Below are 60,948 nucleotides of genomic sequence, written 5' to 3'. Positions count from 1 at the left end.
CTTCCTGTGCATATTTACCCAGGTAACTGTTATAAGGGACATGCAAGCCCCACATGGTTGGAAGTGCTGCATGAGAACAGGAATAATGTGAACTGGAACCCATATTAGGACATGCTGCTGCTGCTGCCTCAAGCATTGATACGCTCTACCGGTGCAGGCTGGGTACATGGCACACAGGTAGTCATCCACACAAACGTTCTTCTGCTTCCCTGCTGTTTATTCAAGGTATTTCACTACAGATCGGGAGCTGGTTGTATGCAAGTGTATTAGACTAGTCTAAACACCTAGACCAGTTTTAATCTGGTCACTTAGACTAATCCAGTACAAGTCAGCCAGTTGCATTAAAAGTTACTGACTCTAAGCCTACAATGTTAAGACTCCTCTCACACAGACTGACTCATGGTCTCGGCCCGTGTTGCCAATAGATGCCATTAACTTCCTCCTATGATCTCGGAGTCTGATATTGCAGAAGCATTTCCTAAATTTCAATTATCATTAGTGTTTATTCCTGCCCTGATTTCAATTACTATAGGATACCATGCATCATCACAGTTTATTGGTTGGTCTTGCCTGTCTGAAATACAGATAATGCTGTCGGTGTGGCATCACCTGTTCTTTAGCTATTGCAAGATTTTGATTTCCATGCAAACTGTATGCGTTATAACCATGGAATCAACTAACTTATGTTGTAGTGGTTGTAGGAATTTGTGTGTGCATTTCTTTAGTGTGTTTTACTTTATTTGAAGATATTCAGACATATCAAGTAGCCCCGTTTAAAAAATCTATACAAGAGTACAGTCCAGTTATCCACTGCAGAGCACTGCATTAGTACATTCTAGGAAACGGTGTGTTTTTGACGGTTTTACAGTGTGCTGTTTTCACAGCTGAATTCAACTCTAGCACCACCCTATTAAAGACTGCAGTATTTTGGACATGGTATATTTTGATGCAGTTTAAACACAGCAGTGTAGCCTGCATAAGCAAAATGAAGGGCACCTTTTACACCACGGCTCGGGTCTGGTGCCACACTCAATAGCGGACCTTTTGTTTGAGAATCACCGCTTATGGGGTGGCTGGAGGGACCGCTTTCAGTGACGGAACCGCAGCTGACAGCTGGTAAACAGAAGAAGCAGGTGAGTCACCGGGACGCGGTGTAATATACACAATAACAAATAACACTGTTAATAAAGAATGTGAAAAGAGCGACTGGGCAAGGGTTATATAACATTACACTCGTGTTCAAAGTCCCAGACTCCGAGTCAAGCTGTGCGCTGTATTATTGAAGACCGTTCTATTCTACACTATAATAACAGTACCAGTTAGAACAGATAGTTATCAGACTCAGTATATTCATGAATATCCTGTTTGTATACAATCAGCTGGCAAGCTGCATGCACATAAAATGTTCCGGCTTAATATTTATACAGTAGGCTACGGTAAAATGTCAAGGATATTTACCTAATGTTTTTTTTTTTTTTTTTTTTTTTTGTCAAACCGTAAATACAAAAAAATTATATGCTAATGGCAACAAATTCATATTTTACATCAAGATCCCAGCCGAAAGACATTGTTGTGTGTGTGTGTGTGTGTGTTGTGTGTGTGTGTGTGTGTGTGTGTGTGTGTGTGTGTGTGTGTGTGTGTGTGTGTATATACAAACACACACACACACACACACTCACACACGTTTTATTTTATTATTTTATTTTGTCTGTTTTTTTTTGTTTGTTTGTTTTTTTACTAGCTCTTGTAAATTGTGCTAAGTCTAAGCTGGTGTATGTGATTTCATTTCCTGCCGTATTGGTGTGATGTTTGTTGTAACACTGCAGGCTGTTGGTGTGTGGCTTTGTGTTCCTGTGTTGTGCTGTCAGGGCCTGTCACGTGATAGCACGTCTTTGTTTTGTTTTAGTCACGGGATTACAGTGTGTGTGTGTGTGTGTGTGTGTGTGTGTGTGTGTGTGTGTGTGTGTGGCGTGATGGGGACGAGAATCAGCAGTGTGGGTCTGGTTTTCTGCACGCTTGGGGACCTCTTTAAAAACTGGATGAAAAAAAACAAAAACTTTTTTACCCATAATATTTAAGAAACAAAACTGTGAAGGGGCAGATTATAGGGCAAGTTAAGTCAGCCTACACCCTCAGCAGACAAATGACTAGGTTTTGGAAATGCTAATTGCATTTGGAAACACAAAGAGCTTAATTCATTTTCAAAATATTTCAAACAAAAATCATTTCTCAAGCCTGGTACTTAATCTGGAAGCAAAATTCTCTATGCAAGGAAATACAGGAAAATCAGCAATTTCAAGGTGCTCCGTGCCAAGTTCCTCTGTATGACGATTAGGTCAGAGAGTTAAACCCTTATTCTAGCACACAGACATCTTCTGGTCTGGGATTGGCCATCTCTTACGTAATGTACTGTAAATAATTTATTGATCTGTGAATGTGGTGGACCCTCTGCATACGCGCCCAGGCAGAATCAATCCAGTGTCGGTGATGTCATCTCTCTGTGGACCTGGGGTGGGATGGGGCTCTTGCACTGTGTGTCAGAGATCCACAGTGCAGGCAGCGCCTGCCATTTCTCTGGATCAGCAGGGCTCAGCAGCACTCACAAGTTTACTCACGTCAATTGCATTCTCAAGAGCTTTTAAAGGGGGAAACAGCATGTTTATTTAATTTCATTTAGGTAAATGCATATAATTTTAAAAGAGGAATGATGGTGAGAGTCAGAGGAAACCAGTAAAGGATACATAATCTCATCTGGTAATGGTATTTGTTATTCTGCTATGAACGTGTATAATAGTTTAGCTTTACAGTACCCTACGGTACCTGGTCAGATGTGATTTTATAACAAAAATATATGAAAAAAAAGAAATGTTACATTAAAATAAACATCTTCTTTATGGCACAGAGCAAGAGTTAACTGTTAACTGTTATCATGGATAATTTGTGTACAATAGTAACTATTCAGCTTGGTTGTTTTTTAAATATGAAATCTATTTCTTGGACCTGTGTATTAGGGAGTATTTCCGTGGGAATGGAGAATGCTTGCCATCTTTAATTCAATTGTTTGTGGCCAGGTCTGTGGCCAGTACTGCATACAGGGTGATTTGGACAGACTACAACGCTGCTGTCTATCAAGACGAATGGAGCCCATATAAAGAAGTTAATACAGTTTCAGATATCGGGAATTGTAAAATCTTGTTGCATATCGTTTGCCAAGCTGCATTTCTCTGCAGTGCTCTGACCCTATCGCAGCAGCAGCTGCCGACTGACTTCATGATAACCCTGTTTGACAAGGTCCTATCGTGGTGCCTCGACTGAAACCACTTTGATTACTACGCAAATACTAAGCAAATATAGTTACTAAGCAAATGCAGTTGTTTGTTAGTCTGGGGGGGGGGGCTTCTTTACCTGAAAGGTGTTGGCTGACTGCATTAATAATCTTTCTTCTTCTTTTTTGCAGGAAATAGAAGTCACCATGCTTTAAATCACAGTCACAACCCTGTATGTGAATCCACAGCCTTTTCTCTTTTCCACTTGTCTGTAACATGTATCTCTACAGAGAATGCCCAATCCAGTCATACTCCATTAATTAGACAGCCATGTGGACTTCACTGGAGCTCTGAATTACAGTCTTGGGCAGTGTGCTGTTGACAGTCACATCCTAAATTAAATCTATTTATTCTTTTTCCCATGCAAGTGGAATATAAATCTACAGTAGTTAACTGTATTCAGATGCATTACACAGTTAACCTGGGCAGCCAAGATTATGACGACAATAAAGTGGAACTGGTTTCTTGAAAGAGACCAAACACTTTAGGAATGGAGGGCCCTGGCAGAAGACTTCAACCTCTCAAATTAGCTTCCTTAACCAAAGAAATTATATTGCACTTATAAATAAAAAAAGACCATCCTATCTGCTACAAACAGCATGAAGCTCTCGTGTTGATATTTAGTAAGCAGGCTGAGTGCCCCTTTTTACAAAAAAGGGGAGGCTGATTTGAAACTTCAGCTATCTGTCAGCCACGTTTGTTTCCCTTGCGGCATATACATTTATTCAGACTGAGGCCCCAGCTGGTTTCAGTTGGCTGCTACGAAACCGTTTGAAATGGATGGGCTAGAAGTAGAGGATATCAGCCCGGCGTTGGAGGTCACTGAAGACTTCCTCCACTGTATTGACTGCCCTGTAGAGAACGGACGGCAACAGCAGCAGCAGCAGCAGCATGATAATTGCAGCATACAGGAGGTGCCTGAGCTTACTGGGCAGAAGGGCTTCATCAGCAAGCCTGGGACGACTCACGCAGTCGAGCTCCGAAACAGTTCCCTCAGGAGCCACGGCGGCACTTTCTGGGGCTTGCTGAGCAAGGAGCAGCTGAATCAGGGCCGCGATGCAGCCACCAACAACCTGGAGTGGGCAGAGAAGAAAGAGCTGCCCTCCTTCAACATCTTCAGCATGTGTCAGGGCAGAAGGAGCAGGAGCAGGGCCCGTTCCACCAACGACCTGGCGGGCCAGGCCAAAGAATCGGCAGCCTTCAGACGTGGGCACAACCGTTCGAGGTCCGACGCAAATTACAAGTCTGTCCCTGAAAACGGAGCCCCCTCCCTGGAGAGGAATCAGGCTGCCGTCAGTGACCTGCAAAGGAAAGAAGGTAGGGAGTGTTAAAGAAAATCTGTTATTTTAAACTTCTTGAAATGCAATACATCTTCTTCTCATCACAGTGCACAGTTCTGTCATTCTGAGGCTGTTTGACTGTTGAAGAAGACAGTATGTTGGTATTACATGAAGCTTGAGACTTGTTGGGATTTAGTTTTCCAGAAACACAGACAGGGTTGGGGGGTCAATTCCTGTTTTTCAATTTCAGTTCCATTTCCAATTGCTATTTAAAATCAGTTCCCGTTCCCTTTGAATCAATTCCAACACATCATTGATACAAATTGTAATGAGCAGTATTCTGTTAAAATGAGCTTCTCACAGGGGCAACAAGCTACTGCAATGAGAGCAGTTGAACAATCACGACAGTTACGTCTGTAAAATATCATTTCCAATTCCTTCTAAGGAATGGGAATTGGAATTGAAAAACAGGAATTGACCCCGACTCTGAACACAGGGTCCTATCACGTCAGTAAAGTCACGTGATTTTAGCTGCATTGATTATTATTCATATTTATTTTTTATTATTATGAAGTGCTTGTTTATTCTACTTCTGGGTTTTCATTTACTTTAATTGGAGACTCTGCTAGGCAGGTTCTTCAGGTGACAGAAATGACCAGGGATTTTACACAAGGGACTGTCTCAAAAGGGATGATACCCAGCTCTGACCTGCTGAGCCACGGGTGTCCAATCACGGTCCTGGGGGGCTAATCCACTCTAGGTTCAGCGGGTAAAATGAGATCATTAACTAGTTCAGGGTCAGGGTGCAGGATTATTTGGTTTAGAACGGGGTTGGAAGAAAGACCAGAACTGGAATGGCCAACTTCAACCACCCCTGTTGTAAGCTCTCAGCTATGCAAAATACAATTAAATAGAAAAACATTTTCCCCAAACCTGGTTCAAACCTAGACTGGAGTTTGGCCAGAAGCATTTAGTATTAAGCGTGATGATCTTGGGTTAAAATCTAAATTAAAATCACCAACAACATTAACTAAAGCTTGCATTTTGGTCCTTACATCCTGCTAGTAAACAATTCATTTTAGTCGCTACAGTATCGCTGCCAACTCCAGATTACCTGCTAATTTTAAAACCTCAATACCTGTGCAAGAATAGTGGAGAACGTTATTAAAAGCAAGCTCGATACAGTCCAGTACTGCACGCTGGCAGCTGCTGGGCCAGCCATCCTTTCCATTCTCTTTATTGTACAGATCAGGCCCAGATGTTGACTGTGCTCTTCTATGATTGTGTCTTCCTTTCTCTCTGCCTCAGTCTAATTTGCTTTCTTTTTTAAACGATTTTCCTTGTCAGAAACAGAGAGGCAGCAGTTGCATACAGAGCACACAGAGGCCGCTCTCAATAGATCAATATTATCCATCTCATTGTGCTGAGGCAATGGAAGAGAAGAAAGCTTCTCTATCAAACCTCTACCTCCATCGCCAACCCCCATATGGAACAAGGCATTTGAATTTTAATGGAACATTATTTTTTTTTGTCCCTCGTAGAGTGGAAACGGGAGCATCCACTTCACTGACATGCGAGGAAAAAAAAAAAGCCAAGCTGAATAGGGCTTTCTCTCATGCTACAAAAGCATGTGCTTTTGTGAGATGAGTGTGAATTTCTCATATGGGGAACATTTCAAAATGTCATCTATAGTCCAAGTAATATTAGCAATGGTGATTTTTTTGGTGTGTGTGGAATTAGAGGGCTGCTGCAATAAGGTTTACAATAATACTGGATTAGTGCATTAACAAAAAAGAAGAATAAAACAAGGAGCTAACAGAATGTGCAACAATTATGGCTAATATAAGCATGGATTAGCATGTCAGTCAAATACATTAAGAAACAGGAGGCAGGGGAGAAAGGCTACTCCATAGCTAAAAGCAGCACTGTTAATGAATTGCATTCTGCATAAAGGGCTAAAACACTTGAAGGAAAAAGAAGATGACAATTTTGGCAAAGAATGGCAGCCAATTAAGACAGGTCTTTAATTGGAACTTGCATTTTTTTTTTTTTTTTTAAACGGAACTAGAATATAGGGCACAGCATGCATCTATTACTTTTAAACTTCAGCCTAAGCCCCCCCCCCCCCCCCCCCCCCCCCCCCCTCGTTTTTTTCAATCAAATCTAACAGTCCAACTCGTTTGAGATGGTTTCATTTATTTCCTTACTTATACAGCTGTGGCTAAACATTTTTTTTTTATTTGTATGTTTTTGTTTTTTTTATTGCAAAACCATTTTAAATCCGAACACGAGTCAATATTGAATCCTACTGTAACATAAAAATCTGCTCAAATATTTGTATTAGCATTGAAAACGGGTACGCGCCTGTCTTCTTTGTGTTCAGCATTGAGTTCTCTACCAGATTCGCCAGAGTACGTGATTCTAAATCGTTTCCATTACAGGTAGATATGGCTGGGAAGAAAGTGCTTCAGTTAGTGTGGCCAGGCTCAGTTAGCCGTGGGACAGGGTTCCAAAGCACTGTTTCAGCCACCCTGGTCTTACACTGTTGAACAGAACCTTGTGGTTCAATGAATCAATGAAGAGCCTTGTTGCAGCTGACAGGAACAGCTATAAGTGAGTTCTGCTGGTCCACAGCAAGGGCGGGCAGCTCCATCCCTGCTAGTCTACAGGCCTGTTCAGAATTGTTTAATTGCACTGATTCAGCCTCAGTTCAGGTCTGAAAGCAGTACATCGTTCAGTTGTACCTCTTAAACCTGCAGTAGATTGGGCTCAGGGACTGGCATGCCTACACCAGGGCTGCCCCTTTAGGGCCTGTAAGGTTAGTATTAAGAGTTGCTCTTACTGCTAGAGGGATGGACAGTTTTTTTTTTTTTTTTTAAATAGGAGTCTGATTGCTGGATTAAAGTTTTTTACTGTAGCTGTAATATTTATGGTGCTGCAATATTTTTTATTGCATCCAAGCCAAGGTGCAAGACTAATGCAGGCCTGATAACGTGTGCCTAAATACATGTGGACATGGCGTGCTAACCCAAGTCTGTTTAGGGTTTTCCTCATGGCTCTTTTACAGGAGTTTACTGGAAAAGTTCAAACATAATTAAACTCACTCTGACCACTGAAGATTTGTCCACAACATGGTTTAGTATATGCTATGCCAACTCATTGTGGAAGCCATCCATATTGGGTTTTACCTGAGATAGCTTTCAACCACTTTTCAATGCAATTACCAAGCCCTTTGAAGATGGTGAGATGAACAAATTGAATTCAGGTTAAAGTAATTGTGCCTAATTCATTTTCTCTCTTGACACTTTGAAGCTTGCTATTTCCTGGCTCTGTTATTGTACACACACACACACACACACACACACACACACACACACACACACACACACACACACACACACACACACACACACACACAGCTATCATGGATCACGCATATTAAAGTATTGTTATTTGCCGACAGCACATCTGATCTTTTTTTCAGGTATATGGAAATTCCCTGAATAGTATACATTCTTGTAGTTTTGATCATAGGATTATTTTAAGAACAAGAGCCTTCCAAATATGTTTTTTTTTTAAACATGTGCACAGATGTATTTATTTATTTACTATTTTGGCAAGTTAGTAGAGTTAGCTGTTAATTTTGATATCCTATACCAGTTTAGCTTAAACCCTAATTAAATTTTACAGAACCGGCATTGGAAGATAATAAAAACATTTGAAATATTACACCAAAAAGGCACACCCTCCAACCTAAGAAAATGATGAATGGTTTAACCCTGAGAGTGAACTGTGATTATTTACATCACTGTTTTAAAGCACTTGCTTCTATACTTAACACAATGGCACATTCACAGAAAGCTGTTTGACAAGATATTTCAGGGCAATGCAGGGGATTGAGAACTCGCCAAGCTGTGTTGCATTAAATGTTTCCCCGTCAGTAAATTGCATTAATGGCAAATCGAAGCCTATTATTTGTAGTATAAAGATAATAATAATGGGGTTTGCCGCATCTAACTCAAGTGTGTATTTTTTTATAAATACAGTTGATTAACACACACATATTGCTGACCTTTACGACTTGCTGTGCTCCTAAAGGCAGTGCAAGAACACATTTCCATGTGATGAATATAAATCCTTATCTGTGTCCTGAAAATAATAAATTGTTCCAAAAAAAACCCCAACAAAAAACATGCTGTTTAATAAAATACTTGCTGTAAAAATAAGATAAGAAAAAAACGTTTCACCAAATACCCGCTCATCAGGAATTCTGTTAATCTGACAAATCAGACGTTCCTTAAAATATGGTCTGCAGTAAAGGCACTACCTCGTGGAGTGCAGGGTGAGTCATGCTATCAGGAGCTCACAGGTTCGAATCCTGGTCTTGGCTAGGGGACCTTTGCTAAGTGGGGTCTGTTTTAAATAGGACAAACACACGCTAGTAAAGTGTTCTCTCTCTCTCTTTCTAATATTTAAGAATGGCCTAATAGCAGAATTAAACAGGCTTTAACTTTACTTTTTAATTGCCTGGTCGTCAAACGAGTTAAGAAAGAAAAAGCATTCTCGGTATATTGCTGCTAGTCTCTGTATATTCTTTTCTAAATCAATGCAAGCTTGTTTTTACCATGACTCGCTGGAAAAAACCCTAATGAGCAGTAATTGTTACTGTGGCATTGAAGATCTCCATGTCCGGGATGAACGCGCTTTTGGGGAAGGCTGTGACAAATCATATTGCACTGAAGACTGAGACATGCAGTGCAAACAGTTTGAGGGCAATTTAAATAAAAATCGTGGTTCCTGATAAAACTAGGACAGGCCAGGAATTCACCTACAACACTGCCTGTCAATGCCTGCTGAGAGTCCAGTAGCAAGGACTATTTAAGAGATCAGAGCTTCTGCATTATCCTGTGCTGCCCACCCACCCAGGAGGATGACATCACAGCTGCACAATCATAAACGTTTTGTTGTTGTTGTTGTTTCTTTCTATAAAAAAATAAACACTTAAAGATAATTCAACCTTTTTGTTGTTGTTTCCTAAATATGTGCTAATTGCTGACGTTTGGCAAGCAGTACAGCTTTTAATCAGTAGGCTGTCTGTTATGTTGCACAGACTTGTTAGTGGTACGCACTGCAAGGCCATTCAGACAATGTACACACGCACTACGTGGAATTTTCTTTGAATGTTAGTGAAGTGCATTGCATGCTGGCCAGACAATCAGAAACTGATTTTTAACAGGTGTTTAAGCAAAAAGGTGAGTGGCAGTTAGTTTCTCAGGAATGCTTTTGTTTGGGATTTTATAATGAATGTGTTTTTTTTGTTGTGCTGTCAAGCACACATACTTTCACTGATGATTGTGCCAATCATGCAACAGGGGTTGATCAATGCAAACTGCTTTAACAACAATTACAAGGACAGTTCAAGTGTTTAAACAACGGGGCTGTCAAATCAGGACAGGCTGGCGCCTGACCAACGGAACTGGCAGTGGGTGGCCATGGATAAATCTACCAGTCTCCAACGATTTTCTTTTTTGCTTGTTTTTACTTAAAGTTAATGAGAACCAGTGTCTTCAAGGAAGCCGATTTTAACAGATGTTTTAATGAACAATACTTGGGGACCAAGATAAATAATCTGCCCTTTGTTCTGCTCATCTCATTTTTTTTTTCAGGTTGACACTTGGAATATATTAGATGCTAAACAGGAGGCTGGTCACCTCCATGTATCTTGTGTTAGCATTCAGCCCGCAGCAGAAGCAACAGAAGCTATTTCTGTCTGAGGACTGTCTGGTGAATTTGTATTCTCCTTGACTCCGCATGTTCCTATATGCCATTCATAAAGTCAGAGCCACTTTATGTTAGTGTGCTTCTGGGTAGGGGAGGAGAGCTTCACTTGGCACAGCTATGAAACAATGGTGTTACAGTAGGATTGAGATGAGATCCAAATACTGGCTTCAACATTGGCATTCCCCTTGGGTTTGCATCCTGCATTGAAAGTCATTCGCTTTAATAAGCACAGGCATATTTCATTACCCAAGTATCAGCTATGATTAATGTACAAACATTTTAGGATTTTATGGAATTAATGAGTTTCAGTTTGGCTCGTAGCAGAAGCACAATTAAGGTGATTGATTTTTGCCAGATATTTAGTTGCAATTATATTGCCAGAAATTACAGCTAGCACTGCAAAAAGCTATAACATATTAGGAATTTTCTTTAGTGCAATGCAGGTGGCTGCAAAAACACATTATGGCTTGTTCCTTTGGCTTGATTGCTTGTGTAATAGCAGTGGACTTATTCATCAAGCACTGAATCCTTGTGTTTCTTTCTTTCAGCTTTTCCAAACATTCTGAAGAAGGGATACCTGGAGCAAAGGGAAGGCGTGGGCAGCCGCTGGAGCAGCTGTTACATCGAGCTGTCCCCGTGCGAGCTGCGCATCTACAACCTGGACAGCAGCGGGAACCAGCAACTCTGCACTGCGTACTCCCTGTCCCACTGCCACAGCGTCGTGGCCACCGACAACCAGGACGCCAAAATAGTGGACGCCGTCTTCTTCAACAACATCCGGCTCCAGCTTAGAGCCCAGTCCCGGTGGGAAGCTCTCGAATGGGAGCAGAAGCTTTTGGAACGAATCTTGGCAGTGCGGCCAGCTCCACAGGAGGATAAACCGACCGCCCAGGCTCCCCAACAGCTGAGCAGGCCCACGGCCCTGCCCCTGTTCACACAGCACTGCCAGGATGTCTTGAAGACCGGGGTGCTGTATCAGCTGACGAACCAGAACAACTGGCAGGCCTTCACCTTTGTACTGAGTAAGAGCCACCTGGTGGCCTTCCCCACGGAGGGGAGAGGGCCTGTGTCAGACCCCCTCTTCCGGTATAGCATCGGGACATGCATGGCGGTGCAGCGAGATGAGAGCGGCGGCTGCGTGTCCCGGTTCCAGGTCATCTTCCCGGAAGAGGGTCTGTGTCTCCGAGCAGAAAGCGAAAACAAGACCCTGGACTGGGCAGAAGCCATCAGGGTGGCTGCAGCGTCGCAGAGGGCTTCTGGGCAGCCCTCTCATGTCACCCTCCGGGGGAAGCCTGCCAAGAACTCGCAGAGGAGCAAGAGGCAGTCCGTGACCAGCAGCTTCCTAGGCATCCTCACCACCCTCGCTGTGGAGAAGGGACTCACAGCCCAGAGCTTCAGGTGTGCAGGTGAAGTTTAAATTTCCTCTCTTAGTTTTTTTTTTTTTAATAATTTAGTTAACAAATATAAATTGGCCTTTTTAAAACTGGGCTTGAGTTACTTCTTAGGAGTACTGTAGGCACCTGTTCAGTCAGTATATTTGTATGTTTGCATGTTAAAGTGCCATATTGTATGGTAGTATCCTAATGCCTTTCCCAGAACACCGTAGAGATTATTTCTTTTATATATTTAGTTATAGCGGTTTCAGGATGGGTAAAAAAAATTGGCAGCTGCCCCCCTAGGTTGAATTTACAGATTACACCTAGCTGACTGTGGCACTGGTCCTGCCTTGGGTCATCTCGATACCTGCTTTGGTACCTCTTAACCTGATCAGCTGGGACGATTGAATCTTAAATACAAAGTTTTAAATACAATCGGGTTACAGTAAACAGTAACAAAATACCCTTTCTTCAAGACTTCAGAGAAATGACTTTAAATAATCAGTTTTACTATTCAGTTATTCTTTAAAGTGATGATGATGATGATGATGATGATGATGATGATGAAGATGATAATGATGATGGCTAGCAGGCTTTTGTACATTGTAACTAAGTTATAATGAAGTTAAAGACCACCTTGGTTTTTATGTCAACTACAGGTGTGACAGAGCCTTGTTTTGTACAAATGGACAAACCGTATTGTTTGACCTACAGTATTTAAAATGAGGGCTCAGAAGCACTAATCCTCTCTGCAGTTGTTCTACAAGAAAGAGAAGGGTTGATTTTCATGCCCCTCCTAGTTTAATTCAATCTATCAGTCTCAACAGAGCAGAGTGGCAATTAGTCTGGGTCCCTCCTGTGCACCTTCTTTTCTTTGTTTAGGTACTAAATAGACACATTTGTAGCTTTCAGAATACTAGAAGGCTATCCACCACAAAGGAGAGTTTCTTTATTTGAATCCGCTTGTAATAGTGCTCTGCAGAATGAGCCTCAAAATGCGAAGCGGTGTGATAATTGCTACCAGTGAATTATTGTGTGTACCTACAATTGTTATAGATTTTTTTTGCTAATTCAATTTAATTTGGTAAGGTGAAATTGGAAACTCTTTTTACTCTTCAGAAACTTGATATTTCACTGTGGCCCCCATAGATGCACCTAGTAAAAGCAGGGAGAGTCACGGGGCAGCTCTGCCACTTTGGGGTGCACAGAGCGTTACGGGGCAGCTCTATCGTGTAGGGGTACAGGGAGAGTCACAGGGAAGAGAGAGTCACAGGGCAGCTCTACCGTGTTGGGGTGCTGAGAGAGTCACGGGGCAGCTCTACAGCGTTGGGGTGCACAGAGCGTTATGGGCAGCTCTATCGTGTTGGGGTGCATAGAGAGTCACAGGGAAGCTCTACAGCGTTGGGGTGCACAGAGCGTTATGGGCAGCTCTATCGTGTTGGGGTGCAGAGAGAGTCACGGGGAAGCTCTACAGCGTTGGGGTGCACAGAGCGTTAAGGGCAGCTCTATCGTGTTGGGGTGCAGAGAGAGTCACAGAGGGAAGCTCTACAGCGTTGGGGTGCACAGAGCGTTACGGGGCAGCTCTATCGTGTTGGGGTACAGGGAGAGTCACAGGGCAGTTCCACCGCATTGGAGTGCAGGGAGAGTCACAAGGCAGAGAGAGTCACAGGGCAGCTGTACCATGTTGGGGAACAGAGAGAGTCACAGGGCAGAGAGAGTCACGGGGAAGCTTTACCGTGTTGGGGTGCAGGGAGAGTCATGGGGAAGCTCTGCAGTGTTGGATTGCAGGCAGAGTCACAGGGCAGAGAGAGTCACGGGGCAGCTCTACCATGCTGGGGTACAGAGATAGTCATGGGGCAGCTCATAAGAGGAGATTTGAAGCAGGTCTCCTGATCGGGAAGTGCAGGGATGAAAATAAGACGGCTATTGCATAGCAGTGTCACCCATTCCAGATTTTACAATGAGTATGCATGGTTTGTCTCGGATAAATATCTTAAGGGTAAAGAAAGTGGTATTTAAAAAAAGATGCTTAAAGAAGTGTTTGCTGATCTCTAGATCTGGGTAATAGAAGGAACATTGCCACTCAGTATTTCTCTGAAAAGCTGATCTTGGTACTCACAGGTAATTTGGAGACAAGTCTGATTTCGCTGTGGCTAAGAATTTACTTTAAAAACCCCAATGCAGTCTTATATTTTTAACAGTTTCACTGACTCTGCTGGCTTCTGGTAAGGACAGTAATTAGTGGGTATGTTACTTTTTAAATGTGTTGCAAGTAAATGGAACCTTTCCCTGTGAAGTTCTTTCCCAACTGATTTTAAGTAAACTCTTTGGACAGCAAAAGGAATGCTGTGAATATGCATAAGCTTTATATGTGTGGTGTTTGTTTTTATCTCGACACCTTTGTGTGCTGCTGGAAAAGACTTCCCTCACTCATTCTAACACACTCACCCACTGGAAGAGTGCAGGCTGTCACAGCTGCCCTTCTGTGAGCACCACATGAAAAACAACTGCACAAAATAGTAATTATTATTCATACTCAAAAGGAACACATTGTTTTGTCTCTGATTATTAGTGGGTTTGCAGTATTGTATTCTGTCAGAATGGATTCCTTAATAATTAGTCTTGTAAGTGGATAGCTACCAGAGCCCACTCTGAGCCCCCGAACAATGCACTTGGATTTAATGTGGCAATATATCATACAGTACATATATATGGATGGAAATAAGACTCCTATTTCATAGCAGTTTCACCCATTCCTGGTTTTACTACGAGCTTGATTAGCCACAGTGTGTATAGGTAACTAGCACAGATGTGTCTTATTAAACTTACAGTATTTATGAATATGGTTATGGATATAGTGAACTAAAATATTAAGGTATCAGACCCTCTCATAAAAACCCCCAGAAAAAACAGGCCTTCATATTTTAACTGAGTTGATTGTTTGACTTTTGTTTTTAGAATTAGTTGGGTCTGTTTGAAAGGGAAAGCTAACCTTCCCAATTCAGTACCCATACACAGACACAAGAACAACAACAACAAAAGCTCCCATTCCTCCCTGCTTGTTTTTCCCCAGTTTTCTGCCCCATTAAGAGTTCACAGCCTAGCCTCCCACCCCTCCGATTCCAGGGATCTGTTGGAAAGTCCCTTTGACTGCATTTAAATGTCACTCAATTATCCTGGGAGGGGTGGGGGGCAATGAGCAGCCCCGTTGTGTTAAAGTTTAATCACTTTCTACTAAATAAATAGAGGAGCCCTCCAAGGAGCTGTCAGGGGGATTAGGAGAGGAGAGGAAAAAAGGGAGAAGCAGAAAAAGAAAAGGTGCCGTTTGTTTGCCAGGCTGTGGCAGGACAATGGGCGGTTATTACTGTAGCTTTCCTGTCTGTTTCTTTGCAGTTCAGGCTTTGATTGACCCCCCCCCCCGCCTGACACTCTCCGGCCCCAATTTGCCAGTCTTCACAATGGAGGGATTTGTACCTTGTATGTGTGTTCTAGTGGGTACAGCCCCGGCTGCATTAGCTTCCCATTCAAAGGGGGACCTGGCGTGGCCTTAATTACTGGACTTAACACTAAATGGCTGAGGAATTTAGACACATAAAAAACACATCTTAAAAAAAGAAAAATGACCCCATCACCTCCACCCCCTCCATCTGCCCATCTAAAAAAACACAATTACAGTATACATTTCTTTCTTTCTTTCTTTCTTTCTTTCTTTCTTTCTTTCTTTCTTTCTTTCTTTCTTTCTTTCTTTCTTTCTACATAAATCCTTTTAGTTTGGAAGGAAGGATAATCCAGTTCTGGTGCTTAATGTCCTGTGGCAGCTGGTCTAGATGTGTGGCAAGGTCCTGATTATATTACCTGCAGCAGCTATAGGTTTCCCTATAGGTTTCCCTTTCAGTCCTCAAGGTCCTGATTATATTACCTGCAGCAGCCCCTATAGGTTTCCCTTTCAGTCCTCAAGGTCCTGATTATATTACCTGCAGCAGCCCCTATAGGTTTCCCTTTCAGTCCTCAAGGTCCTGATTATATTACCTGCAGCAGCCCCTATAGGTTTCCCTTTCAGTCCTCAAGGTCCTGATTATATTACCTGCAGCAGCCCCTATAGGTTTCCCTTTCAGTCCTCAAGGTCCTGATTATATTACCTGCAGCAGCTCCTATAGGTTTCCCTTTCAGTCCTCAAGGTCCTGATTATATTACCTGCAGCAGCTCCTATAGGTTTCCCTTTCAGTCCTCAAGGTCCTGATTATATTACCTGCAGCAGCCCCTATAGGTTTCCCTTTCAGTCCTCAAGGTCCTGATTATATTACCTGGAGCAGCCCCTATAGGTTTCCCTTTCAGTCCTCAAGGTCCTGATTATATTACCTGCCTGAATCCATTCACTAAAACACAGATACCAGTATTGCTGTATATAAACAGAACTAGCATGGTAAGGCAGCCCTAGAATCACATCCTACACCATTTAATTTGACTTTACACAATTTGACAGCTATCACTGTATTTTGCATAGTCACGGTTACAGCATCACATCCTGGCCAAAACGCTCTCACCCAGTTGTTCTGGTCTGTACTTTACCAGCCAGTAATACTGGAAGCTGTTGTTCTGCTGGACCAGTCACTGCCTATACTCTTGTTTTCTGCTCAGCCAGTCGCCTAAGCATTTGGTTTGTTGGTACAAGATCCTTTTCGCTTTCAAAGGAGGCTGATAAAGTCCACTGCCTTCTGTTTTTGTTTTTCCTGATAAGTGAGGTCCTATTCAGGCTACTCCGAGTATACAGCATGTAGTTAGTTTTTACAACATGGAGCCTCAATCCTCTCTGGTGTCTGTGTGGATCCTAGAGGGACGCACCCATCTCCATACCTGCGTCCCTGTCAGTGTTAAAATCCGCACGCATGGATTCACGCTGATGGAACTTGATGGCAGTTAATCTTACGAATGCCTGACACTTGCCAGAAACTGTAAATAAACAGTGAACGTCTGTCTGATAGTTTGCTGTTTTAACTCCAGGAATGGGCTCTGCTTTGAGAAAGAATGGGCTTATTTAACGTAACGCTGTTAAAAAAAAAAAAAGTGATTAGGCTTTGTTTCTGTTGTGTACGGTAGCTCCAATTTGTACTTTTTCAAATGATTTTAATGGTCTGTGCCTGCAGTTTGTAAGGAAGAAGGTGTTTGAAAATGTGTAATAATTGGTTATGTCAGCCTGACACTCCAACAGGGTTTTTATTTTTTTAATAGGCACCTTTTATATTTTGAGTTTGGGGGGGGGGGGGGTGTTACGTTTTGGAGTTTGAGATGCACACTCAAGAGCATAAACAACACACAGGACTTTGAAAAGATGCAGTGAATGTACCCACATCAATGGCATCCTGCTAGTTACAATGGGGTTTGGGCAGGGGCATGGTCCCTCCCTCCACTGTGGGGAGCCAGGGATAGAGGGAAGGTTCAGGATCAAACGTGCGGAAGGCCCCCTCGCTCTCAGTACAAACAGCTTCATTAGTGTACGCTTCTCACCGCACGTCACTTTCAGTGGAAACTTCAAAGGAGCCAGCTCGCTTTATAAGGTTTTTTTTGTTCTGTCTGTGTAAATAAATTGCCAGTTTAAAGCAATGCAGATAATACATCTTGAGAAAGCATAACTGTTCATTCGTTTATTCATTCCCAAGTGTTGATGATGTGTACCCCACCTGCTGCTTCACATGTACGGCCTTAGAAGTTATTGTTCTTCATTCTTATGCAGTAAGACTCTCTGGTCTTTTTTTCTTTTTTTCTTAATTGAGATGAATTAAGTGCTCATGAAAGGTGCTTGATTAAGGGCTAGTCCTTTTATTATCCATTGACCAGGTACAGCACACAAGCAGTGGGAGCTTTCCCACACTGCCCCTCCAATGCAGTTCAGCATTCATTCCCATCAAGCACTAGACCTGCCTGCGAGAATGGCGGCACTTAGTAACAGCAGTGTCAGTGTTGTGATGGACGCATGCACGTGCTGGACAGTGCCGCAGATTTGACACAAGATTAAAATGAATGGCAATCGTAATACTGTCTCCAATTGTCATGACGGGTTATATTCCAATTGGGTCATATCCTTTAAATCCCGTATCCCCTCCCTTAAAAAAAACCAACAGCGTAGAAACCAAGCTGTTTGTATTTGTAGATTTCTGTGGTTTTAATTGTCACGCGTGTTGCTGTGTAAATTACAGGGCGAAACCGACACTGAACATTAAGTGCAGGTTGTCTGCCCGTGGCAGTGAAGGGGCCTGTATAATTTGATAATGGCTCAGCAGTTCAGACATCGCCACAGGCCTTTTTATATCTCAGGCTGGGCTGAGGAGAATACCCAGTCTTGTTTCTTGGATACAATGATTACACACAGTTTAAATCTGCCAAAGTGTAGTTAACCCAGAAGCGTTCATTTTGTGAAGTTAGTTTGATGTGATGAGCAAGGCAATGATCCTTTTCAGTTGGGAGTTTCTTGCCACACCTAGCAATGCTGTTATTTAAACCAATTCTACATCCATTTGCAATCACAGCTTCTTGCGCAGCTGTATTTTTAAATTCCCTGTGAAAGTAAAAACCATACATGGTGAACTCCGTGCACAATCTGTGCACATGGTTTTATACAATGTAAAGCAATGCACACAGCATTCAGGCTTTATGTTTGGTTGGACGTGTATTTGTAAGAACAATTCTGTATTTATCAAGTGATTCATTTATTGATGTCCTACTGATGATTTGGCAGTCCAGTCCTACTGTAGTACAGTTGTACTGATATCTTTGTATACAGGGTTGTCAGAGTGTTCCAGCACTTTGTTCATTTGTAGTTGACAGAGCAGTTCTGCCTGCTCCACAGAGCTAGTCTGAAGCTCCCCAGATGTTGAGAGTCCAGTACAGCACCTCTCCTTCAATCAGTGTTCAATCACCTGGGCTTTGTAGTCTTAAAAACACGGTAACCAGGGAAACAGATGCAATGCTTCCTTTGGTCTTTCCTTTTGTGCTGTATTTGTACTTGCTGAGGTGCGTCAGCCAAAAGAAGGCAGGGTTATTATTATTATTATTATTATTATTATTATTATTATTATTATTATTATTATTATTATTATTATTATGTTTTCTTTTGCACAGTGAGTTTGTTTTTTGTGTTTATACAGTAGAGCCCCTTTCAGGTCTAGAAGCAGCGAAGGGAGGAGGCACTCTTTTGAAAGCCTGTGCATGGAATGGAGAGAAGGAGAGGAGCAAGGGAAAGTACTGAAATGTTCTTCAGCATCTAGCAGTTTGTATTTAATTGTATTTGAATGTGCACCCTTTAGCTAAAAGAAACAAACACCCCCAGTTAATTCCTTTCAAATCGTATCTAAGAGCAATCACATGAGACTTTCTCATTCAAAAGCTCTTTTGTTCTAACCTTGTCTCTGATACAATACTGGTATGCTCATAAGCCTCATAATAAACTGCACTCTATTGTAGCTATATCTCCTGTACAATGCTACTGCTCTCTACCCTGAGTATAGGCTCATTAGAAGACTCTGTATTATAACTCTATTTCTGGAGAGTGGCTGTCATGTTCTACCGCTAACATCCAGTCTGTGATCTAATGCTCCCCCTGAGACAGGACTCTGGAGTGCCATTCACCATCACCACCCAGGCTCTGTATTCCAGTCGTGTAGTAAAAGGACACCACTCTCATTATAAGGCTTTCAGTTTTTGTTTTTTTCAGTGGCACTTAGCTGCCATTGTACTGCTCCTTCTTCCTACTCTAAAATTATCATCATCAGTATTATTCCAGATTTATAAATAGTAAAAAAAAAAAATTAACCCGTCCTGAAAGAGCAGCTATAGCACATTGGAATTTTATGGCAAGTGCGATTTACAAACTGGCATGAACAGTAAGTAATACTGGGACTGGTTTTGTCTGATTCTGCTGGATCAAGACGTGTATTGCTTGCTGAAGTGTGAGGGTTTGCACCCATGGGATAATGTAGTTTATAGATGACCTTCAGTTGGTCCTTTCACAGATTCTATTTGTGCTTTCTTCCTGCACCATTGTACTGCATCTGGAATAGGAAGATTAGTACATGTTCCAGTCACTGTGATGGATGACAGCGTTGGAGTGTTTGAATGATGTATGGCAAAGCATATTAACAAACATTGCAAGCCAGAGTGCACTATGGTAAATGCACAGTATAACCATGGGAAAGTGTGGGGGAAAACTGCAAGATTACCGTGCAAAAATAGCACGGTAAACATTTATCAGGGACGGTCTATCATAAGGAACCCTGGTTTTGTTTTCTAGGTTGTCAGAGGCCCGTGGGACTCTCTCATGGAAGAGCCAAGGTGTGTTGCTACAGCGGCTTGTATTACTGTCAGAGCTGCCACGAAGACGACGTCTTTCTCATCCCTGCCAGGCTCGTCCACAACTGGGACACAAGAAAGCACAAGGTAACAGGAGAGTCCAAACTCCACAACTTCCCTCAGCAGTAGTTGATGCAGAAATACCACCTGTTCACACACACACACACATGCACACACATACAAACACACACAATAATTATGTGGGATTACATTTAACCATATCTTTCACCCAAGAATTGTGGAGCATTAGTTTGTTTTCTTTAAATATGCTCCTGATTATCTTTTTTTTTTTTTTAATGTTCAGGGTAAAGGGAGTCTGCATTAGTAACAAAAGCAGCAGTATGATACTGTAAACTGGATCACTGAAATATACACAGAATGATACTGTGGATATAGTGATAGTTTTGTCTGGAATGCAATACACTATACTGGCAACTCTTAGTTACACGCGATCTATGTAGTATACTGTAGAGTTTAAAGAGACCGCTCATTGGGCGATTTTGCTAATTCCCTTGTTTTTTTTTTTGTTTTCTCTTTTGTACCTCTCCCTTTGTGCCGCTGCTGGCTGTTTGTTGCTGTGCCCCACTCCACTGTTTCCAGTGGCTCCTCTTTGATGTCTCTGGGCTTTGTAACCCTCCCACTCAGCATCACAGACATGTCTGGGTGTGTCTGTGTGGGTGTTTTTCTGCGCAGTGCTCAGGTCCTCAGTTCATCTCAGTTCTCCCTCTCTTGTCTGTCTATCTGTTTCTTTCTTTCCTCATACATTTCATTTTTAAACCGCTCTTTCAGTGGTGAGATTTTGGAGAAAGCCTTGGGAAGCTGAGTCCCAGCAGCAGAGGCAGGGCTGCCAGCTCTGACACAAATGCGTTCTGAGTTGACACGTGTTTCCCCTCCCAGCGCCCCAGCCCTGCTGTGATTCAGTGACAGTCTCAGTGTAAACACCAGGCCTTTCATGTGTACTGCGGCTGTGCTGTACTGGGGCTCCACAGGCTGGGACTTGCTCAGCCAGTCAGATGGAGCAGAGTCTTTTTTAAACCTTGCTGACAGTTTTAAGGGATTTCAAGGGCTTACACATGCAGGCAAAATCAGCTTGTTTTATGACATTGTTTTATGCATGATCAGCTTGTCTGATATTATTATAAACCCTTGAAGTTGCTTGTAGTTATACCAGGGGGGGACTGTGTCTGCTTTAGAACAGCTGTTGCTTGTTCAGCGTCACATGTGCAGTTCAGAGGTTATAGAGGAGCAGCAGGAGCTGCATCACCCTCACTGATGTGCTTTACTACGTCATGCTTTGGATTCTACTGGAGAAACAGAGAAGGAGGAGAAACAGTAACAAGAGAGTTGCATCAACAAATAATCTGTCATTTGACGCGTCGGTAAATTTAATCCAACTATTACACTATTGTTGAATTGTAACCAATGTGTGTTTGCATTGCACAGCGAATCAGACAGACTTAAAGGGTACATATACTGTTTATGTAAGGTGTGTGTATTATTTTATTTTATTTATTTTTTTTACACTTTCACAACTTTTTAAAACTTTTAAATTGCATTCCCTGCCTCCAGATGGCTTCACATGTACCAGCATGGACCTCTCAGAACTACATTTCACATCATCCTCCTGCTCACTGGTAAATCCGTCTCGGTTACATATGTAAACAGTTGTAGCAACACATGGGAACATGTAACACAATTAAATAAAAAGGTCCTTATATACCCTTTAGGTATTTTATGTATTTGCCATGCCAAATACAATAAAAAACAACCCATCTTTACTATTGTCTTTGAATTGTCTTAGTGTTCTCCTCCAGCTATGTGACTGTGCCTTTTCTGTTATCTATCTGTCCATCTCCCTCTCTGAGTATGATTACAGCTGCAGGTAGTGTTCACACATCATACCAAACTGTCCGCCACAATCAGAACTCTTTCACTGTGCAAACAGGATGGAAAACGGCCTTGGATATAGCCAAGTACAGGCTGGCATTGAGTAGTTTGGTAGTATATTCACTTACGCTGTGGTTTAAGAAGCTGTTATAGAGTGCTGAAGTTTGGTACTGGCACACAACAAACCATGGGTAGCACAGAGAATCAATACAAAATGTCCATGCGCTGTTGAAGCCTATGGAAATAAGACTCCCATTGCCTAGTGTTTTGATGCATTCCTGGTTTTTCTAGGAGTTTAATAAGACACACCTAAATTTGTTACCTATAAACTATGGCTAATCAGACTTGCAGTAAAACCTGAACTCTTATTTCCATCCCTGCTGCATGCTGTAGTCTCTCCCAAATCCAAACTGGTTGTAATCTGCAGCATTCTAAAAATGCCTTGTCTGGATTTAGCTTTGTGTGTGTGATATGCTTATTTAGTCAAAAATCAGTAATAATCCTTTGGATATGAAATGCAGAGACTGCTGGAAGTGTTTGAAACACTAACCATAGAATATTGAGGTTTTCTACAGCTGCTATCAGCATGCATTAACTACAGCATGGTTCAGATTATTGCTCATGTCAGACCATCGGACCAACAGTACAAATGGGTGAGTAAACAGTGCTGGTACATGTTAATCTCATGGCTGTACATTGTGAGAATCCAGCTGGATGCATTGCCTGCTCTTCACTTGCAGGTGTCCAAGCAGGCCAAGGAGTTCCTGGAGTTTGTGTTGGAGGAGCCCCTGATCGATATTCAGCTGCAGAACCCCTGCCTGTACGCTCACGTAGACTCGCTAGCGGCTGCCCTGCGCCTCAGACAGCAGCTCAAGTCCCTCCGAGCATACCTGTTCAGCTGCAGGGCTGGCGTGGCTGAGGACCTTCGAAGGAGGTAAGGGGCTCTGATCACCAGCACTCAGCTCTCCGTTCACCCCGAGACCGCACTGGTGACCTAAGCTATTATATAACAAACAGCTAAATGTGTCCTACCATAACATCTGTCATTTAGGGGTTGTGAAGTTATAGCTGGAGTACTTTCAATGACTAACAGAAGTAGTATAATCTTTAAGTGTAATGTAGGAATTTGCTTATTTGAATATAGCCGTGGGTAATTGAAATCTGTGTAAAAGCTATTGTCTGCCAGTTTGTCGTTCGACTGTAGAGGTGTTTATGTCATTTCAGGTCGTTTGCTGATAAGCTTGTGCTCTATAAAAACAAAGTAATGTAAACCATGAATGTGCTATTGTGAGAACAAGTCTGCAATGCCTGGCAATAGCTTAATTATGTTTGGGAAATATTTGTGTAGCTCTGTGCAACTGTTGCTAAATATCTGTTGTGACAAATCAGGTAGCACAGTGAGTAAAGTCCCCTGTCCTGTACCACTCTCACAGTAAAGTCCCCTGTCCTGTACCACTCTCACCGTAAAGTCCCCTGTCCTGTACCACTCTCACAGTCTTCAGTGATGGAAGAGTTAATGAATGTTTGTACCCTAGCTACAGTACTTTATGGTGCTGCTGTTAATTGCACAGACTACTATGAGGAAATACAGCTCATCAACAGCTGTAAACAAATCATTTCTCACTGCAGGGTGGCAGGGAGATGTAAATACTCCCATGAAACTTATTTCCGGCTGGTCGTCCTGTCTGCTGGCACTGCATCCTTCTTACCAGAAACCTACTGGATAGGAAGGCAGCACGAGAAATGCACTTAAATAAAACCTGGTTTGAACTCTGTTCAGGATGTACTCCTGGGAAAGGAAAACACTGGAGTGCAAAACAGTCTTTGGCCTACAGTGATTAACTTATATACACCAAACAGTATCATCAGGGCTTGTCTTAAAGTGGTGATGAAAACCGAAAACCCTCTGATGAATGTTTGTTTTATGTAAAGTGTGGGATTGGAGCTTCTTCTTTAAACAGTCATTAGCTTTCAGAAAAGGTTTGGTTGCAGAAAGGAAACAGTGAACAGTGTGATAGAGCTGTCTTATCACACGCTAGCTAGATTGTAAACTGCACACTGTCACTGTTAAGACTGAGAGACTGGGAGACTGAAGTCAGCCTGATTGATCCCAGCTGCTCCCAGCTCCTGCAGGAGGCTGCTTTATTAGGGGAAACGCACCACTCTGTACTGTTGACAAGTACTTCAGCATTTAGTTATTGGGTTACAGTGTTACAGAACCCCCTGCAGTGCTCACAAGAAATGCATTGCTTTTCCTTTGCTGTGTTATCTGTATCCTATTGATCATTCTCTTATTAGTGTCACAGTGCACCAAGATCAGACTGCCTCCTGCAGCAATGCTGGTTTTCTGTTGTAGGAGGGAGCATAATCAGTACTCCTAAGAGAAATTCTCTTTCTCGTGGAGAAATATATACACACACACACACATACACACACACACTGGTTTGTACTCTGCTTGACTAAGAGATATATTTTGTTCCACTAGACCAAATGCTTAGTTTGAGCAGAAGGCTTATTTACCAGCCTTACACCTTTTGGATACCCACAGAAAAAGAAAGTTACCATTACCATTTGGAAATTACAGAATTTAACAAGGTAGTTGAACGGCATTTCATATCATGGATTATACTGGTTTCTTCACATTTTTCCACTGACTGCTTTGTTAAACCCTCAGTGCAGCTCCCGTTTAAAAAAAAAACAAGTGCAGTTCTTTTTCTGATATCACTGATGGTGTACAGCACACGCAGCTACATTCATGACCTGTTACGGTATGGGCTGTTGAACAAGTTAAAACTTAACCGCATACTGCTAGATAAACTCATCTGGCTGTGTGAACTTTGCTTTCTGGTGTGAAATGATTCTGCATTCGGGGCCCAGCTAACGAGTTTGATAACCGTGGACTTTGAATCAACCCAAGCCTCCCTCCCCTGGAAGTCAGCCATTATCTGGTGTAACCGCTCCTAATGGCCACAATAAACCCGCCAGGGCTGGGCTCAATCAGGTGTACTCAGGACTGTTAATTGACAAAGTAAACAAGAGTCTGATGTCGTCGCCCCCCTTGTTGTCTTGGTAACCTGAGGAGAATGCAAATGAGAGAAGAGTTGCAGCATTATAAGGGTAATGAGGCCAGTAACAAAAAAAACAGATTTAATTTGAGAGATACAGGGCTTTGTATAGATTATAGAGGCAGCAATGCACCCAAAAAAATTCATATAAATAAGTCATTAGAGTAACATGGTTAAAAACATGTACACACCAGTCATTAGAGTAACAGGGTTTAAAAACATGTACACACCAGTCATTAGAGTAACATGGTTTAAAAACATGTACACACCAGTCATTAGAGTAACAGGGTTTAAAAACATGTACACACCAGTCATTAGAGTAACATGGTTTAAAAACATGTACACACCAGTCATTAGAGTAACAGGGTTTAAAAACATGTACACACCAGTCATTAGAGTAACATGGTTTAAAAACATGTACACACCAGTCATTAGAGTAACAGGGTTTAAAAACATGTACACACCAGTCATTAGAGTAACAGGGTTTAAAAACATGTACACACCAGTCATTAGAGTAACAGTAACAGGTTTAAAAACATGTACACACCAGTCATTAGAGTAACAGGGTTTAAAAACATGTACACACCAGTCATTAGAGTAACAGGGTTTAAAAACATGTACACACCAGTCATTAGAGTAACAGGGTTTAAAAACATGTACACACCAGTCATTAGAGTAACAGGGTTTAAAAACATGTACACACCAGTCATTAGAGTAACAGGGTTTAAAAACATGTACACACCAGTCATTAGAGTAACAGGGTTTAAAAACATGTACACACCAGTCATTAGAGTAACAGGGTTTAAAAACATGTACACACCAGTCATTAGAGTAACAGGGTTTAAAAACATGTACACACCAGTCATTAGAGTAACAGGGTTTAAAAACATGTACACACCAGTCATTAGAGTAACATGTACACACCAGTCATTAGAGGTTTAAAAACATGTACACACCAGTCGTTAGAGTAACAGGGTTTAAAAACATGTGGTCATTGGATTACAGTTTGGTCAGCCTAAATTGCAGCCAGTTTTCACCACAGATTTAACAAAATTCTGTGGTGATTTTGAATCTATCTGTATTATAGCATGGAAGTGTGGTGGAAAGAAGCCTGCCACAGGGCAGGTTAGGAATTTCAGGGCAGCGCTATCCAGATGTACCAGTTTAGTTAATGAAAATAGACTGCAAATCCCTTCCCTCACACAACAACACAGCTTTATCAATCTAGTGCAATTGTTTGTCTGTGATCTAAGCCCACTGTGAAAAGCAAGCAAATCGCTAAGCACTGGGGTCATGAGTCTGCTAGCAGTGGAAACAAATCAAGAAAGCCTGCAGTGTAATAATAATAATAATAATAATAATAATAATAATAATAATAATAATAATAGTGACCGTTTGCAATCTCTGTCTGAGACACAAATCAAGCGCTATTCCAGGTTCTGGGGTGAAGCTACATGGCAGTTAAATCAATTCTATTATTGTTTTTAACAATGTTTCAGTCTGTGCAGTTTTTTTTTTCCCTTCCATCATCTGCTGGTTCTGGTTAAAGCATCTGAGAAAGAAACAAGAGTGGGGGCTTTCAAAGTGTGCAAATGAATTGTAGTGCAGGTGCGAGGTCTGTGCCATGCTGTTAGGAGTGATGCATCTTCTCTGCTTCACAGAGATCATCTTTGTGTTAGGTGTGTGTGTGTGTATGTGTATATGTATATATATTACACACACACATACATACAGGTGTGGAAAAAGTATTCAAGCGTGTTAGTTGAGTAAAACTACTGTTACTTGGAAAAAATGCAATGAAGTAAAAGTCAAAGTATCCTTCTAGAAAACTACTTGAGTAAAAGTACAAAAGCATCATATCTTAAAAGTACTCGAGTATCAGCAGTAAAAAGTAGCCACCCTTTAATTCTACCCATGGAAATCTGCTGTTACTCTGAGCTACACACCAAGGATATTTATCAGGGGGCACTACTATTTTACACACACCTATACTAATATACATTGAAATCTCAAATCAGGAATTAAAATTTTAGTCACAACCTTTGTCCGTAAATAAGACACAGTTCATGAAACAGTTCTAGGATCAAATTTTAAAAATGTGTAATCCTGTTTTGAAACTGCTTGTAGATTCCTGTTACTGTTCTAAACTACTAAATGCATCCTTCGCAGCTAAACAAGAGGGCGCACAGTAAACACAGATGAGTCAAATTACTCAATTCTTCTTCGTTGGGGGTTTTGTTGTGTTTGTTGATCATACTATGTCAGGGATGGCAAACTTTTTTTTAGCTGGAGTACCCCAAGTCAATTTTTATGTATATATATGTGTGTGTGTGTGTGTGTATGTGTGTATATATATAAATTTCACTGTCTAAGTGCCAAAGGTGCCAGTGATTAAGGGGATGTAAAACATTGCACAGGGTAAGCGGTAACTTTAAAACAATATTTACATTCCTTTTTTTTTTTTTTTTTTGTAATTAAGTTTTAATTGAGCACATACCAACAAAACAAAAAGTTTTAATATTGCAGTATTGCTGCACTACAGTGAAATGCATTAATCACAAATTTAACATGAAGAAATCTCAGCTCAGACAGTAAAATACACAGTTGGAGTACTTGTCAACTTTCCTGACTCAGTCTGCTGATCTTGCCAACAGAACATCGTTGAACAGTTATTTGAAATAAACCCTTAAGAACTCTTGAGAACAAGCAAGAAGAAAACAAGACTCTTACTTGTGTTTATTAGTGCATTAACTTTAAGATCAGTGGGGCATATCAAAGTGTTCAACTAGTCCAACAACAGTTCAGAATCCCTGATGCACAAAAAAACAACGGGAAGCTGGCAAAATGGAGCGAGTAGGAATTGGTCACCAGGCTCCTGTTTATTGAGACTCCATTGTCCACTGTCATAGCTTATACAGAGTAAAACCCAGGACACTGTCGTAGCTTATACAGAGTAAAACCCAGGACACTGTCATAGCTTATACAGAGTAAAACCCAGGACGCTGTCGTAGCTTATACAGAGTAAAACCCAGGACACTGTCGTAGCTTATACAGAGTAAAACCCAGGACACTGTCGTAGCTTATACAGAGTAAAACCCAGGACACTGTCGTAGCTTATACAGAGTAAAACCCAGGACACTGTCGTAGCTTATACAGAGTAAAACCCAGGACACTGTCGTAGCTTATACAGAGTAAAACCCAGGACACTGTCGTAGCTTATACAGAGTAAAACCCAGGACACTGTCGTAGCTTATACAGAGTAAAACCCAGGACACTGTCGTAGCTTATACAGAGTAAAACCCAGGACACTGTCGTAGCTTATACAGAGTAAAACCCAGGACATTGTCGTAGCTTATACAGAGTCTCAAGAAAGTTTTGTTCAAATTCTGCTTTAGTGAATAGAATGGGTAGGATACCAGCTTTGCAGGATCGCAGCGTCCAGGAAATGAAACCTGTGAAATCCACAACATCCTAAACTCGTATGTTATTGATTATTTATCATTTATAAACAATGAGAGTCTCCATCACGAATTTCCATTGTAACAATATGCACTGTTTGAATGGCATAGGAGGTATGAAGCTAAAACAGACCAGGCTGTCAAGAGCCCCTTGGCTATAAAGCAGGATTGAGCTGCAGCAGCCCTGCTTCACAGTGAACCTGAGAAGAACCCTGCTTTTAAACACCGAGTTCACAGATTTCTGATTCAATGAAATGAGCTCTCATTTTTAAGGCACTATCACTGAAGGGTTGCTATGGAGAGGCTCTTTGTTGTGAAGCAGTCCCTAACACCTGGGTTGTACATTCTCATTATTACAAAGGCCAGCTACTGAATCAGAATCAGAACAGCCCTGTGCTGTGGAACTGGAATTGATCGATGCATCTGTTTCAATCTTAATTAGATTATTATTATTATTATTATTATTATTATTATTATTATTATTATTATTATTATTATTATTATTATGTCACAGATTAGGGCTGTCCAGCCAGCCCTGGTCCTGGAGAGCCACAATCCTGCAGGTTTTCTGGGTGTCTTTAAATCATCAATGGTTAAAGACCTGGAAAAAATGTTAATGTTGACCAGTTAAGAAAATAATCGGTACAAATAAGTAATTGAGAACTCGGGCAGAATGAGAACCTGAAGACCCTGCGGCTCTTCAGGACCAGGGTTGTGCACCCCTATCATAGACCATGGAATGTCATTCACCCAATCTGTGAGGAGTATTTATAATAATAATAATAATCTTTATTTTTATGTAGCACCTTTCTTAGTGGACCACCATCACAAAGTGCTTTTCAAGATGCGAGATTAGGGTGTGTGAGCTATGCATCAGCTGCAGAGTCACTTACAACAACGTCTCACCCAAAAGACAGAGCGTAAGGAGGTTAAGTGTCTTGCTCATGGTCACACAATGAGTCAGTGAGTGAGCCAGGATTTGAACTAGGGACCTCCAGGTTACAAGCCTGTTTTTTTAACCACTGGACCACACAGCCTCCTTATAACAGTACTGGGCCTGGTTTTACACTACTGGCAAATTGTGCATGTCTTACATTTGTTATGAAGGGGGCAATTAGTCCACAGTGCAAAATATAGGCCTGTAAGTAACCTATTTGAACATTTGTTAAGTAAAACCAAAAGGGGTGAAACTGGGGGTCAGATTTGCTAGCATTTCGTTCCAGTGCTTTAAGATTTTGCCTTTATTTTAACTCCTCAGTTTCCATTTACACAATGTGGCATGTTTAACAGTGTTCATTGTACAGGGCTGGAAATAAGACTCCTACTGCACAGCAGTTTCAAACTCATGTGCAATGGGAGCCTTGCTTCCATCCCTCCAGTAATGCACCATATAGCAGTATAGCTGCTGCTGTAGGTTCATCAGCAGTGTGTAATGCGCTGATTCTAATTCTTACTGTCATTTGTTTTCAGCACAGATATTTGCTAAATGGTTGCTAACTTTAAATGTAAAAAAAAAAATTGACAATATATTTCAGCTACAGTATCTCAATTTTATAATTATTATTATTATTTTTAAACCTCACTTTTTTTTCTGATTGTAAATGTGCGTGTTGAATGTTATTTTACTGCTATTTTAATGGTTTTTTTCCAGGATTTTCCCTAGAGAATACCTTCTTCAGCACATCCACCTCTACTCTCTGTCTGATCTGCAGCAGGTAAGGATAACTGCCTGCAGAGGCTTTACTCGCAGTTCCTATCAGACAGCGGGTTAGGGTTAGGGTTACTGACTAGGACCCGGATCATGGGAATTGTTCTATTTTTCTATGCATTTGTTTCACGTTACTGTTTCTATTATTATTGTAAGTGTTTTTGTTCTGTTTGAATGATTGTCTTCTCTTGCCATTGATTTTATAATATTGTTTCCTGCTGGCTTCTCCTGCCAGGACCCCCTTAATAAATGAGATGCATATCTCAAGGGTTCTGCCCTGGTTAAATAAATGCATTTGACATTTGAAGGTAATATAAGAACTCCCCTGCCACCTTCGTTTAACAGCTGTCTTACTGTAGCGCCGTGCTTTCACACCAGTCCCCCGCTCTCATGTAGTCTGCAGCAGGGAGGTAACAGCTTGTATTCTTTTCTTTAGCTGCTATCGTCAGTACAGAAGATGACTTGCTCCTATTGCCAAGAGCAGTCAGCGTTCAGGAATCAACAATGAGCCCCATGAGGGGCTAACTGGCCTCCACTTGTTCATATCTTTTCTTTTGGATGGAGTGGGTTTATTATACGTTTTGAATTTTTTGTCCGAATTTGATGAAACTTGAAATTTTAACAAGAAAGAAAAGGGCCACAGTACTGCAGTATTTCGAAAGGCAGTGCAGACTAACAGATAATGAGCCAATATAACTTAAGCATTGTGATGGATCTAGACTGGTTGTGTTTTGAGACCGTTGTTAAAAGCTTTGGCTCCACCCTTGCCTGGGGACTGCCCCTGCTGATCCCTGCATGGAACCGAGAAATACCTGCAGAAAAACAGGGAGCTGGGAGTTGCACATGGTGAGCCCTGGTGCAGAGACTGAGTAAGCTGCCTAACCAGCTTCTAGTGTGCTGTAGGTAAGTAGCAGACTATCAGTGTCTGCAGTACCCCAGTGTGCCCATTGCTGTTCTCAGCGGATACACATCCAAGCGCCAGACACTTTCTCTCTTGCTTTGTTTCCAAAAACGGTTTAGCTATTTTTGAGGTTTATATTTGGACAATAATTGTTTTCAACTGTAGACATAACAATACAATATATATTTTTTTTTGGTAACTCTATACTTATATTTATATCTTTACACTTGCCCAGTCTCATAAGCTCAGTCAGAACCACTGTAGCTTACCCAAAAGTCGAGATCTTAGATGGCATTCACGACTCAAACCTAATATCTTCGTTTATAGGCAGACTTTTTGTTGAAATGTTCAACTGACTTTATTGTAGTTTCGAATGTTTTGATTGTGTGTTAATCGCTATTACCCACTTAAGGCACCTGTCCTATAAAGCAGTGGTGCACAACTCTGGTCATGGAGGGCCTGTGTCCCTCCTGGTCTTTGTTCTAACCATACCCTATATTAGTTAATTTGACCAATTAAGCTTCTAATAAGGTCCAATAAAGTACTTTATGGTGCAGCTGGAATAAGAACCTGCAGGGACACCTGCCCTCCTACTGCTAGAAAGGAACCAGTGTGGTTGCACCTTAAGTTGAATTTCCCCTTATGTTTCCCCTTAAGTGTTTCTTGCGTTTAAGAGTGTTGCAAAAAGCAACTGCACACCCTAATGTAAGTGCTTCAGATAAGGGGAAATGAAAAGAATCCCTTAGGTGTTCCACTTCATTGTGTTAAACGTTTTCTTCTTATGTTCTTGTGTTCTTCCCCTTCTTCTCTATTACTGGAGATGTTGCATGCAGTTGTCCAGAGGTGATCTATCTGCTTGCTCCCACTGCCACCTCCTGTATATCAGAAAGCTGTCATGCCACAGTCCCTCCGCCCCCTTCTTCCTATATGATTAGGTATGTGGAGGACAGGCCAGCGTGGGTGCAGGGTGCATTCATCCCACCGCCCTTCACAGGCCTGGGCAACTAATTAGAGACATTCAAACTCAACAGGCAGGAAAACAGAGCGTGACAGTTTCTCATTCTTTTCCCTTGAACCGTTATTTGTTATTCTCTTTTATTTTGTGTTCTGTCCGCTCCTGTCACTGGCTACACAACACACACTGGGCAAATTGGGAATCCTGCTTTGTAAAGTTGTCAGAGGGAGGCCACGACCAAAACACAACTAAATATCTGGTTAGCTGTGTAATCCAGGGCCTTTTGGAACAGTTTGATGGACTAGATAAGTACATTATGGGTGTCATTAGGGAAGATGCTTTGGAAAGATAAAGCAAATATGTGATGTTAGTCCAGACTATGCTGTTAGCTGTTATGTTTTGCTTAAACAGTAGTCTGTTTAAGTAAGGTTTGTCCTACAGCTACTATGTGTGTGGTTTTTATTACATTTTATTGTAATATAGTTAACGTAATCCATCATAGTAGCTAGCGTCTCCCATTTTAAGTGTGTTACTTAATGGGTAACACGACACCCTCCCTGGGTAGTGCAGTCAGTGACTAGCTGGCATTTGAGTTAGCAGTGCTCCAAGTCCTGAGTTCATGGAACAGTTGGGTTCTCAGGGAAGCTGAGTGCTTCACTTGCTGTTTTCCAGCAGACCCACACGTCGCTGATGGAAGTACATGAAGATGTGCTCGTCAGCTTATTATTAGCTTCCCAAACAAGACTGTGGTTGGCAAAAGAAAGTACCCCAGTCGTTTTGTCTTTGAGTCTGACCTTTCACCGCCTTTTTTCAGGCGGTTGAGAAGTCTTTGGCACACTGGCAGCTTATTGCGACACACCTTTAGCAGGTTCAAGCCTAGATCACCCCCCCCCCCCGAATAACATGAAAAGCCAGACCTCTATATGGGTGTAGCTCTCATTAGAAACCTAAACAGGTGTGTGCTGCCTGCACTGTCTTCTCCTTCCACAATGCCACCCTTTCTTTAACAAGAATAGCGGGATAGATTAAAGTCAGAAGGCAGAAACGGGAGCGTCTCTTTCCGTTCTGCTTGTCAAGGTGTTTCACCAGGTCAGTGTGTGTGTGTGTGTGTGTGTGTGTGTGTGTGTGTGTGTGTGTGTTTCCAGTGACGCCAATCTCCTATGAAGTAGCTTTTGAGCAGCTACAACAAAATAACAGCAAAAGAAGAATGCTTTCTCACACGTACATGATCAGCCCTTACAATGTTTCCTTTTCATTATGGAAAGTGTCTTTTTAACTGGTTTGTGGTCCAGCTATAGTAATACAAACTTTTTTCAGTTTTTTTTTTTTTTTAAATTAACTTTTTCTAAATAAAGAATAAAACAAAGACTAACTTCCGTTACTGTAGCACGATGACTATTTACAGACAGGTCAGTGACTCACTGTTGTCTTGAACTTTATAAACTCGATTCTTCTCCTTCCTGTGATTTTAACACTCACCATTGTATTTTGCAGCAGCTCTTAGACTAGCTTTCCTTTGGTCTAGACACGATGCAGGCTGGGTATTTAAGGACATCAGATGCTTCCCGGTACTTGTTAGACAAAATCATCTGTCACAAAATCTAATTTCTTAGAGATCACAAAAACATGTTCCTACAATGGTCACAGTCAAGAGTGCCTTACTGGTCTCGACAATGCCCTTATACAAGTTTACAACAGCTCAGCAAAGTGTAATAAAAGTGAAAGCATGGTAAAGCATAGGCAAGCATTGTAAAGAATAGTAAGGTATGGTAACGCATAGGTAATCATTGTAAAGAATAGCGAGGTATGGTAAAGCATATTAATAAACATTGCAAACCAGGGTAAATGTTTGTAAATGAGTGACATAGCCATGGGAAAAACATGGGAAAAGGACAAAAATTCCTTGGAAAAATATAGTTGTAAACGTATAAGAGGAGCTATCTCAAACCAGTCTTTCCTGCTCAACCCTGGAGAGTGCAAAGGTCAGACGAGCAAGCTTGTGTGTCTTCACTGTTGTTTGCTTCTGGCTCCAGCAGTACTGACTTCCGGTAATTCCTAAAGGCAGGTTCATTGACTTAGTCGGGAAGGATATTGGTTTATTATTGGGTGTAAAAGTGAAAGATCACGCATGCGCTCCATGCATGCGCTCTTGTACGATCTGTAAATATATATGCAGTCTTTCCTATCCTTTGGTTTAAAAGCGTGTTGTTTACTGGCTAGTAATAACACATGTCAGCAACCTCCCTCCCTCTCATCCCCCAAAGTATTACCAATGTGTAAGCAAGCTCACTGGAAAAGGTGTGTGTATCATTTTAAATCTGAACTTTTCCTCAGAGCTTCTATTTCATGTTTATAGCTGTACTGAATCTCTGTAGCCCCCTTCCATCTATCTTGCACAAGAACACAGAAGGAAGGGATCCTGTTTTCTGTAAACTCCAGCACTGAAACGTTACTGGGCCAGCCTGTACAGCCCAGCATTCGTCCACAACTGCACCAGGATGATTGATACAGTAGCACAGCAGTGGTGCTTATAGACAAGAGCAAGGCTTTGGTAAACATGCTGGTGGAAAACGCCCCAAACTAGCCACTGCATTAGCAGAACAGCCAAACTCTTGTGTAACATGTAACATGTAACATTGAACATGTGATAAGCCCTTCATTGAAAAGACATCCATACCAGCCCCTGTGTATGGAATCCGCCCAGTTACAAACATCACTGGGAATTTATATTGTGTGACAGGACCCATCGCTGGGAACCTGATAGGCTATCAATGTCCAGCCTGTTCTCATGTACTGGTTTGTACCTCAGTATGTATGTGAACTGTTAACTGCAGGAGGCTACACTACCGTTACACTGGTAATGCTACACTGGTAATGTTCTAATCATGGGACGCACGACTGATCCCTCTGCTTGTTTGTAATACAAATCTGTCCATGTGGCGATCTTATAGCCCCTGCCTCCTTGCGTTAATTATCAATATGCTTTGTTAAACATCTCACAGCTGCTTTTCCTTTTCAACTGCCAGGAATCATTTGGAATTCTATTTTTTCCCATTTATATGCTGCTGAAATGAACACTCGGAGAGAGAGAGAGAGAGACCTTTGATTACCAGACCGCAGCCGTCCGTACCTTTCAACCTTTGTGATGTGATGTTTTATTTTTTTACTTACATATTAATCTTTCAGATCCACTTTTTTTTCTGTGTCGTGTTTTCCATCATAATTTATACGCTGACTGGCCAAAGAAATGGAGAAAGAACGTAAGTAAATTGAGTGTAATGCTGTGACATGTTGGGATCAACTGGACTTGTGAAGCTGTGTGCCAGGGCAGCTATTCAGCAACAGTCATGGGAAAGAGGAAGGGGTCTTCACAAGGGAGCTTGATAGTGGGTGTCCATGCAGCTGGCTTTTCCCTCAACACAGTGGCTGCATTGACCAACATGTATATCGACACAGTCTACAAAACCATTCTCTAGTTTATTGGCCAGTCCAAGATATTTCTCAGCAAACAGTTGAAAATGGCTCAGAACCACTTTTAATTTTTTAATTTTCCCCCAACAAGATAATTTAGCACAGCAAGTTGTGCTTCTTATTTACTTACACAGCCAGTGAAATCAAAACTCGTATGCATATCCCTGAAAGGACCATGTGGTGTACTTTTGGAATTGTTGATTATTTATTAACGAATGTTTTAAGTGAAGTGTTCTGGAGTACATGTCTGCAAGTGGCAGGGTTGTGGATCCGCATCCCAGTAAGTACCAGGGCTGTTAAAAGATGACATCCTACAATTTTGGCACTGTGCCTCAGTAGAGAGATGTCTTGCATCCCTGTAATCATTTACCTGAAAGTGATGACCTATTAGAGGAAAGCTGGCCTGTAACCAAGTCTAAACTGCCTTGAGAAGCTGCGAAACTTCCTTTTAAACTGCACACAAAATTATAGCTTCAGACTGAACTGGGTAAAACTCAGTCATACCTACAGTACTTTCAAAGAGTAATGTTGCCCTTTTCTTTTGTAAAGGTTCTCCTTTAGGTTTCAGGCATTCTGGGTGGCAAGCATTGTTAAAAACATTAAGCCCTTTTGTTTTTTTAAAAAGACACTTTTTAAAAGTAAAAGAAAAGAAAATCAGTGCGCACACACACACTGAACGCAGAGGTGCAGGTGTGTGGAAGAGCCCCAGAGATCCCTGCTGAGCACTGCCTGAAAAGAAACGAACAATCCGCTCCACACGTGCTGCTGCTGCATTTGTCTCCCCTGTGCCTAATGAAACCTTCATTCCAATCAGAGACTCTTTTTACAACTCTGCTTCTCTGCTTGCCGCTGCCCAGGAAGGTGGGGGCTCTTTTCTTTTGCCTGCCTTTCTTTTTCTTTCCTTTTTTGTTTTCTGTTTTCTGTTTCTCTCGTGGTTTAAGAATGCTGGGAGCTTCTTTAATTGGTCTCCAGTGCTAATGCCAGGTGTATCCACTTTTCATTGCATCAGTGAACGACCGGGGGGAGGTCTGGATTGGAACAAAATCCCTTTCTGCAGGCTCTGGTCAGTGACACAAAAAGTTCTAACCAGAGCCTTCCAGAGTTGACTTGATTTAATTAACCAGCTATGTATGGCATTCACGCATTTATTTTTTTACGTGTTTGTTAGACATCCTTTTTATTTTATTTTTTAACTTTATTAAGTTTGCAGAGGTCTGCAATGGATCTTTTCAACTATATTACCATACTTTGGTTTGGTCCTATACTTATTTCTACTGATTTTCTCATTTTGCCACTTGCTACATGTTACTAATTATTTATTACAGCGAAGTCTCCTGTGTAGTTAGTTAGTAGGGAACATCATCATTCACTCACGCACGCACATAATTTGTTCATACCACATGGTAGTTTCCAGTGAAACGTGAGGGTCAAGCTTGACTCTCCTGAGATAAGAAGCAGTGGTCAAGCTGTCTCTAAAAGCAAAAATAAAAGCCCACGAGTGGCTTCCTAAAACCCCTTGTTAAGGAATCACTTTTTTTTTGTGTATTTACTGCATTTGTATTTCTTTTCATTCCAGGCTATTGAAGGCAAGCTGTCTCCTTTCCTCTCGAAGGTTATTAAGTTCGCCAGCTCCCACGTCTACAGCTGCAGCCTGTGCAGCCAGAAAGGCTTCATCTGTGAGATTTGCCAAAATGGACAAGTCATTTACCCCTTCCAGGACACGGCTACCAAGCGGTGAGTCCGAGACAACGCTGTCCTGTGTGTCTCTGTGTCTCACATAACCCTGCTGAGCCCAGTCCTGGCTTCAGAGCATCCCTTGTTTAGGTGTATTATTGAAAGGACCAGGGAGGTCCAAGGAGTTGCTACAGTCAGATCCCTGCTGAGTCAGCTCTGAACTGATCACGCTATTCGCGGCATGAATACATCACACAAGAGTCTGTAGGTTTTGTTTTATTGCAGCTTTAAGGAAGGAACTTATTATTTCAACATTGAACTGCCTGCATAGTCTCACACTCAAATGGATCAAATTGTTGATATGCTGCAGAAAATAATATCGTGTTAATAGGATAATAATGTATATGTTATATGGCAGTCAGAAATCTGTCACTGCTATGATGAAGAACACAAGGCTGAACATAGCTTTGAAATCAGAACAGGGCTTGGCCTGTTTATCTACAGCATGCTGTCCTTTTTTGGACTTCGCTCCCCATTCATCTGTTTATTTTCTGTTGTGTGTTTGTATGTTGCTGAATTTGGTTCATACTAAAAACAGTGATTCACTGCTTTCATATGGTAATGGTTTCAGACGCAGTAAGCAGTGTTGTAATAACACATACCTGTCTTACAGAAATGAATACACTCAATAAAACAATCTAGACATGGGGTGCTGTTATTTCATTGTGGAATTTACAACATGTATTTATTTTTATAAATTTTTTAAATAACTTTAAATGAATGCAGATTAATGCAAGATTAGATGACAAGCGCTATTTGAGATGTCGTCTCAAGACACAACCATTGTCACACTTAATAAACAAATACTTGCCACAAATTCTGCATATTTTATTTCACCCATTACCTGTTCACGATCTATCTAGCAACCAGCCTCCCAAACTGCAGAAAATCTGTTGGTTACGGGAGTGATATAGTTTGGTATTAAACTGTGGATTTGAGGGTAGTTATTTTTAAATGTACACTTTGTATAAACTGGGTATGGCTTTAATTGTATGCTAGTGTTTTTAAGTTTTCTGTTCTTTGCATACAACAGCAATGCATCAAAGGCAACTGACAATTCGTTTTTTCATTATTAACCCAGGCATGTTCACATTATCCTCAGTACGCATTTTCTAGCCTAACTATATTTTCATCTACACACATCTTCCACATCAATACAGACGCTCAGACCACTTGAAGAAATCAGCGTTTGGCACTGAGATGTCTGCAGGGACCAAAATGATGGGAGGAAAATGCATGAAAAATGATCCCCTTGGATTGGATTGGAAAAAAATAACGGACTACCTAATTTCATCACTTGGGAATGCATTCTGATCCCACTGGACCCCTTCATTCTGGATTCTTAATGATACGTTTTCATTGAATGACTCGGCTGGTTATTCATTCGTAGCCGAGTGTCAGTGCCCCCAAGCAGCATGGCTGAGGTGGCTTACACTCCTTGGGTCTGCTTGCTGTTGGTATGTGTTCTTGCGTTTGTCAGGGAGGATCCTGTTTAGACAGGGCAGGGGATACTTGGTATTTCTGTTGGCTGTGCTAATATTTTTTCTACAGTGTTCTGCAGAGAGCATTGGTTTCTGTTATTGCTTAAAGAAAATGAAAGACAGGTTGAATGGATGCCTGAGTCCTGCGCTGACCTGGGTTCAGGTGCTCAGACGTTTTGTATTTCTCACGTCAATCAGTCACCACGCATGCGTTAGACACCGCAAAGCCCAGATTCAACAACATCAAGGAAGCTAATTAGCATTTGCTGGAGGGTCTTTTGTGACCCTGCCATTTCAAGCATGAGGAGAAGAAACCTCAATGGCTTTAAAAACAAAATAAGAAATAAGAAATAAGAAATCCCAGGCATTCTTCAGGGAGCCCAACCCACACAAAGCGAGCACAGCTGGGGCTCCTCTGCAGAGCCTGCAAGACTGGGGGCCTTTTCTACAGGGTCCTCAGATGGACTTTTGACATTCATTTGGGGACGGAACTTGTGCAGACGTGGGACAAGGAAGCAATTGTGTGTGGAGGGGGGTGCTTGTTTTTGTTTTGTTTCTGGTGTTTAAAACCTTAATTGGTCCATTAATTAACCAATTACTCTGGAAATAATAAGCTAATTCTGCACAGAGTGGTGCATTTTCATTTTCTAGAAATAAGAAAAGGAACCGGAAACAGCTGATCATTTAGTTTTTGTTTTCCAGGGCAAAATAGTGTTGAAAAGGCAGAGGTTTAGAAACATGAGTGCCCACGAATGGAGAAGACATTAGCAAATGCTGCTCATGTGATAAAGGCCCCCGCAGTAATGCTAGCTGTTCCTGCCTTCCACTAATGGGAGGTAGCTCTACTGAAAAGCATGGATGTCCTGGTCAGACAAAAACATTGGTCTGTGGTGGATCAGAATCAAAATACACAAACAAACCCAAAGAAAGACAATTCTGCTATTAAAAAGTAATATCCGGACACAAATACAGTCCCATCTTTTTTACAATTAGAACTGTTTTCCTTTTGGCTCCCCTAAGTCCTGCTAAGATATTCCACCAAGCCATAATTACAGAAATAAATAATCTTCCTCCTTCACGTGTGAGGAGAGCCTGTGTGCCAACTGCTCTAGAGCCGGGGCACAGTTCCCAGAAGCGTCTTGGCCATGTTTGGAAGTGGCTGTGGGGTTTGCCTACAGTGGCCAATACTGCCTGCAGTGTTGAAAAGAAGGTTGAGCCTAATCAACGCATTGTATTCACTTTTTTGATTAATCTATCCAACGCTCAAGTATCTTTGGGAACGTGCATGCTCTTGCTCAGTCAGTGTTTGCAGGTTGGTTTCAGTCAGGCTTCACGCTGTGCTAGGGCTGGACTGTGCTCACTGTTTGTTGTGTAGGTGTTTGTTTAATCCTCAAATCAGCACTCACCTTTGGCCACCATAAAGCTTTCCAGTTAGTTCTGCTGTAACTCTGCTGGCACACTGTTTGTTGCGGGGTTCTGATAACAAGCCTGTTACTCAGCAAGATGCCAAGGAAAAAGAATGATCAACTCACCTAGGGTGTAGTAATCAGAAAGCAAGCCGTTTAGAAAGTGTATTAGTCTAATAAAATGTTCGTTAGTGTCTGCTTGCAGTTGATTAATATGAATTTAAAAGGCTCTGCTTCCACCTTGATTGGTATGGCATTTCACCCTAACAGAGCACCGGAGATAAAGATTTTAGGCATGTTAAAAAAACTGATCTTTTATGCATTACACATTTCTAAAATATTTAATTACCTGTTTTAATACCCTATTAGTAATTTCCACCCCCTCTACAACTGTGATAACAGGGCTTTAGTAAGTGGTAAATCTCTGTACAAAATCACTGTCTCAAAGGAGACAGAAGTTAGATCCCTCATGGTTATTTCTCAGAACACCCTACTTCAGAAGTTCAGCTTTTAGAAAGGGTTGAAAAGGGAAGCTTTTTAAAAACCCTACATTGCTTTGCATAGTTAAAAACTGCAGAGCATTGTTTCATCCCATGCAGTAAATATTAGAAAGGGTGAAAAATCTAGTGTTAATACCATGCAAAACAGTGTTAAAACCATTCATAATAATGTTAATATCATGCAACAGTGTTAACATCATGCAAAACAGTGTTAATGTCATGCAACAGTGTTAATACCATGCAAAACAGAGTTAACACCATGCAAAACAGAGTTAACACCATGCAAAACAGTGTTAATACCATGCAAAACAGTGTTAATACCATGCAAAACAGTGTTAATACCATTCATAATAATGTTACTATCATGCAGCAGTGTTAATACCATGCAAAACAGCATTAATACCATGCAAAACAGTGTTAATAATATGCACAATAATGTTAACATCATGCAAAGCAGTGTTAATACCTTGTCTCTCTGTCCTGACCTGGAAGCAAACACCATCCAGTCCTACCACATGGTTTCCCTCTTGCATCTTAACGAGCCACGGAACCCATCTCTGCACTTTAACAAACAAAAGAAACAACAAGCATTCACATGTTAATGAGAGTGGAGATGTGCAGTGTACTCTCATTAGCTATTAGGGCATTTAGAATACAAGCAAAACAAAAACAGAAAGATGCACTGAAAAGGTGGGTTCATCTGAAAGCTTGCCTTTCCCAACCACTTTATCTTGGAAAGCCGTTCATTTATTATGCCACAGCAACACAAATTCGACCCAGACCATGTAAATAGACCCTCAGCTGTGCACCTATACTGATAAATGTGTAATTATAGCTGTACGGTTATACTAGAGCCCAGTCTGAGTAGAGGGCTGTACCACTACATTGAATCTGCACAGCTGGAAGGAACCACACACCTGCTTTTCACATGGTCATACTATGCATTTACCTTGCTTTACCCTAGTTTGCCATGAATATGAATATGTTTTACCATACCTTGTTATTCTTTACACTGCTTACCTATGCTTTACCATCATTAAGAAGTGCATCTTCCACTTCTTAATGATGGACTTCACAGTGCTGAGAGGGATAATTGGCACCTTTTGAAATTTTCTTGTACCCTTCTCCTGCTCTGTGCCTCTCTACCATTTTATCCCTAACTTGTTTCGAAAGCTCCTTGGTCTTCATGGTTGCTTTGTTGGATCACTATGTGAGTTGCAGCGTGAAAGTCTTTATATACCTGTGGGAAATTATCTACAAGTTAAACCACTTTGAGTACATACAGGCTAAAACCATTTCACTAATTTTGTGACCTTTTAAAACAAGTAATTTGCACTTGAGCTGATTTAGGGGTTGAATACGTATGCAACTGTGATTATTCTGTTTTTCTCGGTAAATCTTACTTATTTATATTCTATATGCATTTTTTACCTTTATCAACGTGGAGTAGTTTGTGTAGATTCCACATGTAAAGTCTAATTTGAAAGCGTCGTGGAGTACGCTCAGGTGCCAACAAAATGTGAAAACTTTGAAGGGGGGTGAATACTTCTGCAAACCACTGTGTGTGTGTGTGTGTGTGTGTGTATATATAGTGTGTATATATATATATATATATATATATATATATATATAGATATATATATATAGAGAGAGAGAGAGAGAGAGAGAGAGAGGCACACAGTATGAGGTTTCTTCCAATGACTTAGTTACATGTTTTATTACCTTGTACAGATGCATTGTTATTCCCTGCTCGGGGTCGTCCGTACTTCTGAATGTCTTGTTTAAAAAAATGTTCCAGTTATCTGGAGGACCGTTTATCCAGTTGTCTTTCAACTCGGTATTAACGTTATTTAGCAGAAGTTATTGAGAGTATCAGATTCTGTGGATATATGGGTGGTGTCAGTCTGCCTGTGCATGTTACTGACACACTTGATGATAATGAATTGGAACATCCTGAAATGAAAAGGGAGTTATTGTTACCTGCTGCTTGCCCCGGTCAGTGCTGCTCACCCTTGCCCGCTCTTGTCTTGTCCTTGTGCTCTCTAGCTGTGAGGGCTGTGGAGCTGTCTTCCACGCCGAGTGCCGCTTGAAGGCTCAGCCCTGCCCCCGGTGTGTGCGCAGGGAGATGCACAAGAAACCCCGCTCCTTCTGGAGGAAGCTGAACTTGGACGAGAGCGCAGAGGACTCCTGGAACAACTTCGAGATGCCTTTCCAGAGCACCTGAAGAGAGGGCCCTGCGTGAGACGGGCCCCCGCAACCAGCCAGCAAGGGAAGGACCCGCCTCTGAGCCCCCAGTTCTACAAGGGAAGTGGGAATGTTAGGGAATATCATGTTTGAAATGTAGCTGTACATTCCCGAACAAACATGAATCTAAAAAATTCAAAGTTCAAAATTCACAGAAATGACTGGACGGTGTTTTAGGTTAGCAGGATACATTCTTCTATCATTTAAGTGCTTTATAGTTTCCACTGTGACAAATCAGCAGAATTTAATTAGAGGAGTACTGCAAGTGTGACGCCAAGTGAACCTTCACTGAAAAGATACAATGCAGGAGAATAACTGTCAGCATGTGTAACATGACTACCATGCTGGATATTCCCTTTGTAGACCTCTGGGAAGAGCGAGTCAGAACCTGCTCAAATTCACCAGTTTGTCATATCACTGATGGTTTACTTCTATAACAACCAATAGCCAGTGCTGAAGCCCTGCCAGCCTTGTTAATAAACATGTCCTCTCTGTTAGCCTGGTCCCTAGTAGCAGCCTCCGCATGGAGAGAGATGCATTGCCCTTCCTCCCCTTTGGGGCCAGCGTGGCCTGTACCCAATACCAAACAGAAAAAGTACTTGACTCAAAGTGTACCCTGTACCTAACCACAGCCACAGAATCCTGAAATTACCCTGTACCTAACCACAGCCACAGAATCCTGAAATTACACTGTACTTAACCACAGACACAGAATCCTGAAATTACACTGTACCTAACCACAGCCACAATCATGAAATTACCCTGTACCTAACCACAGCCACAGAATCCTGAAATTACACTGTACCTAACCACAGCCACAGAATCCTGAAATTACACTGTACCTAACCACAGCCACAGAATCCTGAAATTACACTGTACCTAACCACAGCCACAGAATCATGAAATTACCCTGTACCTAACCACAGCCACAGAATCCTGAAATTACACTGTACCTAACCACAGCCACAGAATCCTGAAATTACACTGTACCTAACCACAGCCACAATCATGAAATTACCCTGTACCTAACCACAGCCACAGAATCCTGAAATTACACTGTACCTAACCACAGCCACAGAATCCTGAAATTACACTGTACCTAACCACAGCCACAGAATCATGAAATTACCCTGTACCTAACCACAGCCACAGAATCCTGAAATTACACTGTACCTAACCACAGCCACAGAATCCTGAAATTACACTGTACCAAACCACAGCCACAGAATCCTGAAATTACACTGTACCTAACCACAGCCACAGAATCCTGAAATTACACTGTACCAAACCACAGCCTCAGAATCCTGAAATTACACTGTACCTAACCACAGCCACAGAATCCTGAAATTACACTGTACCTAACCACAGCCACAGAATCCTGAAATTACACTGTACCTAACCACAGCCACAGAATCATGAAATTACACTGTACCAAACCACAGCCACAGAATCCTGAAATTACACTGTACCTAACCACAGCCACAGAATCATGAAATTACACTGTACCTAACCACAGCCACAGAATCATGAAATTACACTGTACCAAACCACAGCCACAGAATCCTGAAATTACACTGTATAACCACAGCCACAGAATCCTGAAATTACACTGTACCTAACCACAGCCACAGAATCATGAAATTACACTGTACCAAACCACAGCCACAGAATCCTGAAATTACACTGTACCTAACCACAGCCACAGAATCATGAAATTACCCTGTACCTAACCACAGCCACAGAATCCTGAAATTACACTGTACCTAACCACAGCCACAGAATCCTGAAATTACACTGTACCAAACCACAGCCACAGAATCCTGAAATTACACTGTACCTAACCACAGCCACAGAATCCTGAAATTACACTGTACCTAACCACAGCCACAGAATCCTGAAATTACACTGTACCTAACCACAGCCACAGAATCCTGAAATTACACTGTACCAAACCACAGCCACAGAATCCTGAAATTACACTGTACCAAACCACAGCCACAGAATCCTGAAATTACACTGTACCTTACCACAGCCACAGAATCCTGAAATTACACTGTACCAAACCACAGCCACAGAATCCTGAAATTACACTGTACCAAACCACAGCCTAAGAATCCTGGAATGGTGTACCTCATCGTCTGCTCTGAGTCTAAAGCTGAGGGAACATGAAGCCACTTGGTGGTTTGGAACTTGTTTCAGGAGATGAGGTTTCAGGCCACTCTGCGGCACACCAGGGGGCACAGGGTTTCAAACAGCAAAGTTGCCTCAAATTAGGCCTCCCGGTCTCCTGGAACCAGATTTCAAGCCTTGGTTGGTAATGCATTGCACCACCAGTAATATTCCTGTTCACTTTGTATCCCTTTGCAAAGTGGCTGTGAAGTCTCTAACTGCTCTGCTTCATGTCTGCTCTGCACAGCAACTCGATTTCAAGACGGCTTCGTGACGGAGCTTGAAACTCTGGTGTTGTTTGTTCTTTGACTGGATCTCAAGTATGCAGAGGTACATTAGGGTAGGAGAGCTAGTGTGTGTGGGATGGAAATTGGTGCAGTATTTGTAAAAATGACATAAGAGCAAACAGGGGTTGGGTGACCAGCAAGATTACACTGCCACTCGACAGCGGTAAATCTCCTCCTCCAGGTGGATATCCTGTATGTGTAAGACATGAACAGCAGTGTGCTGTAGCACTTTCACCTCCTCACTGGAGCCTGAAAGGCAGGAGCCATGCATAGCTGTTAACTTTGTGCCAAGCAAAACTCGATATAAAACAGCCTGGTCAATGGGCAGTCCTCTGCAGAACAGATGTGCTGTATTATAATAAGATTTTTTGAATTACTTGAAAACTGAGGCAATAATGAATGGCGTTACATTTGCAGTATATTTAAAGTGTGGCTTTTTTTGTTAATTTTGACAACAAGTGTTTTCCCTATGCAACCAGATTGTCCTTGCTTGTGTTCACTAACCCAGGAGTCTGATTCGTACAGGTGCCTTTCCAGCAATCCTGATCTGCTTTTTTTTCCCTTGTTTAGTTTTTTCTGTTCCTTTACTTCCATGTTTGACCAACAGGACAGGCTATTATTTTAAATTGACTTTGCCATTATGTGATGAGAAGCCAGGGATAGAAATAAGACGCATTGTATAGCAGTGTGATCCATTCTTGTTTTTACTATGAGTTTAATAAGACACACCTGAACTTGTTACCTATACACTGTGGTTAATCAAGCTTGTAATAAAACCTGCAATGGGTGAAACTGCTTTGCAGTAGGGAGTCTTACTTCCATAACTGGAAACATGTATTGTTTTGCCTGTTTCTGATCCTTCATGTTACTGTTCTGTTGCCACTGAAGGCTACTATTAATCAAAGCTCACTGCACCAGGGTACTGTATCCACTGTTATTGTGAAAGCCACAGAGGGTAAGGATCTGTTGTAAACCATTAATAATGCATCTATAAATGCATACGCACCATTATTAGACACTTGTGTTTTAGAGCTGCACAAACCCATTATTCAGATCGCACTCTCCACAGGGGAGGGTCGTTGGTGTTGACTGGGCTAATTTACCATTCCAGGTGAAACAAGTGAAGAATCAGCTGCGTGGGTTTGTGAGGGTTGCTGTTCTCCGCAGTCTAAGAAAAGCAGCGATCGTCACAAACCCAAGCAGCTGATTGCTGCTGTTCTTAGGCTGTGTAGAGAGCAGCAGGCATCACAAACCCAAGCAGCTGATTGCTGCTGTTCTTAGGCTGTGTAGAGAGCAGCAGGCATCACAAACCCAAGCAGCTGATTGCTGCTGTTCTTAGGCTGTGTAGAGAGCAGCAGGCATCACAAACCCAAGCAGCTGATTGCTGCTGTTCTTAGGCTCTGTAGAGAGCAGCTGTTGTCACAACCCTAGCAGCTGCTTCTTCACTTGAATGGTAAATTAGCACCATCGTTTTGTGCAGCAACTGATGTGTTATATTAACAGATTGCTAGACCTGGGCTGATTTTACTGATCCCTAAATTAACATTCTGAGTGGTTTGGCCCTGGTTTTGTAACATTACTGTTTTTGTTTCGTAAAAACGGTGCAAATTGCACGTGGAGTAAACAAGAGACTATTGTACAGCAAGAAAGGGGAAGGGAGTCGTTGGGTGCGTCTGTCATTCGCTTAGGTTTCAATAAGTGTCATAAAGCAAGCTTTAATACAGTAATGAGATTCCTTACTGTAAATCACAGGTATGAAAACTGCTTCCATTGCTTAAAAAGATTATGTGCACTAAGAGGCGACACGTTTGTTGTGGATAAATAATCTCTAAATAATTCGGAGGGGAGGGGGAGTTACGTTTCTACAGAAGCTTTGATTTTCTTATTTTAGCTGTGTGTGTTCTTACTATTTAGCAATACTTTGCCTTTCTACCTTTGCCTTTTTGATGTGAAGTACCTGTTTTACTGACTAGGGACAAGAGGGTTCAGTTCAGCTGGTGTATGACTGCCTACAGCAGAAAACCCGGAGAACGATCTTTCCTTCTGTTCCACAAAGAGGTACAAACATTCCTCTCAATTCATCTGGATGGAGAGAGCCAGTCTCCTGTCAAAAACGACAGAATGTTGCAGGGGTTGGTTGGGAGGTATTACTGATCAACTTTTTGACACTGTTTCTACAGGGTCACATGGAGGGCTCTGCAAGAGGGCTGTGAAGTTAGTAAGTTAACTAGCTTGTTAGCTAGTTAGACATTGAATAAACATGAGTATGTACTGACAGGCCACCACTTAGTCGACGTGAGTTTCTCAGTCAAGGAGTTTATAAAGCTGAGGGAACACAAAGCCACTTTGTGGCTTGGAACTTGATTTCAGGAGGCTAGGTTTCAGGCCACTGCATGGCACATGGCACACCAGGGGAGACTTGGGATTTGACACAGACTTGGTTTTCTGGTCTCCTGGAACCGCTCCTGAAAACGTGGCATTGTGTTCCCTCAGCTTTAGACAAAGATATGTCCTTAGACCCTGGGTTTGAATGAACAGCGCTGCAAAACCAGGCATAGACCATCGCTCCTCGCTAATGCAACAGTACAGGATTCTGTCGTGAAGTGAAACAAGTTTACATTTAGAATAAGGAATATAGCCAAGCACCTGTTTCCCAGGTTTATTGTTCGAAGGTAGCGAATAGTAGTGGTGGTTCCATAGCTGACACTTTTCAGGGATGTTATCGAGTGGTAGCTAGAATCAGGATTAGTGTAGTGCAGGTTTAACATTTCAAAGAGAAACTTAACTTCTACGCTGTGGTTTCAGCTAAACTAATGAGTACCACAATTTCTAAATGATGAATTAATGTTGTGATCTTGTGAAGGCATGTAAATATAGCCAGACCACTGTATTCATTTTAATATTTAATATTTATTTAGTTTTATTTCTGGCAGCTATTCTAGCAATGCTTTCCTCATGTCTATGTGAATACGTGGCTTTGTGTTTTATTATTGGTTGACAATGTGTAGCAGCTGCTCTCTTATGCAAGTAACAGGACTGTGTTTAAATGCCTTTCAATACCAATGATACAAATAAAAAAAAATCATGTTTAACACTAAATATGTCTGATTTACCTCAATCAGTCTGTCCTATCTGTCCTTGCTAATATATCTGTTGTTTATCTATCTATCTATCTGTCTATCTGTCTGTCTGTCTGTCTGTCACCTCTAATCTGTCTGTCTAGTTATCTGTTTGTCTGTGTGTTTGTCTCTCTCTGTCTGTTTATCTATGTCTATATACCTATTTGCATGTAAGTATATTACCATATATTTACAATGACTGAGCTGGGAGGGTACCTGTGTGGCACTCCTACTTACACTGGCAGCAGTCAAACATGACACGCACTCTTACAGGCAACGTGATTCAATTGTGTTGTCAATCACCATGATGTGTAGTGTTAATCGCAAGCGATAATGGTGCACCGGCCCCTTCTGTGACTAATAAACCTGTCTCTGCAGGCGTTGGCTTGCTAATTCTGTGCATATCCCCAATGTAAATATTTACTTGGTACATTGGGGGGGGGGGGTTTGTCAGGACGTGTGACTCGCTGGTCATCTTTGGTGCAAAGGTATTTGTTCTAGGATTAGCTGTCCATGCTTATCTGCTGTATTTTTCAAGGTGAATTGAGATTCCAAAGTGATTTTTGTAGTTGATTGTGGAATTCTTCTTTTCTCAATGGTAATAAAATGATAACATCCCCCTTAAAAGTAATTGTCTTCAAGAAAGGTTCCGACTTTGAGATGATCCGGGCTTTCACAGCGGTGCTGTACTGTAACACAGTTTGACGCGTGGCACCACAGATTCAACGTAAGACGCAGATATGAAAACAAACAGCATTTTTTCCACCCTGTTCTTTGTTTTGTTCTTCATTTTGTCCAATGAAACCTGCTGCAGACCTGCTGCACAAGGCATCAATTCAAACTGCAGGCACTGAGCCACTTGGCAATGCTGTCCGTCCCCCTTCTTAATTCCCAATTAAACAAAAAAAAAAAAGTGACCAGTTTGTTGTTGTTGTGTGTGTGTGCACTGTGTCAACTAACTCATTTGCCCCTGATTTTTATTGAGAGCCTGGCAAATTGAGTGAGTGTCCTACGTGACTAATTGTCATCGCCAATTAGTGCATTGTCAGAAAAAACAATAGCTTTATTGTAGTGAGCAGAACGGCGAGCGGAACGGTCTCTGTTTCTCCATTCGTCCACAGTGCAGTCAAAGCTTTTTAGGGCCCCTCACAACACAGGAGACAAATGCCATCAGAAAAGAAAACAAAAGATGGGTTGGAAAAAAAAAAAAAAAAAAAAAAAAAAAAAACTGGATAGGTCGCATTCCAAACTGGGACACTTTCCTCTCAGAACGTAACGTAACGTAAGGTCACTGTCTGCTTGCTACACAAAAAGAAACTGGGTCTTAGCTGTAATTAGAGAGCTAGTCTCTGGGGCTCGTTTCAACTTACACACGCACAAAGAGGGCACTTCACCCAGTGCTGTGCAAACACATGTATGTGCTAATTCTTGTGTTTGACATGGTGTGACGGGGAACCCCCCGTCTATATGAACATGCTTGGAACTGGCAGGGAGGGGGTTAAATTTCTCCCTGCCAGAAAAACATGTGAGAATGTGGCTGGAGCTCTAATTGAATAATTATTGATTAATTGGGCTCCAGCCAGAGGGGATAAAAGCCAGGGGAGAGGCCCTGCCTGGTAGAGTGAATAGTGAGTGTGTGTTTTATGTTTAGGGTGTGTTCTTTCGTTTGGAGTTTGCTTTTGTGTTGGAGAGTTTTGTGTTTTTAAAAGAAAGGAATATCTTTAAAGACCTGGAACCTGACTGTTTTGTAAGTTCATTTTGATTATTTCTGGTAGAACCTCTTTTTGTTGGCCCTTGTGCCTATTTATTTGATTATTTTATTTAATGAAAGAACTTGATTTTTGCCTTTACTCTGTTTCTGAGCCTCAATCTACTCGCCAGCCTGTCACACATGGCCAGACCGTTTAAAAGAGGGTGAAGATGAACCCATCTGACAGCCTGTGATAGAAGATGCCTATCTCTCCCTTCAGGTTGGTTCAATCAATTAATCAACCATTGATTCGTAAAGATTCTTAAATGATTTCTGGGGAAAGGTCAAGGTTTTTCCACCTGAATACTATTTGCACCTTCTTTATGAAAGGAAAATAAAGCTGTTTGTTAAACCAGTAACAAGTGACAGAGCCACTTCTCAGTCCCAACATTAAGATGTGTTACTTGTTTGGTACCTTTCACAGAATAAAAAAAAAGATAAATCTCAGCCATCCTGCTGTGGCAGGAAAAATCAGGATTATAAACTCGGTGAAGGCAAGACAATGTTTTAAAACAGCTTTGGTAATAATCCTGGTTTAATAAAGTGGCAGGGTGAGACTGTGAGCAGGGAGGCACTTGGATCCCCACTTTCCAGGGGTATGTTAAAAGCCATGTCTCATTAGACATCTGATTGAAGGCCGCCTTCATAATGCATGTCATAATGCAGGGGAATCTTAAAGGTGCAGCAGGAAATACATCATGAGAGGTACCTCATTCCTCTCCCTGTCCCCTGAGCAAGCACCAGTCTGAGGTGCACCTTCCCCGGGCCAGTTTAACTCATGCCTGCCTGGCCAGCCTTTCAGGAGATGAGGATGACAGGACCCTGGAAGGATGAGCTTTACAATGTAAAGACAATGTTTAGATGGCCTTACGACTGCAGGATCTCTACAGGGCAAGAACAATGGACCCTGACAACATCCTATTTGTGTAAGCTCCTCAGCCCATTCTCAGGTTATAAAGATATGAGCTTGTGTGGAACAGCGGGGTGCACATAGGCACACAGCAGAGCTGAACCCTGTATCATACTGCAACATGCAGGCATACAGCAGAGCTGAACCCTGTATCATACTGCAACACACAAGCACACAGCAGAGCTGAACCCTGTATCATACTGCAACGTGCAGGCACACAGCAGAGCTGAACCCTGTATCATACTGCAACATGCAAGAACACAGCAGAGCTGAACCCTGTATCATACTGCAACACACAAGCACACAGCAGAGCTGAACCCTGTATCATACTGCAACACGCAAGCACACAGCAGAGCTGAACCCTGTATCATACTGCAACACGCAAGAACACAGCAGAGCTGAACCCTGTATCATACTGCAACACGCAAGAACACAGCAGAGCTGAACCCTGTATCATACTGCAACACGCAAGAACACAGCAGAGCTGAACCCTGTATCATACTGCAACACGCAAGCACACAGCAGAGCTGAACCCTGTATCATACTGCAACACGCAGGCACACAGCAGAGCTGAACCCTGTATCATACTGCAACACACAAGCACACAGCAAAGCTGAACCCTGTATCATACTGCAACATGCAAGAACACAGCAGAGCTGAACCCTGTATCATACTGCAACATGCAGGCACACAGCAGAGCTGAACCCTGTATCATACTGCAACATGCAAGAACACAGCAGAGCTGAACCCTGTATCATACTGCAACATGCAAGAACACAGCAGAGCTGAACCCTGTATCATACTGCAACACGCAAGAACACAGCAGAGCTGAACCCTGTATCATACTGCAACACACAAGAACACAGCAGAGCTGAACCCTGTATCATACTGCAACATGCAGGCACACAGCAGAGCTGAACCCTGTATCATACTGCAACACGCAGGCACACAGCAGAGCTGAACCCTGTATCATACTGCAACACACAAGCACACAGCAAAGCTGAACCCTGTATGATACTGCAACATGCAAGAACACAGCAGAGCTGAACCCTGTATCATACTGCAACATGCAGGCACACAGCAGAGCTGAACCCTGTATCATACTGCAACATGCAAGAACACAGCAGAGCTGAACCCTGTATCATACTGCAACATGCAGGCACACAGCAGAGCTGAACCCTGTATCATACTGCAACATGCAAGAACACAGCAGAGCTGAACCCTGTATCATACTGCAACATGCAAGAACACAGCAGAGCTGAACCCTGTATCATACTGCAACATGCAAGAACACAGCAGAGCTGAACCCTGTATCATACTGCAACATGCAAGAACACAGCAGAGCTGAACCCTGTATCACACTGCAACACGCAAGAACACAGCAGAGCTGAACCCTGTATCACACTGCAACACGCAAGAACACAGCAGAGCTGAACCCTGTATCATACTGCAACACGCAAGAACACAGCAGAGCTGAACCCTGTATCATACTGCAACACGCAAGCACACAGCAGAGCTGAACCCTGTATCATACTGCAACACGCAAGAACACAGCAGAGCTGAATCCTGTATCGTACTGCAACACGCAAGCACACAGCAGAGCTGAACCCTGTATGAAGGCTGTGAAGTCTGCTCTTGTAGTGTATGCGACTGTGCTATAGTGTGTTAGCCCTGACAATAGTAAACAGAAGGCTGCTTGCAATGCTTTGCTGTGGGGACTTTTTCAATTGGAACATCATCACAGTGGGATCTATTTTAAAGAATAGTGCAGGAGTTTAATACGGCTGTCCTCAAATGCACACACCTGAGCAAATAAATAATTTCCTAGCTGGATCATTATAGCTGGGTTGATGGGCTTTTTATGGTCGAAATGTTTATCATTGAATTAATTCAAGTTTCTTTTGGTATTTCTAAATGTAGCCCTGCTGACTGTTTGACAGTTATGGATGAGTTCAGACTGACCTTTCATACAGAGCTGTCACCACCAAAATCAAAAGGGGTTCCAAACCCTTGAACAAGACACGCATTCCGTTCCAGCTTCATAAAACTGTACAAAGTCTGATAGAGAGGGGTCATTGTGTCCCTAACGGGTTTAAGAAAGGTATTGTATCAGCTGGTTACAGTAGCTCCGTTGCTTGGGACATTCTCTGGGTTTTTTTGCAGCAGAGGAAATGTTTGTTTATGCAGCAGAGGTCTCCACCCTGGACGTCCAGTTGAAACTCTAAACATTTGGAAGAGCGAGAGCGTGCCACAAGGAGACTCGCTCGTTTCTATTGAAATTCATTTGATATTGTGCAGCAGCTGGCGGTTTCCTCTGCTCTGCACCGGGAGGAGAGAGAGAGAGCCTTGTTAAGAAAAGGTCTAAGACTTGCTTCAGTGCTGTGCTAAACAGCCCTGCTCGCTAAAGCTAGTGCATGACATCACTAGCTTTTGTCTATGCGGTTAGCTTGTTCTTTCAAGCACCACAGATACATGAATGGAGCAGAGAAGAAAAGCCTTTATACAGGCACCTGTATGAACATGCAGGCTCTGTCCAAAACAAGGAGAGAATGGAGAAGTTATTGTACTGCTGCCTGCTTACCCCTTGTAAAAGGGCACCATGAAATGTTCACTGCTGTTAATCTGCAGGTTACTGGGTTTATATCATGCATTTACCACACCTGCACAGTAGTGTATTCAGCTTTTTTAAAGGTATACCTGGCATGAAATGCCAGCAACTGCTTGACTGCTGGTAAACTGGAATATTGAGTGGCTTCCTACTGGATTATACACTATATAAGAGCTGTAGAACAGGCCAATGTAACGATATACATCACACTCGACATCTGTCCAATTACTGTGAAAGAAGTTCCCCGACTGCTCCTTTGTGCTAGCAGCAGTGTCACTGTCCCCTTCCCGACCGCTCCTTTGCGCTAGCAGCAGTGTCACTGGCCCTCTTCCTGACCGCTCCTTTGCGCTAGCAGCAGTGTCACTGTCCCCTTCCCGACCGCTCCTTTGCATTAGCAGCAGTGTCACTGGCCCCCTTCCTGACCGCTCCTTTGCGCTAGCAGCAGTGTCACCGGCCCCCTTCCTGACCGCTCCTTTGACCTAGCAGCAGTGTCACTGTCCCCTTCCCGACCGCTCCTTTGCGCTAGCAGCAGTGTCACTGGCCCCCTTCCTGACCGCTCCTTTGCGCTAGCAGCAGTGTCACTGGCCCCCTTCCTGACCGCTCCTTTGCGCTAGCAGCAGTGTCACTGGCCCCCTTCCTGACCGCTCCTTTGCGCTAGCAGCAGTGTCACTGGCCCCCTTCCTGACCGCTCCTTTGCGCTAGCAGCAGTGTCACTGGCCCCCTTCCTGACCGCTCCTTTGCGCTAGCAGCAGTGTCACTGGCCCCCTTCCTGACCGCTCCTTTGCGCTAGCAGCAGTGTCACTGGCCCCCTTCCTGACCGCTCCTTTGCGCTAGCAGCAGTGTCACTGGCCCCCTTCCTGACCGCTCCTTTGCGCTAGCAGCAGTGTCACTGGCCCCCTTCCTGACCGCTCCTTTGCGCTAGCAGCAGGGTCACTGGCCCCCTTCCTGACCGCTCCTTTGCGCTAGCAGCAGGGTCACTGGCCCCCTTCCTGACCGCTCCTTTGCGCTAGCAGCAGGGTCACTGGCCCCCTTCCTGACCGCTCCTTTGCGCTAGCAGCAGGGTCACTGGCCCCCTTCCTGACCGCTCCTTTGCGCTAGCAGCAGTGTCACTGGCCCCCTTCCTGACCGCTCCTTTGCGCTAGCAGCAGTGTCACTGGCCCCCTTCCTGACCGCTCCTTTGCGCTAGCAGCAGTGTCACTGGCCCCCTTCCTGACCGCTCCTTTGCGCTAGCAGCAGTGTCACTGGCCCCCTTCCTGACCGCTCCTTTGCGCTAGCAGCAGTGTCACTGGCCCCCTTCCCGACCGCTCCTTTGCGCTAGCAGCAGTGTCACTGGCCCCCTTCCTGACCGCTCCTTTGCGCTAGCAGCAGTGTCACTGGCCCCCTTCCTGACCGCTCCTTTGCGCTAGCAGCAGTGTCACTGGCCCCCTTCCTGACCGCTCCTTTGCGCTAGCAGCAGGGTCACTGGCCCCCTTCCTGACCGCTCCTTTGCGCTAGCAGCAGTGTCACTGGCCCCCTTCCTGACCGCTCCTTTGCGCTAGCAGCAGGGTCACTGGCCCCCTTCCTGACCGCTCCTTTGCGCTAGCAGCAGGGTCACTGGCCCCCTTCCTGACCGCTCCTTTGCGCTAGCAGCAGGGTCACTGGCCCTCTTCCTGACCGCTCCTTTGCGCTAGCAGCAGGGTCACTGGCCCCCTTCCTGACCGCTCCTTTGCGCTAGCAGCAGGGTCACTGGCCCTCTTCCTTGTGCTGCAGAGCTCTTGCTTTGCTTCTTTAATGCAGATCTGCCTCTAAAAAGCGACAGAGAAATGTAATAAACAGCACAAGAGATTCAAATGTGCTGTTGCTTCACATCATCACAATGTAAGGAAACATGGGGGGGGGGGGGGGGGGGGGGGGGGGGGGGGGGGCTCAATGAGCTGTGGGAAGGTTCCTCTAGCAATCATTATTAATATTAATGGGGGGGGGGGGGGGGGGGGGGAGGGGGGGGGGGGGGGGGGGGGGGGGGGGGGGTGGGGGGGGGGGGGGGTGGGGGGGGGGGGAGGGGGGGGGGGGGGGGGGGGGGGGGTGGGGGGGGGGGGGGGGGGGGGGGGGGGGGGGGGGGGTGGGGGGGGGGGGGGGGGGGGGGGGGGGGGGGGGGGGGGGGGGGGGGGGGGGTATTATTAATAATAATAATAATAATAATAATAATAATAATAATAATAATAATAATAATAATAATGTTAACAAATTGCACTATATCAGTATTTAAAGAAACAGGCAAAACCAACATGACCTTTAAACAAAACATCAGAAAATGTGAGCACACTTAAAATGGGATTGCACAATGTTGGGATTATGCAATGTTGGGATTCTGTTTGGTCTGGGATGGGGGAGCGACTTAGTATTACAAGAATCTCCAGGAAGTAGAGAAAAAAATACTAATTGGCAAGAACAAGACAAGAATCAATTGGCTCTGATCCCTGCCCTGTGACACGAGGGAACAGCCTCTGCAATGGAATGCAGCCTATTATTGGCTGGAATTGTGCTTGTAACTGCGGTCCAGCCTCTCTAAACTCAGGGTTAACCATGCAGTGCAAGTGGAGTACCTGACTGCCCTTGAGCTGCCTTTGTACCCACAGCCTGGAACAGCAACTGAAGACACGGGTAACACATGCTGCTGCAGTGACTCACTCGGAAATCTAGGGACTGAATCTAGGGCATGTGGAATAATCTGTTACTTAAATTTGTCTTGCTTTTATTACCCTTATTGACCTTTTTCATTGGTTGTTTTGTGTTTAAGGTTTTTAAAGGTTTGGTACCTCTTTCTAAATCCCAGCTCAGCCATTGACTCATTTGTGTGACCCTGAGCAAGTCACTTCACCTCCTTGTGCTCCGTCTTTCAGGTGAGACGTTGTTGTAAGTGACTCTGCAGCTGATGCATAGCTCACACACCCTAGTCTCGTATCTTGTAAAGCGCTTTGTGATGGTGGTCCACTATGAAAGGCGCTATATAAAAATAAAGATTGTTATTATTTTATTATTACACCGTGTAACAATTTTTTGCTTATGCCTCAAAAGTATAGAAAATGGCTATTATTCCCCACAAACTTTGCTTTTGTGACCAGGACAGTGATATTTTGAAATTTACCTATTTTCCAGAACATTCCAGATAGATTCAGTGCTGAGTAAACTTGGAGTAACTTCTAGAACTTTCCAGTAATATAAATAGTTATATAAATACAGGGGCATTAAGCCCACCAGTTCAGTTTAGTTCCAGCTGCCTAAGTGGATACATATCTGCATTTTTCTGAGATGACATCAAGAGGCTGCAATGGTAGCATTCCTGATGGGTCTCCAAGGCGGTTTTACCAAGTTTCCCCGCTATCTTTGCCTTTGGGACAGCAGGGACACCAAGGCGCACTACCGCAGGCGGGACTGGCCACAGCGGACCGAGTTCTCTGTGGGGAGGAACAACGTCAAGTGGGAGCCACTGGTGGTCCCCCGGAAGGTGCTGATGCCACCACTGCACATCAAATTGGGCCTTATGAAACAATTTGTCAGAGCTCTAGATAAGGAGTTGGCAGCCTTCAAGTACCTTCAAGACTTCTTCCCTAAGTTGTCTGAGGCAAAGGTCAAAGCCGGTGTCTTCGTCAGACCACAGATAAAGAAGATCCTGGAGTACAATGAATTCCCCGAGAAGCTCACTAGTGAGGAGAAAGCGGCTTGGAACAGCTTTGTCGCAGTGGTTCGGGGCTTCCTGGGCAATCACAAGGCCGAAAACTATATGGAGCTGGTTGAGACTCTGGTGAAGAACTATGGCACAATGGGCTGTAGGATGTCCCTCAAAGTCCATATCCTTGATGCTCATCTTGATAAATTCAAGGAGAACATGGGAGCGTACTCGGAGGAGCAAGGCGAGTGCTTCCACCAGGATATACTGGACTTTGAACGTCGTTACCAAGGACAGTATAACGAGAACATGATGGGAGACTACATTTGGGGGCTGATTCGTGAAAGTGATTTACAGTATAATCGTAAATCTCGAAAAACTACTCACTTCTAAATCTTTTGTAGTCATTTTTGTATTACTTTAGTACAAATACATGTTAATTTGGATTCATATGTTGTCTTTTTCTGACTTTATGCGAACGAAAAGACACAAATTCGCCCGTTTTCTCATTGGAAATAGGTGAATTTCAAAATATCACTGTCCTGGTCACAAAAGCAAAGTTTGTGGAGAATAATAGCCATTTTCTATACTTTTGAGGCATAAGAAATTAGGAAATAACACTTACTACCCAGGAACAAAAATTGTGTTACATAGTGTTATCTGAGTGCTCTGATAGAGAAGACAAACATTGGCTATATATTTACAGCCTCAGGATTCTGTTCATTTGGCTGTTCCAAGAGAAAATTATCATTTGCATATCAACTCCCAAAGACGTGGAACTGTTTCCATCATAGCATGAAGGAGGAATTTTATTGTGTTTCCTTTTCTGGTTTTAAAGACTGTATTTGGGAATTGCTTAGAACCTATAGTGTGTGTTCTTAGATTTGATTCTGAGAGCCCTATTGTTATCACAGTGGGTACTCTTAGATGTGATTCTGAGAGCCCTATTGTTATCACAGTGGGTACTCTTAGACGTGATTCTGAGAGCCCTATTGTTATCACAGTGGCTACTCTTAGATTTGATTCTGAGAGCCCTATTGTTATCACAGTGGCTACTCTTAGACATGATTCTGAGAGCCCTGTTGTGATGACTGGAAATGATTCAAAGTCAATCCAAAGAACAAGAAGAGTGCATTAGTTAGTGTAGGATAACTGTGGATACTTCATACGAGTCAAGAAGCTGATGAAGAACACCCAGTCTGTCTGAGCCAGCTCTCCCTCCATTAAATCCAGCTCTCCCTCCATTAAAGCCAGGTCTCCTTTCATTAAAGCCAGCTCTTTAAATGGATTTGTTGAGTAGACATTTAGGCTGTGAAAAAGCTTAAGTGCTACTTTAAATATTCCCCATACTATAACCTGTCCTTATTCCCAGCAGTGTTTCCTAACTAAACCCCAATAAGCAAACCTGAAATCTGCCCTGTGTTTTCTGGTGAAGGGACTAAATGTTTCTGCAGTCCAGTTTGACGGGAACAGTCTCTTTAAATAAACACAGAGTAATACAGGATACAGTGTTGAAGGGCCCGGAAGCTGCAAATAAAACAAACCTCTCTGTGCCCTAAATGTGAAACGTGGCCCTGACTGCACCGCCAGCCTGCCTCTCCACTACTCCTGTATCGACGCATTGTTCCATATCTGCTTCGGAGAGGCTGGGAGCGCTCCTGCAGGACTGCACTGAACTCTTTCTGTTGCACACACCGCCAGCGGCTGGAACTGCTTTTTCTGTAGTATGCATAAATAAATCTCTTTTTATTTGGCACCGGATCACCCCTCAACACTCTGGCTACATTGACCAACGCATGCCCATCAACACAGGGTTCCTGGAATGGCAGCATCATGGCTGGAGTCACAGTTCAGTTCCATATAAAACGTGTCGTCATGGGTACAGAAGCAGCTGCCAGCCGAGCCCCTACTATCAGCCCGGTCTGTCAGTCTTACCCATTGTGACTGAAACAGACTTGCAGCTAGCGGCTTTAATGTATTAAACAATGTATGCCTTTATTTTTAACTATAGTAACGATCTATAGCAGTGAATGTGTGTAGCACTATGAGCAAGCAAAGACTCCCATTTTGTAATTAGGAGAACAAAGTTATTTATGTCTGTTCTGTTGAAGTCCTATTTAATGATGTTTCATAGACACATTCCTTACAGATCAATGCTTTAGATTTTTGTTCGGTTTAGGTAGGAAAATCTGTTTGGTTTTCCTTTTGTTTTTAATGTTTTAAGTACTTTTAATTGAGCCCAGTCACTCTGGAATCAGACTTGCAGCCACACCCGTGTAATTGCATGGTAAACACTGGAGACATGCAGGCAAGTTTTTAAAGCAACTACAAACGTTAATGAAAAATGTCCAACTTGTTGCTTGACAAGTTGCCATGACCCGTTGCTTTAAATAAATGTTCAGTGTCAAGAAAGGATTCATGCATGAAGCTGAAAACTGCTGTCTGTCTATCTATCTATCTATCTATCTATCTATCTATCTATCTATCTATCTATCTATCTATCTATCTATCTTCAATCTTCAAATCATCTTCAATCTTGAAAAAAAATAATAACAATAACAGCTGCTACAGTAAAGGCTACTGCAATGAAATTTAAATTGGCTTTCCTTGTTTACTCACACATATTAAAACACGTAACCTTTTTTAGTGCAATAGAGTTTGGCATTTTGAATGTTGCTCTATCACTGGACTGCATCCAGTATTCAGTGCCTGAGAGAGGACACTCAGAGCTTGTGCTGTAGCAAGTGTTAGAGGCACATTTACAATGAATCTTGCATTTAAACATTTAGAAGAATATATTTTTTTGCAAAAAAAAAAAAAAAAAAAAAGTTTTGTGTACTGTTTTATTAAAAACAAATAGTATAATGAAACGTCTCCGTTTTTGCTGTGTTAAAATGAAGCATTTCAACCTTCTAAGAGATGATAATAATACATGTGGGCGTTCCTGAACACTGAGGGCTCAGATAGCCAATGCCGAGTATGCAGTAAAGGGCCGTGCATGAATTAATGACACAGGCGGGGTTATTAAAAATTCGCAAACAGATGGGAGGCGCACCTGATCAAGTGGGCTGGAGGCAACTGCAATCGAGGGAGGGACTGGCTCACTCAAGAGGCGATGCTTGAGGTGCCGTAGGTGTGGTTAATGTGTGTTACTTCATTTGAGCGGAGGAGAGGGGATTGACAGCAGTTGTGTGGTTCAAAGTGATTGGAAGCCGTAGTTGCACATAGAAATAAATCCTGAAAAAAAAGTGTGTGGACTGGAAGGAGTGGGTTAAAAAAAAAAAAAAAAGTGCAAGAATATTTTTAACAGAAAGTTTTTAAAAAAGCTAAGAAAAATCTGGAAAAAAGAGGACACAAAATGGAATGATGCGCCGCTTCACATGAATGCTGTTAGGAAGGCATTGACATTGCCGGGTGCCCGGGACTGTGTGGTATTTACACACCATAACTCAATGGAAATATGGAGAGACAGGCTGTTTTGCGGGTTAGTTTCGATTATAAAAAAAGCTTGTCATTTATTGAATTATTTTTTAATTTTTTTTT

The 60,948-nt window shown here is 42.6% G+C and overlaps 2 protein-coding genes across 6 annotated transcripts in view; both read left to right on the top strand.

The window, feature by feature from the left end:
* Positions 1-1,082: 1,082 nt before the first annotated feature.
* On the top strand, positions 1,083-44,131 carry LOC121322475 (pleckstrin homology domain-containing family M member 3-like). 5 transcript variants are annotated; one of them, XM_041262524.1, is made up of 8 exons: positions 1,083-1,133; positions 3,458-4,643; positions 10,936-11,793; positions 20,048-20,193; positions 22,734-22,927; positions 30,168-30,231; positions 37,128-37,285; positions 42,719-44,131. In XM_041262524.1, exons 2-8 carry the CDS (start codon positions 4,103-4,105, stop codon positions 42,894-42,896), a joined length of 2,139 nt encoding a protein of 712 aa, XP_041118458.1. In that variant the 5' UTR covers positions 1,083-1,133; positions 3,458-4,102; the 3' UTR covers positions 42,897-44,131. The 5 variants fall into 5 exon arrangements, with proteins under 5 accessions (XP_041118458.1, XP_041118459.1, XP_041118463.1 ...); XM_041262525.1 differs by lacking the exon at positions 30,168-30,231 and having other exon boundaries at positions 42,719-42,851; XM_041262529.1 differs by lacking the exons at positions 30,168-30,231; positions 42,719-44,131 and having other exon boundaries at positions 10,936-11,785; positions 37,128-37,211.
* A 16,238-nt stretch (positions 44,132-60,369) lies between these two features.
* Positions 60,370-60,948, top strand: part of LOC121321415 (frizzled-5-like) — a 5,516-nt gene continuing 4,937 nt past the window's right edge. Inside the window, exon 1 of the mRNA XM_041260346.1 lies at positions 60,370-60,948. This exon is cut by the window's right edge and continues 4,937 nt beyond it. The gene's annotated coding sequence lies outside the window, so the exon portion shown is untranslated.

This window comes from Polyodon spathula, chromosome 10 (genome assembly GCF_017654505.1).
Source record: "Polyodon spathula isolate WHYD16114869_AA chromosome 10, ASM1765450v1, whole genome shotgun sequence".
NCBI lineage: Eukaryota > Metazoa > Chordata > Actinopteri > Acipenseriformes > Polyodontidae > Polyodon > Polyodon spathula.
This window is presented reverse-complemented; position numbering and strand designations above follow the sequence as displayed.

Excerpts from the sequence above, each read along its gene's own strand:
- LOC121322475 (XM_041262524.1), top strand. The coding sequence starts at position 4,103 with ATGGATGGGCTAGAAGTAGAGGATATCAGCCCGGCGTTGGAGGTCACT. Across the intron at positions 4,644-10,935 it reads TGACCTGCAAAGGAAAGAAG|CTTTTCCAAACATTCTGAAG; the intron begins GTAGGGAGTGTT and ends TCTTTCTTTCAG. Across the intron at positions 37,286-42,718 it reads CAGGACACGGCTACCAAGCG|CTGTGAGGGCTGTGGAGCTG; the intron begins GTGAGTCCGAGA and ends TGTGCTCTCTAG.